This window comes from Eucalyptus grandis, chromosome 1 (genome assembly GCF_016545825.1).
Source record: "Eucalyptus grandis isolate ANBG69807.140 chromosome 1, ASM1654582v1, whole genome shotgun sequence".
Lineage (NCBI taxonomy): Eukaryota > Viridiplantae > Streptophyta > Magnoliopsida > Myrtales > Myrtaceae > Eucalyptus > Eucalyptus grandis.
The window spans coordinates 15,490,793-15,562,881 of NC_052612.1; the positions used below are offsets into that span (position 1 = coordinate 15,490,793).

A 72,089-nucleotide genomic window follows, 5' to 3' on the forward strand; every position below is an offset into this window, starting at 1 on the left:
ATATCTTTCTGCTCGCAATTAAGTAGCTATTATTACCGTGGAGAATTTGTAATCTGATGCCTTTGCACTCTTCTTGTTCATAGTGCTGCAGAACCTGTTCGAAAGAGGGTAACTGCGATCATCGAAATGTATTTGAGATGCAAGAGAAAGAACTTTTGGTGAGTGCCTCTCTATATGATGCAGAAAATCTTTAGGAAAGAAAAGCTCGCAGACTTCTTTTGCCGATTTTTGCAAAATGAATTGGAAAGATTTTGTTTGATAAAAAGATTTTAGTAAGGATGGTTGGGACTATAATAGATATTTTCAATTTTCATTTAAACTTGCTTGCAGGATAGACTAATAAAGCAAGGTCTTTAAGTTAACGTGATTTCATGTTCCCGTCAACAATTGTAAAGGACGAGAAAGTCTAATATTTGCATCTTGCAGCCATCTTAAAACTTTGTTGGTGAAGACAAAAAGGGCGTTTGAAGATCTGCAGTTCCAGTTTCAGAGAGATCTAAAACAGCTAGGTAGGAAAAGTAGACTAAAAAGGAGTAGTCTAATTAGTTCTTTTTTTTTTTTTTTTTTTCTGAGCACAGGCGAGGCTTAGGACATGGAGCTGCATGTTCCTTGTCCTTTTGCATTGAATGTCAACCATTTTAGATGAGTGTCGTCTATATACTTTATTTATTACAGCTCCTCCGCTGAATGTTATTATCTCAGATTGAGGCCATTGTCATTAATATGCTCCCTAAGATTTGGCAATAAATCTCAAATTTCAACTTGAAGAATGAATCTATGGGATCTTGTTACGATCTTTTTTTTGCTTTTGCATTTTATTAAGGAGAATAAAAGCTAGATGTGACATACTTCCTGAGCATTAATATGTGTTTTTGCTTTTCCAGTGGATCAGGCAATCAAGTCCAGGAGATGTCTACTGCTGCCCTTGGATATCATAAAGTGGTGAAGGAAAATCGAAACCTTTACAACATGGTTCAGGATTTAAAAGGTCAGCTTTTTTTTTTTCAAGGAGAGTTATTTGTTTATGAATTGGATCGCATAACTCAATTTTTTGAGCAGTATGCATTTATCCGCAGAAGTATATGCGTGTCCATGGGTCAGTTGCTTTTAAGTAAAGGAGCTTTTGTTGTTTTATTTCCAATGTTACGAGTTTAATTTGACAAAAATCTTTACAGGAAATATACGAGTATACTGCAGAATTAGACACATTTTTAATGCGGAAGCCAAAAATGTGGTAGATTTTATTGGAGAAGATGGTTCACTTGTGATTGTTGACCCTTCAAAACCCCATAGAGATGGAAGGAAAGTGTTTCAGTTTAATCGGGTTTTCAGTCCACTTTCTACTCAAGGTATTGTTACACTTCATCTTACTGTCTAAGGGTATATTGTTGGCCAAGTGATTGTCCTGCAAGTTGATGTTCAGCTCCTAAATAACAATGTAAATTGTTTTTTTCGCCATGCGGCCCTCTTTGCAGATGATGTGTACATGGATACTCAACCTTTGATTAGATCAGTTATGGATGGTTACAATGTCTGCATCTTTGCTTATGGTCAAACTGGATCGGGTAAAACACATACAATGGTAAGAACTTAAGTGTAGCTTTAGTAGATCCAACCTTTGTGCCAGATCACCTCCTAGGCTCCTAGATAATTTGTGTAAAATAAAAAAGTGTGCATTTTCCTTGCTGTTAGATGGATGTACTGTTAATTTCGTATATCTACCTGCAAAGGATGAACATAATTCAATCTAAGCAGATGCTTAAGATTGCTTACGTTGATTTGAGGAATAACTACTTATTGCCTTTTGGAATTGCAGAGTGGTCCATCAGGCGAACTGACAAAGGACATGGGGATTAATTACTTGGCTCTCAACAATCTCTTCGAGTTGTCTAACAGAAAGAAGGACATTATAACTTATGATATTCATGTTCAGATGGTTGAAATATATAATGAGCAAGTGTGTGATCTCCTTGCTGAGGATTCAGCATCCTCAAGATATCCTTTGAAATGGATTATTCTGTCTAATATAGATACATTTGATGTCAAATAAGTAGATAAAAAGACTGAAGAAAGCTTAAGTTTCTGAAATGTAAATTTGGGTTCCTTGACTATGCACAAATTAAAGATTCGAAGCTGTACCAGTGACGGTGGCTTGAGCCTTCCAGATGCTACCATGCATTCTGTCAAGTCCACAGCTGATGTGGTCAACCTAATGAAATTTGGTGATGTGAATCGTGTCGTCAGTTCTACAGCACTGAACAATAGAAGTAGCCGGTCTCACAGGTCAGTTTTGGACAGGCAGAGTTTCCTACCCATTCTTTTTGGTATAAATTTTGATGTAGTTTCCAATAGATAGATTATTCAAGAGAGTGATACTGATGTCCATGGGATGCATCCTTGCAGTGTGCTGACAGTACATGTTCAAGGGAAAGATGCATCTGGATCCATCCTCCGCAGTTGCCTGCATTTGGTTGATCTTGCAGGAAGTGAACGGGTAGATAAATCTGAAGTCACAGGAGAGAGACTGAAGGAGGCACAGTACATTAACCGGTCTTTGTCTTGTCTGGGAGATGTTATCACAGCTTTGGCCCAGAAAAACTCCCATGTACCTTACTGCAATAGCAAACTTACGCTTCTGCTGCAAGATTCCCTAGGTACCTATTTCGAAGTTTCGAACTTTGTCAGGTGTCATTGAAGCTTCATTTTAGGATAAAATTACTAATTCCCAGAGTGAGCATTTCATAGAATTGAGATACTCTGATTATGATCCTTGGGTAATGGTGACATTGCTTTTATGCATTTTATTTCAGGAGGAAATGCGAAGACATTGATGCTGGCTCATGTAAACCCTGAGAGAGATTCATTTGGGGAATCAATGAGTACCTTGAAGTTTGCCCGGAGAGTTTTAACGGTTGAACTTGGTGCTGCACGCATGAACAAAGAGACCAGTGAGGTCACGCAACTCAGAGCAGGTAAATGTACTTGGGTAATCTCTATGCTTCAGATGCCTTTCTGACAATAATCAACATTACAATTCTAGGGGGCTGGATCTGTCGATTTGGCAAAAATGAGATCCAGATTGTTATGCAAGGAGAGCGCACTCTTTGTACTGATCCTCGAACGCCCAACTTGCTTGTTCAAAGCATGAATGGCAAGGAATCTCACATAAGGAAATCGCTGCGCACCATAGAGAGGAAGCTCATCAATGGATCTGAAAGGAGGTCAATGAAATATTTAACTATCTAGTCTTAACACTGAATTGGACAAATTTAGTATGGTATGAAATACACAAATGCAACCGAAAAATTCCAAAATGATGGGTAATATGAGAATTTGCTCACATCATTATCTTGCCATTAAGACTTGGTTTCTATGCAACTGCAGGAACCAAAGAAATGTGACAGAAGCTCGTTCACTTGTCAGAGGCTCTACTACTTGCATTAAAAATGGAGTATTGGCAATTGCAGCCAACACACGGACACAAAATAGAGTATTGGCAATTGCAGCCAACACACGGACACTTAGGAGACAATCACTAACAGGTGCTGGTTCAGACCAGTCTCGCCGGTCTTCTCTGGGTGGCAAGTCCACTAATTCCAGTAAGCAGAATCAGCATAATTAAATTTAATTCACAGTATATATTTCATCTCATTATGTCCATCATCTGATTATTTGTTTTTGTTTCTTCAATAAGATGTAAAAGACACAAGGAATGCCAAGACGCCTCCTCCAGTCCACCCATCATCTACGATAGCAAAGCGTTGGCTGTAGCTATAGATGGCGAAATTTAGTGTTCAATGACCAGCGAAGTGATGCTTTGACTCGAAGCTGACTGAAGTTTTGACATGATAGATGAGACACTGAGAATTGACGAGGGAAAGACTGAAGAGTTAGCCGACAAACGCAATAGCAATTTTTTGGTTTAACACACTGCTTATGTACATATTGACACAAGTTCTTCAAATAATGCCCGAAATTTCTATGGCAATGTTTTCAAACTGCTCTTGCCCATTGTTCTCTGAATCTCTGACTTAAGTCATCAAAGCTATCGGCATCTTTTAACAGAAATGGAGGAAATGACAGGTGCCTCTGCTAATAAACCGGCTGCTCTTCTATTGTATAGCTAGCTAAAAATCAAAGATTATAGCACGACATTCATATAACGTGACGCCAATGTGGTACTATAGAATCAAGTGTTCTTGTTTTTAGTATAGTTGATTATAATAGCTTCACAGGCCCTGAAACCGAGATCCCTCAGTTTATCCAGCGATACCTTGCGTGATATGGATCATACATAGTTTACTTATTCAGTTATAAACCTCAATGTAACTGAGGGCTAGTCATTTAAAAAACACACACACAACTATAGCAACAACTTCCATGTTTCATTTTCCGAAACAGGATCCCATGCCCATCTTTGAAGTTCAGCTTAATTTAGTTGAAGATGCAAACAAGCAGATGGCCATTGCCTTAGATTTACCCAAAAGTGCTACTGTCAGGAAAACAGACGTGAAGGTTAAGAGGAGCATCATTAACAAGTCATCCAGTTCACCAAATTGTTAAAAATGCCTTCTTTACAAGTTTATGATGAACCTGAAAAACTGATTCACAGATGAGTGTACTTTATTCAAGTTTCAACCATTCAGTCAATGGAAAGAAATATCGACAATTATTTAAGGAAGGTGAAGAGAAGGAAGTAGTTAGCAAAGCTTAAACAAGTCGGTTGTTTGATTGTAGCTAATTTGCCCGTTTATTTTCTTGAAGGAATAGTCATAGGCTTGAAGCAGCCGCTTGTGGAATCTCCTCATGTCCAAGCTCACATTCTGTCTGTCGAGATAGATCTCCTTAGTGTATTGCCATCCTTCCTAGTCAGACCCTTTGGATTCGTAAGGACTGGATCATCTTTATCGTATTCATTATACGGTGAGCTCTCTCTAGGCGAAATCTTGTAGCCAATATACTTGAGACCAAGCTCTCTAGCAGGTTTACCAAAGCATGTCTCAGCTGGTGAATCCGTCCCTAAAGGAATGACTTGGATGAGCACAGAACCAGGTTTCAGGAAAAGGAAGTGGGTCAAAGCAGCCCCATGTACACCAACGATAACCTCGCTCTTATTAAGCAAGCAATATGATGCAAGCCTAGGGGAGGCTTTCTCAAACAGTAGGATCGGGAGAGTGACTTGCACACGGAAACAGGACAAACAGGAATTTCAGCACTGCACGAGCTCAGGAGAATGGTCGTATCTTTCTCGATACAAATCGGATTGACCTGATTCCAAAGCCAAATGAACAAAGACTTCTGGATCTACAATTTCTCTGTTTTGGGTTTTCTGAAATAATCACTGTAGGATAGTCGAAATTGGGTTGGAAGTAACGAACAGAACAGGAAAAGACAGAGACTCCGTTGGTTGCTCTTCTAGGCCTCCAACGAAGTTGAGGGGCACCGATTCTTCTAGATCGATGACTGCAACTCTTCAAGGATGCAGATTTCAAAGCTCCGACTCTTCAGGACGGAGTGAAAACGCTTCTAGGTTTTCAAGGTATGAACTCTACAAGGTTCATGATACTTGCTTCAAGCAAAGTTTTTTCATTTATCAAAAGTCGTCAAAAGTTGTCTTTTTTTCTACAAGAGATTGGATGGCTTATATCATCAAGAAACTAAAAACAGAGCGTTGAAACTAGGAGAAATAAAGACAAAGCGTTGAAACTAGGAGAAATAAAAACGGAGCATTGAAAATAGGAGAAATAGTAAAGAGCATGGAAACTATAAACTAGTAAAAGCGTTATGCGAGCTTCCAAGGTGTTTTATGTCGATATAGCTTCTCGGTTTCGTCGAGCTTGAATGCGGCCCGACCTTCTTGGTCGGGAAAGCTGGTCTTCAATGCGGGCTGCATCATCCTCCCCATCTTTAAAAGAATTCGTCCGACCGCACATCCCGAAATTCCGCCCCGTTTCGATAAAGTGAAATGGGCATTTCGTCAACGTGTTTACGGTCATTTTCTCGGCGATCACTCACGAGTTAACTAACCTATTGAGTGAAGCCGTTAAGGGATGTATCTGCGGTAAAATCCCTAAAGCTACTCAATTTGTTGGATTGGACTAAAATCACGTCGACGATTTTTAACTATGAAATCAACTCGATTTGGGGAATCGAATTTTAAGCGCGTCATAATTCCTTTTTAGGACCTTGTCTCATTGTTCGTCAATTTATTGACAGTCAAATTTCAATAAAGAAATTATCGGAGGAAGAATTGAAGATCAAAAGAAAATAGAAAGGGAAAGAGAAAAGATAAATAGGAATAATGTTATTATTTAAATTCTTTTCTCTCTCTCCCTTTTTTCTTCTTTTCTTTCTCTCTCTCTCTCTCCTTCCCTCTTTTCCCTCGTGCGATTTCCCCTCCCCCACCGAACACCCCTTGGCCAATTTCAATTTGGCTTCTTCCTCTCCCTTTGACCATTCAACCCTATCTCTTCTCTCTCTTCTCTCCCACTTTTTCCCCCCACGTGACCGAGCCCTTCTTCTTCTCCTTTCCTCTTCGTGCAACCAACGAACAAAAGCAGGAGCTGAAGTGAAGACAGCAACTCGCCGAAGCAGCTCGCCGTTGCTGCCGCACGCCACCGGGCCGCCGTCCGCACGACCCGCGCAACGCCGCGCGTTCCGCCGGCCGTCCTTCGCGCCCAAGCGTGCTCCCCCGCACGGTTCAGCCTCTGCTCGACCTTCGTTCCACCCCGTCCGGCCACCTCCGGCCACCGATTGAAGCCGCCGGACCTCCACCGACCCTCCCCGGAGCACCACCCGCTCTCCCGAACCCTTCTCCGCCCCTAACCATCTCTGTTTTCCCCTGTTTCGCAGCCAACCAACAACCCACGAAATGGGTTTCCAGCACCTTTGAGCTCGCTTTTGGGCCGTTTCCAGGCCCCGAACCCGAGGCCCGCTTTGGAGTTTGTTGTTCCTCGCGTCGCCCTCGTCGGATTGATCCGATTTGCGCGCGATTTGGTGAGTAATCTCACTAATCCTGGATTAGATGGCTAATTATGCTTTAAGGTTAGTTTAGTTTTAATTAATTATGTTTAGGTTGTTAGAGTAGAATAAATTAGCAATTATTAGTCAATTGTGATGTGATTTAGATAAATTGATTGTGCAATTAACAAGTAGACGTGGTCTACTATTTATTGGAAGCATCTTGGGAATTTTCCGACCCCTAATTGGGCTTCAATTTGGCAATTCGGGCCTAAGTGAGATTTTTGGGCATTTAAATATTAATTTTCGGAATTAAATTAAATAATTATTTATTTTCCGAAAATTCAAGGGAGATGGTTCGGAACCGGAATATTATGCGGATGACTGTGGTGAAGTCTGTTTATTTAATCGGGCTTTAATTTGAGCTAAATGGGATTTTTAATATTAATTATTTAATATTCGAAATTAATTAATTATTTATTTATTTTCCGAAAATTCAACTGAGATGGCCTGGAACCGGAAAATTATGCTGATGACCGTGGTGAAGTCCGTTGGTTTAATTGAGTTTTAGTTTGTGCTAAATTGAATTTTTAATATTTATAAATTAATTTTCAGAAATTAATTAATAATTAATTATTTTTCGGAAATTAAGATTGAGATGGCCGACGACCGAAATCTCGTGCTGATTGTCGTGGCACAGTCTGTTTATTTATTTGAGCTTTGAATTGTGCCAAATTGAATTGAATGTGGAATCTAGGATATATTCCTAAATGGTTGTGGTTAATTATTTCATTGAGAAATTGTCCCGGGCTATTGAGCTAGACGTTATCCCTATGTGGGATACCCCCTGGACAACGGGAAGCCGGTCGCAGTTGATTCTGGACCCTATGCTCCTTCGGGAATGCCGTCGACGTAGTGACGAAGCCGTGCTCAAGGGGGAGACGATGCTCCTTCGGGAATGCCGTCGACGTAGTGACGGCCGTGCTCAAGGGGGAGACGATGCTCCTTCGGGAATGCCGTCGACGTAATGACGAAGCCGCGCTCCATGGGGGAGGCGTGCACAGGCAATGCCGAAGATCGCCGAACGAGAGTAGGCCGTGCTATATGCCGAGATCAAATCTAAGAATGCATGATTAATTGAGTGTGAGAATCGGGAGTATACTATATCAGCCTACGGGCGATATATCAGTTTAGAGTGAGCAGTCTTGGACTATGGTCGGACTTATAAATAGTATTGAATGTGTCGACCAAGCATGGGTCGTGGCGACATGTAATCGACTAGGTCGATTGATCATTACTTTGATATGAGGTTATGAATTGATTGATTGAATGGAAATGACCATGGGTGGTCTCGTTGTCATGTAATCGACTAGGTTGATTTGATCGATGCTTCGATCGGTGATGTGATTGCTTGGGTGCCTATTATGAATTGTACTGACTTGCAGGTGGGATCTGAGGCCAAGGTAAGTCCCCTCACCTATGCGTGTTTAGGCAGCCTATAGTATAATTGTTTATTAATCGGGCTTAGTGGGGTAGAACTCGCTGAGACGTAGTCTCATCCCAGTTTGGGGAAAAACATTTCAGGACCCCGTTGAGGAGCTGAGGAGAAATCCGAGAAGGAGAACTCGGAGGTGAAACCTGAGTAGAAGGATTTTGGAAGAAGAAGATAATCCCGAGAGGGCCTTGAGTATGGCTGGATGGGCCGAGAGTCTATCTTCTTTTGAGAATTCATTTGATGTGAATAGTTATGAAGTGATTTGTGTTTTGTATAAAAGTTTGGTTATAAATTTCAATATGAAAAATATGGCCTGCTTTTCTATCCCATCGTTTTATTATCTAGGGATTTTAAGCTGCCGCATGTGCTTAATAAATGAAAGGGTCGGCGATACATTGTCACAGGATATCGCATTATAAAATCGACCAAGAGTGAAGGATGTGCACGTGCCCGAGGATCGGGGCGTGACACGAATTCTCGCCATCATCATCAAAAGAATCTCCCACATAAGGTGTTAAATGTCGAACGTTGAAGACGTTGTGAGTCTTCATATGAGAAGGAAGATTTAATCGATACGCATTAGGATTAATGCGCTCAAGAACTTCGAGAGGTCCAAGCTTTCGATCACTAAGCTTGTTATAAGTTCCAACAGGATGCCGTTCCGGTGGTAGATAAGCCCAAACAAAGTCTCCAAGTTCAAAGATAACTTCACGCCGCTGCTTGTTGATGTCCGTTTTATAGGATTCAATTTTGCTCTCTAGTCTTTGGCGCACATCTTCATGAATTGTCTTCATTTGAGAAACAATATCATCGACTTTGCTGCTGGACTTCTCAGCAAAAGGAATTGGTGCAAGATCAAGAGTAGTGTTTGGTTGTCGACCATATATGATCATAAATGGACTATATCCAGTGCTACGGTTCTCAGCACAATTATATGCAAATTCTCCAAGCGATAACCGTGTCTCCCAAGAACGGGGATTATTATCAATCAAAGTCCTTAATAGATTTCCCAATGTTAGATTGACGACCTCAGTTTGTCCATCCGTTTGGGGATGAAACACAGTACTATATTGCAATTTAGTACCGACATTCTTCCACAGTTGTCGCCAAAAATGACTAAGAAATTTTGTATCTCGATCTAAAGTAATGGTCTTCGGAATGCCATGCAACTTATAGACTTCTTTGAAAAATAAGTCAGCAATACGCCAAGCATCCATAGTTTTTCGACATGGAATAAAATGTGCCATTTTGGAAAATCGATCGACAACAACAAAGATCGAATCCATACCTCTGTTTGTGCGTGGTAATCCAAGGACAAAGTCCATAGAGATATCCTCCCATGGGGCATGTGGAATCGGCAAAGGCAAATAAAGGCCAGCATTAGTAGCTTGTCCCTTTCCAATTTGGCAACGTCGACACCTCATCACATGTCGATGTACATCACGTTTCAAATGAGGCCAAAAGTATTTGGCTGAGACAGGTTGTACAGTTTTGTCGCGCCCAAAATGTCCTTCATGGTGAACTTCATCGATCACCCGCTGCCGAAGAGAACAGTCCGGCACACATAAACGGTTTCCTTTGAAAAGAAAACCATCACATACAGTAAAATCAGCAAGCTTCTTTTCATGTGCATCGGGAATGATCTTGGAAAAGTAGGGGTCTTCTTGATATAACTCCTTAAAGGAATCAAATCCAAGAACAGTAGAATGCATTGTAGAGAGCAAACTCTTCTTTCGACTAAGGGCATCGGCAACTGATTACGAGCTCCAGCCTTATGCTTAATAGTGAAAGCAAACTCTTGGATGTATTCAGCCCATTTTGCACGCCTTTGGAGTTAAGTTTTTGCTGTCCGGAAATATACTTGAGCTTCATGATCGGTATATAAAATAAACTCTCAATGAATAAGATATGGCCGCCAATACTCAAGTGTGCGAAATAATGCGTAGAATTCCAGATCATAGGTGTTGTAACGAAGTTTGGCACCATTCAATTTTTCACTAAAGAAGGCGATGGGTCGACCTCCTTGACTTAGAACTCCTCCTATGCCAGTACACTGATGCATCACAATGCACTTCAAAACAAGATCAAAATTAGGCAATGCAAGTACCGGGGCTATGCTCAATTTTTCTTTGAGCTGTTCAAAACTTTTCTGAGCTGCATTCGTCCATTCGAAAACTCCCTTCTTCATGCAAGAAGTGAGTGGGGCCGCAATGGTGCTAAAATGCGCAATAAATCGTCGATAGAACGAAGCGAGGCCATGAAAACTTCGCACTTCATGCACATTTGTTGGAGTTGGCCATTCTCGAATCACCTTGATCTTAGAATCATCCACCGAAATGCCATTCTTCAAATATGAAACCCCAAGAAAAGGATTTGTGGTACCATAAAATAGCACTTGTCGAGAGCCGCATACAATTGTTCTGCCTCAAAGACACATAATATTTCTTGAAGATGCTGCAAGTGTTCATCAGTAGACTTGCTAAAAATCAAGATATCATCGAAATAAACCACAACAAAATTTCCTAGAAAAGGCTTCAACACCTGAGTCATAAACCTCATGAATGTCGATGCTGCATTCGACAATCCGAATGTCATGACTAGGCACTCATATAGCCCATCTTTTGTTTTGAATGTTGTCTTCCATTCATCTCCAGGTTTGATTCTAATTTGATGATATCCACTCTTCAAATCCAGCTCTGAGAAAATAAATGCACCAGTAAGTTGATCTAAGAGATCATCAAGGTGAGGAATAGGAAATCGATACTTGATGGTGATCTTGTTGATTGCTCTATTGTCGACACACATCCTCCAAGTACCATTTTTCTTAGGCACTAAAAGAGCTGGAATAGCACACGGATTGAGGCTCTCCCTTATAAAACCCTTATTCAATAGCTCCATAACTTGTCGATGCAATTCCTCATGTTCAATCGGACTCATCCGGTAATGAGCGAGATTCGGCAAAGAGGCTCCGGGCAACAAGTCAATTTGATGCTGAATATCTCTCATAGGAGGGAGACCATTGGGTAAGTCCATCGGGAAGACATCCTTGAATTCTTCCAAAAGAGGTTGAACTCGATGAGGTACAACGAGGCAACTTCATTCTTCCCACCTGTTTTATTGAGCAAAATATACAAGATACGAACTCCTTTCAAAGCATCCTTCATATCCTTCATTGTAAGCAACGTAGGGAGAAGGAATTCTCAACTACAGGAGTTTTCAAGGTTCCCTACTAGGTGTCAACGTAATTTTCTTGCCTCCAAATTCAAAAGAATATGTATTTCGATAACCGTCATGTGTAGTCCTCTATCGAATTGCCATGGTCGACCAAGAATAATGTGACTAGCATCCATCGGCAGAACATCACACCATATCTTGTCATTATAAATAGAGCCAATGGACAAATTAACAAGGCATCGTTTCGAAACAATTACCTCGGTGCCTTTCTTCAACCATGACATTTTATAAGGCGTAGGGTGTGTTTTTAATTCCAACTTCAGCTTGTTTGCCGCTACTTCGGAAATTATATTCTCACAACAACCAGAGTCAATAATTAATTGACATATCTTTCCCATGATTGTGCAAGCAGAATGGAAAATATTGGTACGCGGCCACCTATCTCCAGTGTCATCTCGAGGAGTAAGAAAGATTTTCCTCACCATAAGAAGTTCGCCAGTGTCAGCATGCACTATTTGTTCATCATCCGCAGCTTCTTCATCATTATTCAACTCCTCTTCAAGTGGATCCTCAGTGTTCTCATCAGAATTATTATCCACCAAGAAGGCTTTACCGGCTGGTCGATTCTTATTGATTCGACAATTGCTAGCACGATGACCCAACTCCCCACAAGAATAGCAATGTATTTCAGATGTAGCAGGTTGCTTCAAAATATGGGGCTGAGTAGAAGACTTACTAGCAGATTGCGTTGTAGCCTCAGCAACTTTAGCAGTGCTAGTGGTGCTCTTAGTGGCTCGACTCGCCATGGTAGTTGATTGCTGTCTCCGAGAACGAGAGCGCTCCATTTTGAGTGCTCGTTGGTGTGCATCTCCTAAGTCCCAAATGTCGAGGACTTCCAAGGCATCTTGAATGTAAAATTGAAGACCGTTCAAGTATTTGTTCACAAGCACCTCCTCCGGATCTTGGATATTGTTACGAATCACCAACTCATTGAATTCATTGGTGTATTGGTCCACCGTTCGCGTACCTTGTTTTAGATTTTGGTACCGTTGGTAGAGCTCTCTCTTATATCCTTTGGGAGAAAATATTTTTGAATCTTGCCCTCCATCTTTCTCCACGAAGTGATCGGGTGCTTTGCCAACGGCTTGGTGAGTTTGTTTTTCACGTCTCCACCAAGCAATCGCCTTGCCTCGGAATCGCATAGCAATGATCCCAACGCGACAATTCTCCGGAACATTTCGATGCTCAAACACCTCATTCACAAGTGTTAGCCAATCAACAATTTCATCGGAGACTCATTACCTATAAATTCTGGACATCTCTCTTGACTTCCTTTTCCCAATCGCTCACGAATATGTTGTAAACGATGTCGAACATGCCTCCGACTCGTGAATAGATTGAACACTCTCCGAAGAGGAAGAGTCACCATGGGAATCTTCAGTCCTGGAATGGGGTGGAGAATTATTTGCTTCAGCCCTTAAACGCTGAACTTCTTGCGTCAATTCATCAATTTGTTGTTGCATATTCTCGAGAGTGTGTGCAATTCATTGAGGGGAACGGTTCTGCCGCCATGACGCCTAGCTTGTCTTGGAGGCATTGTCCTCTCCTCCAAAGCTCTGATACCAAATGATGCAAGCCTAGGGGAGGCTTTCTCAAACAGTGAGGATCGGGAGAGTGACTTGCACACGGAAACAGGACAAACAGGAATTTCAGCACTGCGCGAGCTCAGGAGAATGGTCGTATCTTTCTCGATACAAATCGGATTGACCTGATTCCAAAGCCAAATGAACAAAGACTTCTGGATATACAATTTCTCTGTTTTGGTTTTTCTGAAATAATCACTGTAGGATAGTCGAAATTGGGTTGGAAGTAACGAACAGAACAGGAAAAGACAGAGACTCCGTTGGTTGCTCTTCTAGGCCTCCAACGAAGTTGAGGGGCACCGATTCTTCTAGATCGATGACTGCAACTCTTCAAGGATGCAGATTTCGAAAGCTCCGACTCTTCAAGGACGGAGTGAAAACGCTTCTAGGTTTTCAAGGTATGAACTCTACAAGGTTCATGATACTTGCTTCAAGCAAAGTTTTTTTTCATTTATCAAAAGTCGTCAAAAGTTGTCTTTTTTTCTACAAGAGATTGGATGGCTTATATCATCAAGAAACTAAAAACAGAGCGTTGAAACTAGGAGAAATAAAGACAAAGCGTTGAAACTAGGAGAAATAAAAACGAAGCATTGAAAATAGGAGAAATAGTAAAGAGCATGGAAACTATAAACTAGTAAAAGCGTTATGCGAGCTTCCAAGGTGTTTTATGTCGATATAGCTTCTCGGTTTTGTCGAGCTTGAATGCGGCCCGACCTTCTTGGTCGAGAAAGCTGGTCTTCAATGCGGGCTGCATCACAATACATCTTCGCCAGTTCAGTCGTTCGCTTAGGCCGCGAAACTTCTACTCAACCCCATATCCTCTGCCATTTTAACCAAGCAGTCTTCGTTAACTAACGCCCGGACCCACCTTCGCGATAATATTACTAGCTTCGGTTTCTTCACCTGGTGTTTCTGGTCGTCTTTATTAATTTTCATCGATCGCCCCAAAGTTGGCACTGAAGCCGATTGATTCAGTTTCAGCTATACCCCTTGCTCCTTGTCTCCCTTGCTCCTTGTCTGGTATTGAACCTTTTATCCGCGGCCGGTAAGCACGGTCAAGGAAGTGTCTGAAATCGAGGATGCTCTTATTCCCTTCATCGGTGAAGGATCCACGATAAGGTCATCATGGATTTTCAGACCAACAATGGCCTCCGGGAAGCGATGGGTTCTTTTATCTCCAGCAAAGTCGATGAGCGGATAGTTCGAGAGGCAAGAAAGGATGTTCTCATACTTCATAATCCACCAATTGTACAAACTTCATCATTATAAGAATTCATGTGGGATCGGCTGTCCCCATTAGATAGTAAGAATGCGAATAGGAATCCTTCCTCCTTTCAAACTCTTCTTTTCATCATTCATCGGGATGGACGAGACGATTTTGTAGGTATGTTTCGTCCGAGAGGAATCCCGAGATAAGATCATTCTGCCGCAGTGAAACCATCCTTCTCACCATGATTCACCGAAACTGTTCATACGGTAAAAGAACAAAAGGAAAACACAAGGGAAAATGTTTACACATCAAATAGCAATTGAAGGAAATACGCACCCAAGGGAAGTAAAACCAATAAAGATGAATAGAGATGCATTTTTTTACTTGTGCATATTTCGAATCAAGAAAAATAAAAGAAGCACATCCAAGTATAGAAAACAAAAAATTGGAGAAAAATCTCTTTTGGACTGTTTTTAAGAATAGACAATATTTCAACGAGTCTAAAAGTTCGAAGAATACTACCTCTTAGAGCTGCTCGTTTACTAGAGAAGACACTATTTGCATCCCCAGAGCATTCTCCACCATGTCCAAAGAAATTCATTAGGGACCCACCATAGCTTAAAAGTGCAATCAAAATCTTTGAAAGATATGCAAGCTTTGGTTTATTACTACATCAATGAGGACCAAGGTCTAATCGGTTCTTCCAAAAGGTAAAATTTGATGGCAGAAAAAGCTCCAAACAAAAAGCAATGGGATTTAGTAATTCACAAGAAAAACATGTCCCATGTTCAAATTAAACTGCTGAAAGAACAAGAAAGCCACTAACTTTTCAGTCTGTTTATGTAAGGATCTTTTAACCAGCGAACTCCAAAGGAAAATCTTAAGACAATGATCAACAAATCAATAGTATAGCCAGGCAACAAACCCGCAGATAACACTGTGATCACAGCACTAGGCGTCAGAGGTACCATAAGAACCTCAAGAGAATTAATTAAAACAATGATAGCCTGCTGGCAAAATATGTTGGTTGTACCTTGTTTGTACTATTTTGAGTGTGTTAGGAAATAGTAATAAGGGTAAAATAGTCATAAGAGGGTTACTAGGGTTACTCATATATATATATATATATATATATATTCTTGTAATCCTTTTTGATTAAGTTAATACAATACGTAGAATACTCTCTCCTTCAACATGGTATCGGAGCGAGTTAAAACTTCAAGAGAGTGATCCCACCATCACCACAGCCCGCGGCGGAGGCCATCGCTAGATCTAGACCCTCCGCCGCCGCCGCCACAGCGTGCTTCTCTTCTAGACAGCGGAGGAGAAAGAACGCCTACATTGTCGTTTGGTCATCATACCTAGATCCAGATCTGTCTACTGGTTTTCTAAGATCTGGACAAAACTTTGCGTCAATCGCCGAAGCCCATCCAGCAAAATCGGTTTGTGTTCAGTCTTCTTTCTTGATGACGAGATTGAAAATCGATTGCGCGATTTGGTCTTTGTTTGTCTTGCGATCTAGATTTTGTGCTTTTCATATATCCTGAGGATTTCGGAAGCATTCGGTTCTGCAAGGATTTCGTTCGGTTCTGCAGGGTTTCACCCGAAAAAAAAAAAAAAAAAAAAAAAAAAAAAAAAAAACGACCCGAACTGAGGGCATCAGAAGCTGTTTTCCGGTATACTTATATGGATTCTCATTGAAGTATATTGCTTGAAGTGCTGGTTGGTATGATTTAATGGCATCCTAGTGCAGTATATTGACTCGGTGGTGAATCGATTGAACCCTTATTTATGTTTGTTGTCCGTGGTGATTGCACAAGCGGGTGCGGTGCTTGATTATTGTGTCATTCTTATTGGGTTCGGTTGATTCTTGTGTTCAACCTGTCGGCTAATTGCATTATTGGAGTTCGGTAGAGTTAATGCGATGGCTTCTACATCATCTATTGGTTTGACGCATTTCCAATTGACATCTGTCAAGTTGGATGGCACTAACTATCCATCATGGTCTAAAGCTGTACAAGTTTATCTTACTGCAACTCAACAGCATGATTATCTTACATCCACACTTCCTCGGATAAAGTAAAGTAGATGATTGGATTCTTTGGAGATGCAATGATCCGTACATTGTTATGGAATAGTATGGATCCGAAGATTAGCCCTTACTTCATTCAATGTAATTCTGCTAATGAAGTTTGGGATAAATGTGCTCTACTTTATTCTGGCCAAAATAATATGACACGAGTGTGTGACACGTGGGAGGCCTTGTTTGATCTTCGGCGTGGAGATCGGTCTCTATCCCGAATATTATGCTCATTTCACTACACTTTGCGGACAGTTAGATAATTATCTTCCAGCTTCCAATGATCCAAATGTATTAGTCAAACGTCGGGGAGGATCTTCGCGTGATACTATTTCTTAAAGCACTAGGGCCTGAATATTCCTCCCTTCGCAGATTACGTGCGAAAGCTCCCTTCCTACGGTTGATGAGGTTTTCTCCCGAGCCTTACGCTCGACACCTCTGCGACAAGATCTCCACTACAACTTTAGAGACAAGTGCCATGATTTCTCATGGCTCTAGTGGACGTGGAGCTCGTGGTTGTGGTTATCGGGGTCATGGACGTGGGCTTATTCAAGGTGGAAGTCGTGGTGGTCGTGATAGAATTCTTGGTAGCCGTGGCACTCGATATTGTAACCATTGTCAGAGGTCTGGACACACTGAAGCTTACTGCTACACGCTTCATCCAGAGCTTCGACCCACAGTTGCTGCATTTGTTGAAGTTGAAGATTCCTCACCAGTTCAATCCGATCCTACTAATGTGCAGGATACAAAGATTGATTACATTGACACGTGCAGAATATGAGGCTTGGATTCGCTCCAAACAGGTGACAGGAACTTCAGCTCCCACTGCCACTCTAGTACATAACTCAAAAGGTAGTTCATCCTGTTTACTTTCTACAGTGTCAAACTCTTGGGTTATAGATTATGGAGCTACTCACCATATAGCTGGTAACTCTAAATTGTTGTCTTCGTTAAATTCCACACCTCTTGGGGTGTCCAACTCTTACCTTAGGCGATGGTTCAATTTCCCAAGTTAATGTTACTGGAGATGCCCATTTGAGTTCCTCCCTTTCTTTATCATCTGTCCTTCATCTCAAATCTCCATATAATTTGATTTCTGTTAGTTCATTAACTAAAGAGCTAAATTGTTCTGTAACCTTTTTTGCTTCTCATTGTGTTTTTCAGGATCTGAGGACTGGACAGATGATTGGTGGGGGACATGAATCAAATGGCCTATACTATCTAGACAAGAAGGTGATAGCTGCTGTAGCGGCTACGAAGCACACATCCACCGATGTCTATCGGATGCATTGTCGTGCTGGTCATCCCCCGCCAAACATTCTTCGACGATTGTTTCTAGAGTAGAGTACGCAGAGTACTTTTGAGTGTGAAGCTTGTCGGTTTGGAAAACACCATAGAGTCTCTTTTCCTTCTCGCTTTCGAGTCGTGTGTCTAGTCCCTTTGAGTTAGTTCATTCGGATATATGGGGTCCATGTCGTGTTTCGATACATCGGTTTCCGGTACTTTGTTACATTTGTGGATGATTTTCCCGAATGACTTGGTTGTTCCTAATAAAATATCGTACTGAGATTTTTCATTGCTTTCGTCAATTCTATTTTGAAGTGCTGAATCAATATAATACTTATGTGAAAAATCTCCGATCCGATAATGCCAAAGAGTATCTTGCCATTGCCTCTGGTTTTCAACCTTTTCTTGATTCCCATGGCATTATTCATCAAACTTCTTGTTCATATACACCACAACAAAATGGTGTAGCTGAACGTAAAAATCGTCATCTTCTTGACGTTGCTCGTTGCCTTATGTTTCACATGCATCTTCCGAAAACATTTTGGGGCCATGCTGTTCTTACAGCCTGTTTCTTAATTAATCGACTTCCAAGTTCTGTTCTTCGGGGAGACACCTTTCTCTATTTTACATCCAAATCGTCCTCCCTTTGCATTACCTCTACGTGTCTTTGGCTGTGTGTTTGTTTCGTCCATTCTCGACTCCCGAGTCTTGATAAGTTGGCTCCTCGTGCTGATAAATGTATCTTTGTTGGGTACTCTCGAACTCAGAAGGGCTATAAATGTTACAATCCTATTAGTCGTCGAGTGTTTGTATCAGCAGATGTGACATTTTTTTAGGACCAGTCATACTATAGTACTCAAACAGTCTCTACTGTGTCTCCTGACACTGACAAGTGTGTCTTACCAATTCCTCCACCAATCTCACCTCCTCCAGTATCATCAACAGGATTTCAGTTTGCTAATCAAACTTACCATAGACGAGGAACAACTCCCTACGAGGTTCGGCCATCACTTGATTCATCTGATCCCTCATCAATTGCTGTGCCATCCCCTGATCCTGATCAACCCATTGTTACTCGAAAAGGTACACGATCTTGTGTTGGGCGTCCTGTGGATCGTTATACACTTTATTCCGGTCTGTCTGATTGTCTTCATACTCGTCATCCTATTAGCAACTTTCTATCTTATGATCGTTTATCTCCTACCTTCTCTACTTTTGTCTCGTCCTTGTCCTCTATTTACGTGCTAGCAATGTTCTGAAGCTCTTGCTCATCTTGGTTGGAGACAAGCCATGGAGGATGAAATGAAAGCACTCATTGAGAATCGCACTTGGAAGCTTACTACCCTTCCTGTGGGAAAGCAACCTCTTGGTTGTCGTTGGGTTTTCACGATTAAGGTCCACCCTGATGGCACTATAGATCGATTGAAGGCACGGTTAGTCGCTAAAGGATATACTCAAACATATGGTGTTGATTATGATGACACTTTTTCTCCCGTAGCCAAAATTCCATCTGTTCGTGTCTTTATTTCTCTAGCAGCACATTTTGGATGGCTTCTTCATCAATTAGACATCAAAAATGCATTCCTACATGGTGATTTGACTGAAGAGGTGTATATGGAGCAACCACCTGGATTTGTTGCTCAGGGGGAGAATCTGGTATGTCATTTACATAAGGCATTGTATAGACTCAAGCAATCTCCTCGTGCTTGGTTTGGTAAGTTTAGTGATGCTGTTATCAAGTTTGGATTAAAGCGTTGTCAAGTAGACCATTCGGTCTTGATTCTGTCTCCTCGGCTGGTTTGTATTCTTCTAGTGGTATATGTGGATGATATTATTATTACGGCGGTGATTCGAGATGGTATTCAACGACTCAAGCTATTTCTGCATACACAGTTTAGTACTAAGGATATGGGACGTTTGCGGTATTTCCTAGGTATTGAGGTTGCCTACTCGCATACAGGTATAAATTTAACTTAGAGAAAATATGTTCTTGACATTCTTGATGAGGTTGGACTTGTTGGGGCAAAACCGGTTGATACTCCTATGGAACCCAATGTGAAACTTGATGCAGAAGATGGAGAATTATTACATGACCCATTGAAATATCGGAGAGTAGTTGGTAAGTTGAATTATCTTACTGTCACGAGACCTGATATATCTTTTGCCGTTAGTGTTGTAAGCCAATTCTTGGGTTCTCCTCGAACTACTCACTGGGATGCTGTGCTTCGAATTATTAAATACTTGAAAGGAGCACTAGGTAAAGGACTAATTTTCAAGAATTGTGGCCACCTGAATACCACAGGTTTTTCTGATGTGGATTGGGCTGGATGCTCTACTAGTAGAAGATCTACATCGGGTTATTGTGTATTTCTTGGAGGTAATTTAGTTGCCTGGAAGAGTAAGAAACAACATGTGGTTTCTCGATCAAGTGCAGAAGCGGAATATAGAGCAATGGCACATGTGACTAGTGAATTGCTCTAGTTGAGGATGTTATTGTCAGAAATTGGGATATCAACATCAGAACCTTCGATATTATATTGTGACAATCAATCAGCTATTCATATTGCAAACAATCCCGTCTTCCATGAGCGAACCAAGCACATTGAGGTTGATTGTCACTTTATACGAGAAAAAGTTCAGAAAGGAGAGATCACTCTTCAACATACAAGAACGGAGGATCAGCTTGCAGATATTTTTACCAAGTCTTTACGAGGAAATAGAGTGAATTTTTTACGTAACAAGTTGGGATTGTTTGATATTTACATCCCAACTTGAGGGGGAGTGTTAGGAAATAGTAATAAGGGTAAAATAGTCATAAGAGGGTTACTAGGGTTACTCATATATATATTCTTGTAATCCTTTTTTGATTAAGTTAATACAATACGTAGAATACTCTCTCCTTCAACAGAGTGCATCAACGGTCCTAATATCTGAAAGCTCCGTTTCCTTTTCAACCTTGATCATCGACGGTCAAATATGAATTGTATGAGGAGGGAGCTACAGATTAAAATTCGGCCAAAACAATTAGAATGGAAGATATAAATGAACCGATAGAAAAAATGAAATATATCGCAATATGGAGAATTATTGCAGCTGAAAAACTAATAACTAGACTCACACTTAATAATACAATGTAGATTTTCCTAAGCAACCAAAACACTCTAACAACATCAATGATCTAACCAATTTTCTGCATATAAAATGATTGGCTTGACAAACCACATTCCTTTTATGCTTCCTCTTGTGAGCATGATGGATAGGAGAAATTCCCCACCAGAACACATGAGACTTCTATTGCACTCTCATCCTGATACATTATCACTAAAGGCAGCAGAAATGAAGTTGGAGAGAATTTCTTTCATGTCAACCACCAAACTGACTTTCATTTGGGCTCGTGAAACCAGTCGGAGTATAATTAAATAGCATGAAGACCTAGTAAATCCTACACAAACATATTACTCTTATTTTGCTTATTAAATTGGAGGACCAACTAACAAATGTATAAAATCATAAACAAAGAATAAAAAGATCAATTTCACTTCCAGCAATTTATACCACATTGTCTTTTTATTAAACAACACTTTGTAAGAGAAAATTCTAGTCTTTAAAATATTTAATAAATTGAAAGCAGAAGAGTATAACACTACAAAATCTTTACTAGCTTATTAAGGAGAAGAGTTCCCTTGACGGCTCTACCAACATTGAATAGACGGCACTGGATTAGCAAAGGCTGCAAGAGAAGTGTAAAGAGCAAAAAGTTCAACACGTATTGTGCGACAATCAAGCACCAGCACAAAAAAGAAAATCCCATCAACTACCAGTTCACAGACGCCCTCCCTAGATATCTGCTCATCGTTGCCGCAGCCAGCAAATCTCTAGGATAAAAAAAATAACTGACCAAATCAGAGGCAAATAGCATCTAGAACAGCTATAAATACAAACTTTTAGGAAATTAACTTAAAACTATAGAAATGAGAGACAGGACAAAAATGTATTCAATCATATGCCTTCTCAACAAGTTTTCCATAAATAATGCACAATAGAAGGGAGAAGAAAGCAACAAATTCTTGTGGGCCTCATGGCACTGAATATATCTCAAAGAACTCCCCAGAAGGGGAGACAGCTTAGTTTAATTCTATTATTCTACTTGGGACTATTTGGAACGTCTCCATTTAAATGAGGGGAAAGAAAGGCCTAAAGCAAGATATTGTACTTTCAGAACATTTGTCACTAACAATATCAACAAAGGCATGAAACACAAAGGTGACTATTCAAGGCTTATGAAAAGATATCCTCACTATTACATGTAAGAAGGAAATTGATCACTAGTAATATCGACTAACAATGCTTTGCTGCAGTAAAAACTCACCAAACTGTGATCTGCAACACCTAAGCTACAAATTCACATTGTGTACGGCTTAGATCTGCATTTCGTTCAAACTTATTTATGGGATTGCATCCCATAACCAAAATACTACTAGTACTAGACGGTCCAGTAATTCATCGTACAGCATCATCCTATTGCCAAATATAGTATTGCCATTACAGTGTCATCATGACTATACTATCTAAAGACATAATGCACAATTAACTATAAATGATATCATTATTGTGACATCCTGATTTTCTAATTCTTGTTTCAATTAAATAAGTCGGGCATTTCATCTTCGCGTCTATAGCTCTCTTCTCGAGTTGGCCACTCACAAGATAACTAGTCTATCAGGTGAAGCCGTTAAGGAATTTAAACGCAATAGACTTGAGGATTCGACCAGAAGCGGCCGCTCGACCGTACTAATCTGCTAGGGTCATTACGGCACACGGACCGATTAGAGACCGGAGATAGGTCGATTCAACAGAACTATGTAATTCAGTGTGAGTGATTCCACCTAATTGCACAATTATTGTTGATCGGCACTAGATCGATTTCTCTATCGTTTTGGTACCCTGTGTCCGTATTTGAAACCTCGAGATTTCTATGACAATCGAGAGTAGCCAATGTGTCGAAGATGCACTTTGTGGCTTGAAAATAATCAACCACGAGGTCAATTGCACAGAAAATTCCTAAAAGCTACCCAGTAGATTAGGACGCTAAAGTCGCGCCAGATTGAATTTAACCGTGAAATTGAACCCGATTACAAAAATTGAAAGTTCTGTCAAGTCACAATTCATTTTAGGAAGATTTTTTCTACAAACCGAGATTTTTGGCAGAAAAGCAAAGTAAGGCCGTTTTTGTTCGAGATTGTCAGAGGGCCATTTTTAATTGAATCTTTGGGATGCAAGTTGGATCATTTGATGGGGAAAAGTCATAAGAAAGTTGATGACACATGGGTTAATTTAATTGAGCTTCAATTGGATGGAATTGAGTGAGAATTGATTGAATTTGATGCACAAATGTCTAAAATTCGTATGCCATGGGGCTAGGGACATTTTGCACCTATTAACAAGCTTGTGGAGGAAGCTTGAGGAGAGAGAGTGGCTGATGGCATGTGATGTCATGGTGGGGGCAAAGCCAATGAGAAGATGGTAAGTGTTGAGCTCTAGAGAGCCCAAGGAGACCCCCACTCTTCAGGCTTCTTCTCCCTTAATCCAAGGCTTTCTCCATTGTTGTTGAAGGAGAGAAGCTCAGCAAAACCAGAGGAACCGAGCTCACCAGCCCCTCCATCGTCGCACGCCCGGAAGGCCATCGTCGGCCGTTTTCCTCCCTGTTTTCTCCTCGTTCAGTTTTACGCTCCGGTAGACCTTTCGCCAAAGATTCGAGTTAAAAAGTCGACTTCCCGGATGAATCAACGAACGCTCCACCCACGTCCGTGATGAGGACATCCAGCCCGTTCGGGAGCATCCCGCCGCTCGCCGGAACGATTCTTGGTCGTCCCAAAATCCCGAGAGAAGCTGCCGCTCGCGGACCGTGCAGTTACTGCCCTGCTCCGCCTTGTTCCTTGTTTTCTTGTTGTTTCGCCCCTTTTCGTCCCTTCCTTTGCCCATCCCAACCTCCTAAAAGATCGCCAAGACCCCCGGGTGCCGCCGGTTGCCAACCACCCGCTTGCCGGGCTCCGATCGGCCCGTTTTCGCCGTTGAAGTTGCTGGTTTCTTCTCTGCCCAGTTCAGCCCCGGATCGATCGAAACCGAAAACCGAAAGCCGTGAGGTCTTCGAGGCCCGTTTTAGGTGTCTTCCCGGCCTTGATTGGTGTCGCCACCTTGAGGTTTATTGCCCGCCTTGGCGTCGCCTTCGCCGTGGACTCGCCGGAACGTTAATCCGGTGAGTTTATCCTCTAATTCTTGCTTAGTGAGTTAATGACGCTTAAGGGGTGTTTAGATTAGTCTAATTAGGTTTAGGTGGTTAGATTATATTATTTTAATGTAAATTAGATTAGTTGTATGATTAGTTTAATGGATGTTTAATTAGGGCTAATTGTATGATTAATTTAGTGTAATCTTGTTTAAGCCTAATTGATTATTTTTAATTAATTATTTATTTCAATTTATAAATATTATTTTATTAAATTATATTATTATAATATAATATTTAATTATTTAATTTTCGGAATTAAATTTAATTACTTAATAATTTCGAAAATTATGCCGAGATGGCCGGTAGTTAGAATTTCGCGTCGCGTGATGCGGTCGGTTTGTGCTAATTGTATGCTTAAATTGAGAAATTGAGTGATTGATGATTATGGTTAATAATTCCAAAAGTGTGGAATTGAGTAAGATTGATGAAGTTGTGGTATTTAACTTGAAAAAACCCGGTGTTGGCTTTTAGCACCGTAATTGGTTTGTATGACCAGTTTGTATCGATTGATTGAATGGATATTTATGTGGGGATTCATCCCAAATCTGTTTAGTGTTGGTATTCGATTGGATTTTTAATCGTGAAAGGTTGTGATGGATCTAGAAAATCATCGAAGCTTGGTTGTGCCCTGTTGGATCGTGATATACCACCGAATTGGGAATCGGTCGTGCCCACTGGGGCCGTAAACTGCCACCTGATAGAGGTCGCGCCCGTTGGGCCGTAAATTGCCACCTCATAAAGGTCGTGCCCGTTGGGCCGTAAATTGCCACCCGATAAGGGTCGCGCCTGATAAGGCCGTAACCTGCCACCTATTAAAGGTCGCGCTCATTGGGCCGTAATTTGCCACTTAAAGATAGGTCGTGTGCTTTGGACCGTGGTTTATATCGGAGGATTGATTAAGTTCGGCTCGTTGAGCCGGGAGTGAAATTGGAATTGGAACGCTTGAGATGATTAGAGGGTGGTTTTGATGACATGTAATCAACTGAGTCGATTGATCGCTGAATCGATATGAGTAATTGAATTGTTTGGATGATGTGGTTGTCAATATTTATTGATTAAACTGACGTGCAGGAAGGAACTGAGGTGAGGTAAGTCCTCTATCCTATTTGTGTGGCTAGAGCGCCCTGAGGCGTATTTTCTTCCTAATTGAGTTTTAGAGGGTATGACTCGCTGAGACGTAGTCTCATCCCGGTTGTGGGATAATATTTCAGGTCTCTAGATGACGGTCGTGGAGGATCGGAAGTCTTGGAGTTCGGAATGTGGAGGCTGAAGAATCGGCGAACGTGTCTGACAAGTTGGTCATAGGACAGTTCCCTTTTTGTTAAGCCTGTCTATTTTGTAGACAATCCAGTGTTGTATATAAACCTATGTGTTTATAAGGAAGCTTGTTTGGTTGTGATTGATTGCCTGCTTTTCTATCCCAAGTTAAATGTTGTCAGGGGATTTGTTTCGCTTCCGCATGCATAATAAAATTGAATGGGTCGGCGACGTGTCCTGAGAAATCGCATTTGTATCGACCAGAGTAGGATGTTCGCGCGCTCGGAGGATCGGGGCGTGACAATTACATACTATCAGTTTTCCTTTTTTATTTGTCATAATTATTTTTTGGAGATCAGTTTTTCTTGCATAGCAAGAGGAAGATACCACTAAGATGGTACCCATATCCACAAGTCACAAACCTTAAAAGCAGAGGCATCAGATTACAAATTCTCCACGGTGATAATAGCTACTTAATTGCGAGCAGAAAGATATTCAGGTAACCATATGTACTAAGAACTAATTTCTAGCTTCTATAATCAAGTGATAGTTGACCAATGAAAGCATCAACTAATGTGATAACAAGAGCATATTAAGGGAATATAATATATATAAATTTCTTGCACGAATTATCTCATGCCAATGGACAACACTATATGACAAAGGCAGGAAAAAGGATATCGGTAACTGCAACTTAACTGCAGGGGAGTAAATTCACAAAGAAGACATACCTTGGATCCTCGAGTGGACAAATCCTCCAGGGGTGAGGATGTTGAAAGCAACCTGCCTCTTTCTTTTAGTAAATCTCCAAAGACTAAATCCAGCTGAAATTGGATGTTGAAACAATTCAGGTCATTTGTGATTATGATAGGAAACAAAAATCATCAGTATCAAAAAGTGAAAAACTTAACAAACTCAAAGTTTCTCATCCCTATATCAATTATATTGGGCAGTAGATTTGAGTACAAAATGTTTCCCTGATGGTTGAACATGACATTTAGTTCAGCAAAGATTTCCTGCTAATTTAATTTGTACGAAAAAAATGGAAACGCCACTCCTGTGATGTTTAGTGCACTGTATTTCTTGCATGGATGCAAAGGAAGCACTGGAAAAAAACAACATATTTACCCCTCTGGTTAGTCTTACAACTATAATTTTAATCTCATACACATCAACCAGGCACAAAAAGCGTGTGCAAAATTTCTACAGGCGATATTTGCTCTATCTATGCGATAGAAGAAAGAAATGCCTTCCCACTCAATCTATGAGCTGTGCGATTTGTACTCTTTCTACCTTCTAGTGCATTTGTGAAGAAATACTTAATAGATGTGAGGCATATAGGCAATGAGCAACCAATGCTGCTATGGAAGAAAATCAAACTTCTTACCTCGGGTGCTTGCCTTGAGGTTGCTCCTCCAAATGACGTGAGATTATTTTCATGAAGAGCTTGACTGAATCCTATGACAGAAGAAAACAGCATAGAAGAAATATCAGGAACCAGGCCTGCAATTTCGTAGTGATTTTGTCAAAGTCTAACTTCTTACCTGTGTACCATTAGCAATGGTGGCAACAAGGTTCCTGTCAACGTTTTCCTTCGCCTCAACCATATAGTCAGTGAATAACTTGACTATTGATCCTATGATACCGAATGAAGCACCGAAAGATTGTCAGTGGGGAAAAAGTGAAGGCAATTGAGGACTAAACTGATATGTAGATTCCATGTTCAACCAGCAACGTAACTAGTCAAAACTGGTACGGTCTTCCAAGGACAACAGGACATATACTTATTTTAGGCTCTGCAGTTTTGATCAAGTCATGTAAGAATACCTATTATTGTAGTTGCAGAATATCTCTAGTGAGGTGTTTCCATGCACATCAAAATCATTTATTCATCGAAAAATTAAATTTCAATTGCCCATATTCCCACTAATATTTATCTTCTTTTTGCCATAAACGAAACAACATATTATTCCATCAAAGAGAGCCTAAGCATTACAGTGCTTAACCTACATAGAAGAAATGAAGGTTGTCCTCAAAGACATGTGAAGTAAATTAACCTTCAAATCTTCCACTTTCGTGCTCCCTCGCTACTCGCGCATTCGCTGGCAATTGAACAACCCAACAAGATGCAGAAACAACCCATTCGGGATTTCGACTGCGCATTCCAAAACCAGCCCATGGGAGGGGAGGAAGAAGGAAACTCACCGGTCGAGAGAGAAACGCACGGACCCCGCCCAGGTCCACAGCGAGCGGGAATCCTTCTCCAACCCGTGCCTCTCCTTCTTCTCCGTGCCGTCCGAGATCTCCCTCGCGACCGAGCGGGCTCGCATACGCGGCGCCCGGTCGGCGGCGGGGAGCCTGGTGCCCGCTTCGGGAACGAGACCAAGGCTGCCTCCCTCCTGCCGAAGGCCGATGGCTTCGCGGCGGAGGCCGGCGGGGCGGGGAGGACGGCGGGATGCGGAGACGAAGGATGCCGAGGTAGATGAGGCTTTGGGGAGGAGCCGAGCCGGAGCCGGAGGCGGAGGCGGACACAAACCTTCGCTCGATCTCGAGGGAACAGTCGGAGGTGGAGGGTCGGGACCCAAGCTCGCGGCCGGTGAGGCTCCGGCGTGCCGGGAAGCGAGATTTTGGGGAGGAAGGCGGAGCCGGAGCGGAGGCGGACACAAACCTCGTACCCAATCTCCGTGGGAACAATCGGAGGTGGAGGGGCGGGACCCTCGCGACCGGTGAGGCTCCGACGTGCCGGGCGGATGACCAAGGGCTTTGAGGAGGCGGAGCCGCGACGGCGGCGGAAGCGAAGCGGTCTCGATCGTTACGTGTTTGTTCTCCCGAGAAGAGAGAGAAAGTGAGAGAGAGAGAAAAAAAATTGCAGAAGATTCAATTGAGGAGGAGAGATAATGGTCTTTTGGGCGGGAGCTTTGCGTGACTTGTCTTTTCTTCTGCCAGCGAGCCGAGCCGAGCCGAGCCGACCGAATCCTTTCATTTTTCAGCGGGTCCCAGATGACAGGTGTCGGTATCTGAATGGTATGTGCGCCACGTCAGCTGATGACGTGGCGCGCACGAACCACTGAATATTTTATCGTTCTCACGTCATCGCGCTATAGTATTTTATCCAAACCCCCAAAAAAAAGAAAACTTAATATTTTCTCACGTCAACGCGCTCTATCATCCCCCCTCCTTCCCTCTCTCTCTCTCTCTCTTCGCTTTCATTCACTCCCTCATCGTTACGAAGCAAGGCACGAGACTTCTCTCACCAATGGAGCGTTCCGCTTGGCCTAAGAGCCTCTCCTCCAGCCGCAAGCGGGAGATCCAGGAGCTCTGTGGCCAAAATCCCAAGAAGCTCAGAGATGCCTTCGACGCTCACTCTCAAACTGGCGATCACCCACCGCAGCCCTTGTTTGCGGGAGATCTGATCGTCAGCGTCCTCGGTTCGTTCAGCACCAACACCCAATCCCTATCGAGCGGGGCTGAGTCCTATGAGGTCTTCCAGGTCCCGAGCAACGCCTTTGTCAGTTCCGAGGTCTCCAAAGGAAGTGAGAGCGTCAAGTCTCCGGTCCAGAGGTCTCCAGTAGAGAGCGTCAAGGCCCCCGTCCAGAGGTCTCCGGTATCCATCTTGTGGGAACAGCCGCTAGTGGAGGCTGCGACGGCGATATACGAGGGCAGAGTAGACGTGGCTTTAAAGATCTTGAGGCGCTTGTCTGCCTTGCTGAACCCCATGAGTACTTCAAAGCAGAAATTGATGCGATACACGTTGTCTGCGCTTAAATCATGCGATACATGTTGTCTGCGCTTAAATCGCGCGTGAGCCCCCATCGATTACCCCCCTCCCGTGGCGGAGTTGTTCACCGAGGACCATGCGTTGTCGGTTCGGTCACTTTACGATCTGTCTCCTTGTTTTAAGCTCGGTTTCATGGCTGCCAATAACGCGATTTTGGAGGCTGCATCGGAGCAACCCTCCACTAACAAGCTCCATGTAATTGACTTCGATATTGGTTGGGAAGGACAGTACTACGATCTCCTTGACGATCTGTCCATGCGTCAGGAGGGCAATCAATTCACCCTCAAAATCACGGCGCTCGCAGACAGCTTCTACGGTGAGAAGAGGCTCAGGATGCTTGGGGACCGACTGAGTTTACACGCCGCCCAGGTGAAAGTTAGGTTAGTATTCAACATCGTGAGGCAGAAGCTGAGCGAGTTGATCCGCGACTCGCTGGGCTGCGAGCCAGACGAGGTGCTGGCGGTGAACTTGGCGTTCAAGCTGTACAGAATGCCGGAAGGGAGCGTGTCCGTGGAGAACACGCGCAACGAGCTCCTCCGGCGTGTGAAGGGGCTGGCGCCGCAGGTGGTGACGCTGGTGGAGCAGGAGATGAACGGGAACACGGCGCCATTCCCGATGCGCGTGGAGGAGGCGCTGGCGTACTACGGGGCGCTGCTCGAGTCGATCCAGTCTACAGTGCCGAGGGACAAGTTGAAGCAAGAGAGGGCGGAGAAGGGGCTGAGTCGGAAATTGGGGAACTTGATTTCCTGCGAAGGTAGGGACCGGGTTGAAAGATGCGAGGTGTTCGGGGAGTGGAGGGCCCGCATGGGGATGGCTGGGTTCGAGTTGAAGTCACTGGGTCGACTCGTGGCCAAATTTTTGGAGGCGGGGTTCGCTTTTCCCCTTCAGAAGGGATTCACGGTGAAAGAAGAGAATGGTGTGGTTTGCTTTGGCTGGCTCGGCCGAACTCTCACCGTCGCATCTGCTTGGCATTAACCAAATTGATATACTTACGTATATGTCATGTGCTATGGGTGGTTAAGGCGATGGTGATGGGGATGTGATATCTATAGTGTATTGCTTTCAAGGTGTATTTCCTGAGAAAATGGGAAAAGAAGAAGAGAATCCCATTTCCCCACCCCCACTTTTGGATTTGAGGGTGAAAAAAACATTCTGATGCGTCGCATTCATTTCCCGTTATTCGATTTGTTTCGTTCGGTGTGTATTGAATTCTTGTTCACGCTCTTTCTTCTCTGTCCATAGCTGCTTCAGGGCTCCACCTGTTACATCATTTATGGAGGTTTGGAGTAGTTTGCAGCTTATGCATCCTACTCACACTCTCTTCCAGATTCAGCTCGTTCTCCAATGCAAGTAGCTTTTCCTCTTCTGATCTCATAATGCTTTCTTCTTACTGTACTTCCTGCAACCAAATTGAAAAGTGAACTAAATGACTATTGGAAAAATATGATGTAGGTTGATTTGCAAAGACCGAGAGGAGAACCAGCAGCACTGAAGAGGGAACTTACCTTTTCTTTTGCAGCCAAGTCTGCTAAACTTGGATTTATATGTTTCTCTTTCTCATAAAACATTGATTTGGATGACATCATGTTTCTGTAGGCTTCTTCAAGATCCATGTCCTTCTACATAAGAAGTTGGTAAATTTCATTGGCCTTTTCCTCCTCCACTTTAAGGATTCTCCTATCCTCACACAGCTTCTTTTCCCTTTCCTGCAACTTTTGATCCCACTCTTTTGTAAATCTTCTCTCTGTTTATAACATGTGGCCTTGTGTGCTTCCTGCCTGCCAAAAAGGGGCATATTTGCAACATCACTTGTTAAATATTTCTTACAGCTATAGCAATGTAAACAACGTTATCCCATGCATCACGATGCATAAAGATGCACAGGTTGAAAAGAGCATACTCAGTTTTCAAAGACAAACGCTCCCTTCAAAGTATGCTTTTGCATGTCTCCATCTCTTTCATCTTCAAGTCCAATTGTGAACTTTTTCTTCTGACCTCCAAAGCTTGGCATCAACGTTGCGCAGCTTATCTTTCACCTCCAATGACCTATCCTCAATTCCAATAGTCAAAGCACTCGCTTGAGACAACTTCTTCTCAAAATCAAGCTTTATTCACTACTGGCAAAAACTACAGTACAGAAAAAAAAAGAAGAAAAAAAAGAACAAAATTGTCGCTGAGTACACCAAAGATGGACTGGCCCCTCATTAGTCAGCATCAGGAGAGGGATCCTTCTCATTATTGAAAGAAGTATCCACTGGCTATTTTCTTTTCCCTGACTTTATATTAATTAGCATGAACCGATTCCATCAAGGCCAAGAAACTAAAAGCTTCAAATTTTATGATCAAGATACACCAAAACCATTATATATTCAACATATACACCACAACCTTCTTAAATCTAAACCATCGATGATAGTTGCTACATAATGGATGTAACTACTCTAGAGGTCCATAAATGAGGGAGCTTTCCTCCACAGCACGTAATCTCAAAAGCAGCTCAGAGGTGATTGTAACCTCGAGAGTCCCTATATACATCGAAGCTGTGTTTGACCGTGAATCTCAGCCATTTGAATCACAGCATCAACAAGAGGTAGAGGAAAAGATTGAATGCAGCTTGGAGTTCCTAGCTCTCCATTGATGAACGCAACAAACACTTGCGAAATTTACTTCTTTTAGTGGGTCTTGCTTCAACCAAGATAGTCCAACATTGCAATTGCCAATGCTTCGACGAATGAAACACATTTGCAAAATGCGAAGCCAAATCCGATGAGCATACCCGCACTCGAAGAATAAGTGAGGTCTGGAGTCACTATGATCATCGCAAAACAGCAAGCCGGGAAATGAACAACCTACTCCGAAGCAATTTATCCTTCCTTCTGCTTCTAACAATGTTAGCTCTAGTCCTTATTTGACGAAAAATACCTAGAATCACAATGCTTGACCCATCACATGTTTGACTTGTCTCCAATGTTTCACGCTAGGTAGGTTGACTTTGTATTCAGCAAATAAATGAAAAAAAAATTCACCGACCTCATGTAAATATAGAGGCTAATGAATATTGTCAATTAGATTCAACTAAATCAAACATGATAGAATCGCACAATTTTTCATTTTTTATGCCGACAAGTTAAAATAATGTATTCAGAACTTTTTGAGCATCTAACTGATTCATAAGGAAAACCAAAATCATCCTAAAGCTATTGTAATTTTTCCTATTTAGTCCTAAACCTTTTTTTTTTGTCAATTTAGTTCTAGAATTTTTGCATTTGTGCTAATTTAGTTTGGCAAATAAAAAAGAAAAAAAGGAAAATTTAATAAAAAATAAAATATTGTTTAAAATTATTTACATTAGCGTCACCCGGATGGCCAACACCGACCGGCCTTCACGTTAGTGCTCATCACATAAAATTAATTAGATGAATTGAATTGACATAATTGTAAAATGTCTAGGACAGAATTGGTAAAAAAAAAAAAGTAGGACGATTTTGATAATTTTCCTCATATTTATATTGGTGTGCTAGTTCCGGCCTTGCAAACATTAATTTGAAAGAATGTGCAAGTTTAGTGATAGCTAAGTAGTCGTTGACCTGTTATGACTAAAATATCAAAATTAGAAGTTAAAAATCCAACAAGGGCTAAGTTATCTCTAGTCCTAAGCCAAAAAAAAAAAAAAAAAAAAAGTTATCTCTAGTCAAATTCCATCGTAACTCAGCTCGTGGACTTCCAGTCAACGCAAAGTAGAGAACAAGATTAGAAGAGTGTCAATGTCAATGCGCAGAAGTCCCAATTATGCAATTATCAAACCAATAATTTTTTTTTTTATTTTCCATGTATTCCCCATTAGTTTGATAACAAATTTCAACATATTATGAATATTAAAATCTCTGAATGCTAGTCACCAAAAAAAAAAAAAAAAAAAATCTCTGAATGCATCATATTAACAAGGGTTAGCATTTACTTGCATGAATCAAATTAAGATTGTAAGCCCATGCCAGGTCATCATCTCCGAAAATTACAATTACCAAAGGTATTTTTTTAGATCATATCGTATTGAAATTAGGGTTTTGTTTATATCTACTTTCATAAATGTACCAAAAAAGATCAGTATCATTTGGAAAAATAACTTAATTATTTTCAATTTCGATGTGAACTACAAAAGAATCTTTTCAAGATCGTCTAGTATGATGATTTGCAAAAAAAAAGAAAAGAAGAGAGAGTGGATATTGGCAAATTGATAGCACTCTTCCTTTGAAATTCACAATTTTTGCCGATAATAACAACTTATCCATCGCATATCATTTTTGTAACATTCTTTACGAAACATAATGTCCCTTTTTGTCTTCACAAGTAATATAGATCCCATGAGTTCTAATTGTCCACAAGAAATAGCTAGCTGCCTAAGTTAATAGTACATCCTCTTTTCTATTATTAATAAATTACATAATTAGTCGTAACTTTTATTTAACGTGGGCGTAACTTTTCTTTTGATAGCTACAAATTCTTTCGATCATATAATTTGTAATTTTCCACGAAAATTAAGAACTTACCCAAGTTGATAACAATTTTTTTGCTATATGTAGTAAAATATTCTTTACTCATCCTAACTTTAGTTAAAATAAGAAAATGGATATCGGAAGTTTAATCATTAATTTATCCCAATAATCCAAATTTACTTATGGGGAAAGTAGGGAAAATTCCCTTATTTTTTCAGAAATTAAAATAGGTAGGGAAGATGGAAAGCATCTCAGTTCAGCTCCGAGGTTGGTTCCCTTGTCAAAGCTCATTCTGCTCAGGAAGAGAGAGAAACAGAGAGAGAGAGAGAGAGGGGTGAAGGAGGAAGGAGATGGAAGTGAGAGAATCGTGCAGAGCTCAGCGTCGGTTAGGGTTCTTCTTCGTCGTCGCGGCTCTGGTTTCGATTGCCGCCGTCGACGCTTCCGTCCACGACTACTTCAACGAGGCCTTCACCTCCCGCTCCAATGCCTTCTTCTTCCACGGCAGCAGCGAGGGCCTCCGCGCTCCCGGTCTGCGATCCCGCCTTCCTCCTCCTCCACGACGTCGTCTCCCAACATCACGACCGGCCCCAAGGGAAGTCCGTCATCAGGTACGGATTCCTTCGTTTCGGTGGTTTGCTGGCGTCCCGAATGGATGCTCCGTCTTCGTTTTGGTTTCCGGAATGTCGTGCTGCAGCCGCGCGATCGTTTGAACTCACTTAGATTCTATGCGGTTTGTACGTATATCCGCGGAAGAACGCAATCGGAGTACTTTGGATGAAACGTCTGGAGTCGGCCGCGGGTTCGCTAGAGGATTTCCTACCTTTTGATTTGAGTTTTAGGGCTTAATTGGGAATTTTAGGACTCGATTGCACTTTGTAGTCGAAGTGCGGGGCTAGATTGCGTTCGTTACATAAGGTTTAGGACTTAAGGTGCGGTTTACTCGTTCTCTTTTTATCGTAGATGGGGTGCTGGAATTTCTTTGTTTTACTCTGCGTCATTGACCGAGTAGAGAGCTTCGCCGCCACCCCCTGGATTGTTGCTTGCTGTGGAAGAACTGTTTTGTAGGTCGATTGTATGTCAGGTTGTCTAAGGAAAAAAGCTTTTTCTCTATTGAAATCTGAGTAACGAGTGACTTTTAAGTGCTTTGCTGCCTCTAAATTATGTTGATGTCCTTTCTATTTGATGGTTCATGTAATGTAAGCATCATATTTGGACCTCTTGGTGTGCCTACTTCCCCCTTTTTTTTTTTTTTTTTTTTGATGTGCTAGCTACCTGCTCTATAGACACGAACGCATGTGTTTGCACAATTGCTTGAACTTTGTGCATATTGTTACTGGATTGGAGACAGACGGTATTATAGTCTCTGTTTATACATCTCTTTCCTGCAAGCCCTCATCAATCTCGGTTTGAAGGTTTTCCCTACGATTATTGATGTTGATTTGATTTCTTTATCTTGATTCCCCAAGTTAGGCCTGATGATGTCACCTTCATAAGGAGAAAGGAGTCTGCGGATGCACAAAATGGAATGCAAGAGAATAGTGGCTCGGTGGAGGCTATCATACTTGATATAAAAGATCGGAAGTGCTTATTTGAATTCTGATATGATATGTTGCACTCCACAGTTGGCTGAAGAGAAAGCCTGCAAATTAAATCAAGTTATTATTCAGAGAAACCCGGATAACCCTGAATGGCCTAGATGCATGACAACTTCCTTTGCTGGGAGAAATCAAGAAGCAAAGATGGAGAGTGTGACGGTCAAGATCGATAAGACAGGGATGTACTACTTGTATTTTATGTTTTGTGATCCACATCTCAAGGGTACCATAATTAAAGGGAAGAAAGTATGGAGAAATCCAAGTGGTTATTTGCCTGGAAAAATGGCTCCTATGATGGTAGTGTTTGGTTTAATGTCATTGGCTTACCTTGTACTTGGACTTATGTGGTTTTTGAAGTTCGTTCAACACTGGAAGGATGTCATACAGTTGCATTACCACATAACTGCAGTTATTGCTCTTGGAATGTGTGAATCGGCTCTCTGCTACTTTGAATATTCCAACTTAAACTCCACTGGAAGAAGACCGATGGTTATCACGACGTGGGCTGTCACTTTTACTGCAGTAGAGAAAACACTCTCGAGACTTATCTTATTGGTAGTGTCAATGGGTTATGGAGTGGTGAGACCTACCCTTGGGGGCATAACCTCAAGAGTGCTTCTTTTTGGTGGAGCATAACTAGTTGCATCCGAGTCGTATGAACTCGTTGAACATCTTGGAATATCAATGACTTCTCTGGAAAGACAGCATTGTTTCTGGTCTTGCCCGTTACATTGCTGGATGCTTGCTTTATATTATGGATCTTTTCATCATTATCCAAAACTCTGTAGCAGCTTCAGGTACTCGCTCTGTTTACTTGGGTAGGTAAATTACACATGACAAAATTTCCATCCAGCAAACAGGTGCATAGAACATTATAATACTATTGCAAGAAGCAACTACCAAACTAGAACAGCTCATACACTCTGGATCAAGCATGGCATCAAAACATAATATGTCCATTTTATCACGAAAAATATTTATCCTATTCCTTAAACACTCCCTCCCTCCCTCCCTCTCTCAACTATGGACACAAGGTGCTAAATTCAGTCAAATACAACAAAAGCTAACCATTCTAGTGCAACTGATATCCAAGAACCCATTCAGCTGAGGTAAACTAACTACTCCAAGCCTTAGAAAATGGTTAAAAAGGCAATAAGCCATAACCAACAATATCTATCGAATTCACCTCAGCTTTCGAGCTTGATGACCTTCTCAGCGAGCACCTGGTGGTCCTTCCTGTCCATCTCCGCTTTGACCCTCCCCTCCAAACCACCTCCAGTCCCCCCCCATTGTCCTCCAAACCACTGGCGGAGGTGGTTGCAGCGGCCCATCAAGGAAAGCCACCACCTTTTCCCTTGCCACCGCTCTTTGCGGCCATGGTCCGTTGAGTAGACGCAGAGCGGCAAATGAGGGAAACAATATATGTAGGGGCCAAATTTACTCAAAATATATAAAAGGGGTATTTTTTAATTTTTGTCTTTTCTTCTTTCTTTTTTCCCTTTACTAATATTACCGAAAAACAAGACTCCAATTTTCATCCCCATAGGTTGTTTTTTGTTATACGTAATTTATGTGAATTTCAACATGCATTTTAAGGTTGAACCTGGCAATTTTGATTCATGGATTAGTGGATTCTCCATTTTATTTTTATCTTTAAATTTTGTTTTTGATGTCTATATAACTTGCAGTGTCTACTTGTTATGATGGTCATGTTTGGAATTATCATATTCATCCAATGTTTAAATGTATGTTCATCTCTCCTCCTGTACTAGGATCACCTCACATAAGAGGAAGATCAAGGGATATTTCTGTGCATTCTCTTTGCCGGGGAACAATTCCCTGAGTATTTCATGAGCGTGCAGCATCCTGATTTTACCGGTTGTTCCTTAGAAACCTCCATCTTCAAAAGAGAACAAGCTAACCATCCCTCGTTAAAGATGTGGTCTTTCTCTCAGAAATTCACAAATTGGTCCAAACATACTAATACACAATTATGACAATTTTACTTAATGATACTAATAAGACCAGATATTCATTTTTATCTAGACCCCGCAGGATGAGGAATTTTCGCGCCACCTCTTGTTCATCTTCCTTTCTTCGTGCTCATGACCCTGAGCTCTTTTGTCCTCATCTCTCTCTCTCTCTCTCTCTCTCTCTCTCTCGACTCTCACTCCTCATCACAAAGTAAAGCACAAGACGTCTCTCACCAATGGAGCGTTTCGCTTAGCCTAAGAACCTACCCTCAAGCCGCAAGCGCGCGATCCAGGACCTCCTCCATGCCCAGAATCCCACGAAGAAGCTCGCAGATCTCTTCGACGCTCACTCTGAAACTGGCAACAACATAGGGCAGCCTCTGTTCGCAGAACATCTGGTCGTCAATGTCCTCAGGTCGTCCAGCAACACCCTATCCCTATCAAGCAGCGGCGAGTCCAACGAGGTCTTGCAGGTCCCGACCAATGCCAGTGTCAGGTCCGAGGTCTCCGAGGGAAGTGAGAGCGTCGACACCTCGCTTCCGAGGTAATTAATGGCCAAAATTCTTGATCTTTTGCTTCTGACTTTGTCTGAAAAGTAATTTATCTATTTAAGTGATGTTCCGCATAATTCAAAAATTAAGTCAACTTTCTTTTTGGGAAGAACGATTGCATATACCGTAAGCATCGCATGAAGATCTCTTAGAATTTAGGAAAAAGAGAAGACATGAAAAGATGGTTCCGTTGTTCATATGATTTCGAGACACGACTTGATAGACATTAATTGGATTATAACTAGCTTGTCTAACTTGCTAAGAATAGAAGTTAATTTTTTTTGTTATTTCATTTATCTTGTTATTTGGCAGAGAATGAAAGAGGTTTAGATGGACCTCAATTATATATATGGATCTAAGTAATTCTAACATGAAATGTAAAATTACTCATTTTTGCGCAGAAATACTTCAAATATACGGACAAGACTAGACCAGAATATGATCAACATCAAGCAGCAATGGAGGACATTTTATCAAGAAATGATTATCAACTTCGAGTTACCTGGGTACTTTAACAAATGATACATCCATTTTCATTAATTTCTCATATTTATTTTATTTGTTATCAGTTAAGATATACACATGGATCTTGATACTTCTAACATGAACTAAGAATTACTCATTTTATAGAAGGACAATATTCTGCCCTGATTGGCACCCCTACACTCTCTTGATTCCTTTGTCTTTTGAGTGTTTGTTTTGTTGGTGCCGGGCTTCCTCTCTTTGTATATTTGTTTGATAAAATCTATATTATGCTTACCTTTACCCAAAAAATATTCTGCCCTGATTGAATCAATGGGCACCAATGGAGGAAATATGGTAAGAGATTGATTCTCAACAACGAATTCTCCTCATACTTCACAATTGATATATCTTGATTCTCAATAACGAATTCTCCACATACTTCACAAATGATATATCTTTTCCTAAATCTCTCATATATATGCATTACTAAGAAAAATATTGTATAAAGTAGAGAGAAATCAATTCTTGCTTGATGTCTAAAACAATGTTTGGGATCTTTACAGTAAGTCATGGCTTCAAACTTAATAAGAAACACATCCATCTATCAACTTGGCTAATAAATCATGCATCCCAGTAGAGAAATCCTACCTACAGAGGCTTCAGAGCTTCAAAAGGAAGCTCAAAGGAGAATTCAACTTGAGGTATGAATAATTTCGTTTTGGCAATTTATTTCTTTAAAAAGGAATATTCATAAAAGTGCATTGTAGAATATGGGCACACGAAACATGGCAATCATACAGTCGGTTAAAAGTCTTATCACTGTTAATATGATGCAATCTTCGATCCAAAGTCACAACAAGATGTGTTAATTAGAGATATATCCAACGATAAGCTTTACTAAGATAGTATTTAATTAACAGAAGTACGTTCTTAATGTTTAGGAGGATTAAAAGCCTTGGAGAAAGCCAAACCATTTCATGCTAATCACTCAAATCCAAAACAAAAAACAGGTACAGAGGAAGCTGCAGGAGAGAATAGAGGCCAACGAGAAGTAACTGAAGGCAATTACAGAGGAACAACAAAAGAGAGCCTCGCTTGATGGGAGCAATCCTGCGAATCTGGAGGGCGCAAGAGCCCAAAGAGCCGACTTCAATTTGGCCATCTCCAACTCTGTCGACCTCGCGCGTGAAAGAGGAGGTGGTGGTGGAGAGAGGGACAACAGCAACATCAGCAACATGACGATGGGCAAGAAAGAAGAGATGTACGAGAGAGGAGGCCATTAAAGTCGTGGCTCACCATTCAGAAATATGAAGGTGAGGCCGCCACACTTGCAGGATCATCCTCAAATCCACCCCAACTATTCATCCTGGACTCACCAAGCCCTAGGGACGATTCCATCCCCCTAAGTTTCAACACTAGCCGCACTGCCGAACAAGGCAATTGCATCAACACCCGTCTTCTTCGACTTTCTATCAGTGAATCATGAGCAATAGTTGCCCAATGAGGATGATCTGAACCCCTGCGGCCACAGCCATGGCCATGGCGACAATAGCAACAACAACGATCAATCCACGTCAGCTGATTGCGCTGTAAAATCCGCTGAGGAGATCAGTCGTGATTAAGGGGATGTGATGTGATGTCTAGCTCTCATGGTTTTGACATGATTGTGGAGTCTGATTGTGATGATCTTTTGGAATATGAATCGCCAACCTATCATTATCTCCCCTTTTCCACGAAGAAAATGCCTTTTGAGCTAATCATATTTGTGTTGAATCATAAGCAGCGCCATTGACAAGGACAAGAAGCATGAGGCACGGCAATTTTATAAATTAGTTGGACTATACTTCCCAAAATAATAAAGCTATTCTGTCCAAAAAGAACTGATCCAACACCTACAAGAAGATGAATTACAAAATAATGATCGTAAGTAGAAAAACCATCAAATCCAAGTCCATCTTAAAAACTTTGTTCAGTATGTAATAAATCAGTAATTTCTAGAGATAGATTATGCATCCAATTCATATTCTCTCCCAGATTCAGCTTGTTCTCCAATGCAAGTAGGTTTTCCTCTTTTGATCTTATAATGCTTTCTTCTTACTGTACTTCCTGCAACCAAATTGAATAGTGAACTAAGCAACTATTGGAAAAATATGATGTAGTTTGATTGCAAAGACCGACAGGAGAACCAGCAGCACTGAACAGTGAACTTACCTTTTCCTTTGCAGCCAAGTCCGCTAAACTTTGATGTATATCTTTCTCTTTCTCATACAACATTGATTTGGAAGACATCATGTTTCTGTAAGCTTCTTCGAGATCCATCTCCTTCTGCATAAGAAGTTGGTCAATGTCATTGACCTTTCCCTCCTTCACGTTAAAGATTCTCCTATCCTCACACAGCTTTTTTTTCCCTTTCCTGCAACTTTTGATCCCACTCTTGTAATTTTTCTCTCTGTTTATAAGATGCAGCCCCGTGTGCTTCCTGCCTGCCAAAAAAGGCCAGATTTGCAACATCACTTGCTGAGTATTTCTTACAGCTATAGCAATGTAACCAACGTTATCATGCATGATGCATAAAGATGCACAGGTTGAAAAGAGCATACTCAGTTTTCAAAGAAAAATGCTCCCTTCAAAGTACACTTTCACGTGCCTCCATCTCTTGCATCTTCAAGTCCAATTGTGAACTTTTTCTGCTGACCTATGAAGTTTGGCATTAATGTCGTGCAGTGTCTCATTCACCTCCAATGACCTATCCTCCATTCCAATATTCAAAGCACTCGCTTGAGACAACTTCTTCTCAGAATCAAGCTTTATTCGGTCCTGCTCATTATGTATTTCGTGCAGAGCCTTCTCAAGCTGCATTAATGAAGTTCATCTATGTAACAAAAATATGGAAGACTTCAAATGCTAATCACATTCACTTCCAGCACTCCCATGAGAGAAGATATATTAAAAAAAATCAAGTTGAGGAATGGCTCTCGTCATATCTTCCCATTTGCAGTGCAACTCAGGCAAAGGAAGAAACAAGGATAAAGCTCAACTTTTTATACTAAAATAGGAAAATATGGCCCCACATTGCCACATATTAAACCAACGTCGACAATCTACTATTTTCCCTAGACATAAATTTGTCTAAAACATGCCTTTGCATGTCCTGCATCTCTATGTGTGTGCAGTGCAATCACATACTTCATGTTTGAGAAGGGTCAGATTGTAGGGAAAGGGAGGCTAGCAAATAAGATCGATAATGGCATAAATCCCGAGCGAGTGAAACGAGCTTACAAAAGCAATACTTATTTTCCTTTTCACGCTTCGCTTTTACAGAGGAGTTAGAAAACTTACTTTTAAGAAGATGGTGACTTGTTGCCACAAAACTGAAAATTCAATTGAATGAAAGGAGCAAGTTCTTCCCAAATTATACCATAACCCCACAAAACCAAAGCTAAAACAGCACTCTCATTAACCTTTTTGGCACAAGAATATTTTCATCAATAATTCATGAAAATATACAGACAAAGATCTTGAACTTTTTTTAAGAATCGGTAGAGCACTCTCAGATTCATCAACCACCAGATTAACACAATTAACAAGAGTGGCTAATCTAATATGATTAGCAACACGTAATTTGGCAATCGGAATCAAACTGATGCTCCAGAAAGAGTTCTCCATCGGGAGTACAGTCGTTATGCCAGATCATAGAAAAATCATCTGGCAATTGAGTTTGTTTTACCTTTAAACTATCCGATTTAGCAATCCCTAGTGCCCATGAACGAAATTTTGGCAACACAAATTTAGTAGACAGCTTGTCATTAGTTGACTGTTTTTCTAAAATATAAGATAGTTAAAATGCAATGCAAAATCTAGAGCATTCAAATTGCAAGACTATAAGCTGTTGACGCCTAAAATTTCCTTTTAATTAATTAGGTTTTACTTTATTTTTTATTATTATTTTTATCTTTTTCGGATAAAAAAATATATGAAAAAAACAGAAAAAAGAGAAAAGCCCTCGCATGGGCCCGTGAGGCCCATTTCCGCCTCGCCTGGCCTAGCCGGGTCTTCTTCTTCCTTGCACGGTTGTAGCGCACGCGCGGCGCGACGCCTGAGCGGAGGGGAGGAGTAGCGACGACGCATGTGGAGCAGGGGGCAGCTGGCATCGGATGGGACGCCGGTTCGGCCGGCAAAGGCCGTGGCGACCGACGGTCGAACTCCGTCGACCGGCCGCCCCTTGGCCTATAAATAGGCCGTCGATCCCGATAGCCAAGACACGCAGAGAGGGAGAGTCGGATCTAGGGCTTGCAAACCTCGGACAACCCACCGAGAGACTTCGGGAGGTATGAGGTCGAATGGCCAAGGATCCGAGGCTCGCGAGGAGAGGGTAGAGAGAGAGGGGGATGATTCGAAGTCGCAGGCCTCGAGCACCCCACTGAGAGACTTCAGGGGGGTTCGAGGACTCGCAACCTGTGGATCCGAGCCTCGCCGGAGGGGGTAGAGAGAGGGGGGACGATTCGAAGTTGCAGGCCTCAGGCACCCCACAGAGAGACTTCAGAGGGGTCCAAGGACTCGCAACCCGTGGATCCGAGCCTCACTGGAGGGGGAAGGAGAGAGAGAGAGTCGGATTTAGGGCTGCATCCCTGGACACCCCACTGAGAAACTTCAAGGGGTCCGAGGACTCGCAATCCGTGGATCTGAGCCTCGCCGGAGGGGGAAGTAGAGAGAGAGAGAGAAGTTGGAGGGGAAGGGATTCGCGTGGGTCTTGCCATCGTCGCCGCCCCCATCGCGCCGTTGCCACGAACAGGTATCGTGCTGTCGCCGTTGTCGTCGCCATCTCCCTCTCCATAGTCCAGTCATCGCTACCGTCGCCGCCGTCGCCGCTGCGTCTCAGTCCTCTCCCTCCTTGGCGCCGTGATTCGGAAACCCTAGGGTTCCCGATTTTCCGGGTTGCGACCTTGGGTTGTCGGGTCGGACCCGGATCGGGAGCCGAGTAGGGATTCCGCAAATTGCGAGGCGGCGGAAGGCCGGGTTGCGATTTGAGTCGAACCCGAGTAGGGTTTTCGCCGGGGAGCCGGGTTGTGGAGCCGGGTCGTCGGGCCGGGCCGGTGTCCCCGAACGCCCGGCCACGACGCCGCTTCAAATAAAAAAAAAAAAGGAAAAAAATCTGAGTCGGGCCCACAATGCGGGCCCGTCCACGTTCGGGTCACCGGCCGGGTCGGACCCAATCCGCGGATCCGACCCGGGTAGGTTTTTTAAATTTTTTATTTTAAATAAATAAATAATAAATAATTTATTTTAAAAAAATCAAAAAATGTTTTATTTTCGAAAAATATTTAAAAAACAGTAAAAAATATTTTGTTTTCCAAAAAATCAAAAAATATTTTATTTTCCAAAAAAAAAAAAAATTTATTTTCCAAAAAATATCTATTTTCCGAAAAAAATCAAAAAATAAAAATATTCCATATTTTCCAAAAAATGGCAAAAATCCAAAAAAATCCAAAAATTCATGGAAAAGCCAAAAAGACTTGTATTTTTCCAAAATACCAAAAAATTCAAAAAAATCCCTTTTATGTAAAAAAAAAAAAGAAAAAGACTCAAAAATGTTTTCCTCCCAAAAATGCATGGAAAATTCCCCAAAAATCTAAAAGCCTTAGGGTTTAAACAAGATTAGGTACCGAAGGGCATTAGTGATTAACTAGTGTAATCACGTCCCGATCCTAATTTCTTTGATTGCACAGAGTGAGTATTTCTCCCGATACTTCGCTTGGTTTCTAATCAACCCACTCCAAATCGATTAGTGGCGACTCCATTTTAAAAATTGATTTACAGATTAAAAACTCAGACTATTAAGTCGTGAATTGGTGGACTTGGGAGAGTCCGGGCATAACTAATTTTAGCCGAGCCATTAGCCTCCATAGGCGCCTGTACCCGATTGCGGGTGCCGAAAAAAAGAGAGGTCGCGACAGCTTGGCGACTCCGCTGGGGACTATTTGAGGACTTAGGCCATTAAGCTGTCGCGACCTAAATTTTTCGGGGCAATCCTAAAGTTTAGGTTAATGGATTACTAAGTCCGAAGACTTGGCACGGACCCTCCCAAGTCCTACCAATTGCGACTTGATAGAAATTAACTCATTTAAACATGCAATTATATTCAATTTGGAGCCGCCACTAACCAATTAGGGTTGGTTAGAAACCCAAGTAAAGTATGGGAGAATACTTTACTTTTTGCGAACTGCAGATTCAGTAGGTCCGGGACATGGTTACACTAGATTAGTCTAACGCCCTTTCGGTACCTTTTATTTTAATTTCAAAAAAAATATTTTGCATGCAATGTTGATTAATTTTAACTTAAGCTACTAACATGCAAATGGTAGTCATGTGGGTGCACAATCAATAAAATAACATTCAAATAAAAAATGGGAAAAATACAGTATGTCCTAAACATGATTTCTAAATGACATGACACCTAATTTTTCTTTTTTCTTTTCTTTAAAAAATGTTAATTATATGCAATCTTAATCTAAATTTAATATGCATGGATTTATTTTAATGACATGTGAGATACAATTCATATGGTATGACTTAAACTTATCACTATATGTATGTAATCTAATTTATATAATCCTAAATATGCATGTGCTACGTGATATGAGATAAATGACATGGTATTTCTACATGCATGCTCTTTTATGATTTTTTTTATGATGATTCATTTTTTAATGCATATATGCAACCTATGCTAAATAATGATGATATGAAATGAGATTAATTATGAATTAACCTATTAACTAACCAAGGAAATGATCTTTAGTTTTTTTAATGACATAATATTTTTTATTGAAAAGAAAGTAACTTAATGGTGCAATGATCATCTTTTAGCATTTTCTTTTTTATTAAACAAAAACAATTAAACTATAACTCATATAGCATGCATAACATTTTTTTGTTCCTCTTTTGTTTTACTAAAGGAAAATTATCCTAATTCTATATGAATCTTAAAAAATAAAATGCATTGCTTTAAACATGAAATGTTTATGGACCTAAATACCTAAATCCTAGATATGACATATGATGCATGATATTTGATGTGCAAATAACAATGATGCATCAAAATGTACGTCCTATTGATAATTTATCAACATGAATCAATGACATATTATCTTTATGTGAATCAATTATGCAAAGCAATTCATGAATTTGCCACGAAAAGTTGAAATAATAAAAAATTTAACCCGACGTCTCGCGGTTCAATATTTTTGATTATCATGACTTAATATGACAAATTTTCTAATCGGATAATAAATTAAAAAAAATTAAGTTAGAATAATAAAAACTACCAAATATCTGAATTAAATTTAACCTAAAAATTTACCTAGTCTAGGGCTAGACCCACTTGAGGAATGGCTCAGCAGCAATGAACAGGATGATGGTGCAGATGTGGTGTTAGAGCTTGGGCGTCAGTGCTGAACAGGGTGCTGTTGAGCACTTGGGTTGCGCAGAGGTGCGACTGGAGAGAGCTATGCGGAGGCGGGCGTCAGGCACGGCGGGCTTCGGCCACCGAGCGAGCAAGAGGCGAGGTGCTGTGGAGGCGAGCTGCTGAGATGGAGGTCCGAGCGGCGTGCAATGGGGGCGCGAGTCACCGATGTGAGGCGGTGCTGGTGAAGGCAGCACGGCGACCTGCAGAAGGGACAGAGGCGCGCGGTGATGGGCACTGCAGATCACGGCAGGTCACAAGCGTCGGTTCGGAAGGGGCAGCAGTCCAGCAAAGATACTGCTACAGGTGCGAGCAACGACGAAGGCATTGCGGGCGGTGTTGCAACAACGTTGGGCGGAGCAACGGACACGTCAGGTGCTACTCGAGGTTCGTCGGAAGGAAACGTAGCAGGGGGGGCGTCAGGCGCGGGATCGCAGCGGTGGTGCGGTGTCAGCGATGGGTACGGTCGTCGGGTGAGCAGCGAGGAGGCTCAGCAACAGGTTGCAACGGCGGCTAGGCGGACGAAGTCGCTGTGGCAGTGTGGCGAGTTGCTGGCGTCAGTGCCAGAGGCAGGCTGCTGGTGTCGCGATTTGCAGCAACGGGGAGTGTGGGGTCGTCGTGAGGGTGCTCGCGGCTGTGGATTTCCGGCGGCAAATGTTGGTGGAGTTGAGCGGCGTGCGAGCAGAGGATCTTGGACCGGCGGCGATTTGGGGGCGCAGGAGCGGCGGCAGCAGTCTTGGTAGCGCGGAGGAAATGGGCAGCAGGGATAGAAACTTACGAGGAAGATGAACAGTAGTCTTATCTTTTTGCCCTTTTTTTTTTTAACTTTCTCTCACCTGACATTCTTTCTCACCTGTCTCTCTCTCTGCCGATCCCTCAGACGTCTCCCTCTTACTTTTCTGCTTTCCCTCACGTCATCTCTCCCTGTATCTTCTCTTCTCTCCACCTTTTTCTTTTGACTTTTCTCCTTACCGAAACTCTCTTTTCTTTTGTGATTTTTTCGAAAACCAAATGGAGGAGCCCTCCTGCTCGGTTCTGAAGCCTCGCATTTTATAGCGAAAGTGCTCAAAGTTGTTGAAGATTTGCAAATATTCGCTCAACCATCCAACAGTAAAAAGGCTCCAAAATCACACAATCAAAATTTTTTAAATTTTGAAATGAAGGTATGTGTTCAACAAGAAAAACGCTTCATTATTCAATTTCTTTTGAAATCTCCCTCCACAAACCCAAAGGTTTTATTTTTAATTTCTAAAAACTAAATTTAAATTCGGTGTCAACAATATCTTATTTAAATATTTTACTGACTTGTTTTTTTTTTTATGCAGGTTAGTAGCTTAAATGTTTATTTTAATTTTGGTTAAAATAGATTGTTTTGTTATTATAAACTATTGTGCATGCTTTACTATTTTAACACTACACATAGCACACACCTGGCGGCTGGACCTGGGCCGCCATAGGATATATAGGATGGTGTTAAGAAAGATATGACCTCGAACATGAGATTGCGATGTAGAGGTTGCCTTTCTTTTCCCCAAATTTCTTAGCCGAGGTTAGGAGGGTATACTGCTGACGCGAGACTGCGACGGGCGGATCCTTTTAATTTCAACAAACCTTCTCAGTTAGAAATCGAGCTGCACATATCATGGGCATGTCTATGTGATTGCTATCAATTTTCTCGTGTGAAGTAAGTTTTTATTTCGTGTACTTTGTAATTTACTTACCTTCCTATATATATTGAGTAGTCCATGATTAGTGTAGGATTTAATATCACGGTCATCTAAATTTGGAAGTAATTGTCATAAAGTTTTTTTTAAAGTTAAAAAAAAAAATTGCAAAAAACTACTTTCAATTGATGTTTTTATTCTCAAGCATGTTACAAAATTCTTTTCCGCAAGAATTTTCATTTGCCTCAAAAAAGGGGGATAGAATCTTTTTCAAAATTTGTTGCAACTCATGCTTTCTTCGCCTTTCAAATTGAATATCTTTTTAGCTCATGTTAACATGTCACGTGCCATTTTTCAATCCATGTTTAGGAAATCCTCTACCTTTTCATGAATAAACAAAAATAGTAGGATTAAGTCGTCATCATGGACTGACTCTCTATCTACGCCTTGTCTTCACACATGCTTGTTTATTCATGGCCAGGTAATCACGGACCGTCAACGTTCATCAGTCCAGACTTGCTCAAAAGCAAGAGCAAGAATGGCTGAAGAAAATGTACCAAGTCGTATTGCGGTCGTAGAAAGCAAAATGAAACAAGTCTTCAATGTGCTTCAACAACTTTCAAAGCAGATAGACTCCATCCAGGGCAAACTCATTCCCGCCCCGGCCTCAATCAAGGTATTGTTGCCACAATCATCTACCAGGGGTGATCAAGGTGGAAATGCTGACAATAACGTGCCCGAATTGGAGGATGATCCACACCCAACCGCAATTGAGAAAGCTAAGCCAGATAGTTTGTCTAAAACTGAGCATGACAAACGTCTCGAAAAGCTTGAGGACGGATCGGAACAACCGCAAGGCCTCCAAGATCCTACTTTGACGGACCTCACCATTTATTCCAACGTCAAAATGCCGGAAAAATTCAAAATGCCTAAGTTTGAGAAGTATGATGGCACGACTTGCCCAAGGGCTCATTTGCAAATGTACTTGGTTCGAATGACCCAATACGTTAATAATGCAAAAAAAAAAAAAGTCTAGTAGGCCCAGCCCTAAGGTGGTACATCACGAAGAACATGAACCTCCTCGAAACATGGAGCGAAGTGAGTGAGGCATTCCTCAAAGAGTTGAATCCAGAACCTGTTAGACACTAAAGTTTTCTCATCCCAGAGCAATTTGCTCCCTGATCACACCGACAAAGTAAATGTGGTATTCAGTTCTGAAGACAGTCAGAGCAGAAATGTCGAAGCACATACCACTGACATTTATCAAGGGCTGGTGAAGGCCGGGTATTATTCAGGCAATGAAGTGCCACCCTTAGTAATAGAGAAAGAAGGGCCAGATGACATGACCACCATGTTTGGAGACCTTTTCATGGACACCATCAATAAAGGACCGTAAGGGGAAATGGGTGCAGGCCCGCTCAAGTAGAACCCTTTTTAATTTCCTTTCGTATTCCCCTACGTGGGAACTTGTACATCTTTCTTAAGTCTGGCTTGTTTTTATTTTCAACATCAGTTCCGCTTGAGGAACTAACTTTTGAAAATACTTTTCCAAAATGTAAATCCACCTATTAAATAAAGTTGAAAATATTTTGAGAGCATGAGGCGGTATCCCAAACCAGCCCGGTGATGCTATCCAACCATGAAAAAATTATCATCCAAGAAGAATACTGAGGGCTGGGCTTCCTCATGCTTTCTTTCCCCCAAAGATATATACTTTTGAAAACAAAAAAAATATTTCAAAATCTTTCGTCAAAACAAGATGATTAAATCATGTTTGTCTTTCTAACTCACTCACTTTGTGTCTCAGAAGATCATTCACGTCCCCTTTGACTTAGTGTGACAGGGGGCATTTGAAACAAGAGCATCAGGTGAACTCGCCAAATTCAAAGACACCCTGCCAAGAAAACATGGGCAAATAGAAAGAATCATCCCACACCAAAAAAGGGTAAGTCTTATTCTCTGAATATAATTTGGAAATGATGTCCTTTCTCTTCTATTTACAGGAAACGAAAGATAAGATGTAATAGGTACAAGCATACGGTTGAAAATCAAGCCGTCCCTAGGAGCTCTGTGCACTCCACCTCGCTCCTACCCAACTCCTTCACAAGCTAGAGCAATATCCTTTCCCCACAACATGCCTAAGCAACCAGATGTTGTGGTTTCATCAACGGGACTTCCAGCTTCGACAAGCCCAGAAGCATAAGGAAGGGATCTTTTCTCTTTCTTTGAATTGGCTACTGTCAACAGGGAAGAAATCCAGACAGTTGAAGCGGGCTCTAGCCCCTATTCAAAATGAGGACCTAGAAACCTGACTTCCTATTCAGACACATGCTCTCGCAAGAAGTAATTGCCATCAGAGAATTGGAGGTTTTGATTGTCCATCTTAGATTCCATAGAAGCTTAAAGTACACGACTTTGCTCAATGCTGCTAATGGTTATATAGTCAAATACATAAAAAATTCCACAGAAGGAAGGCGTTGAAGATAAATCAACAACCATCAATCATGCATACATGGCCATGAGTGAGGAAGGCCAATCGAAAGAAATGCCAAACTGTGCCAAGACGAAAAGGCTATCATCGACATTCAAATATCCCTAGGAGTCGGCAAATACAAACTTTAGAGAAGAGTAATTTGGTATCGTTTCCAATACTCCCCCCCCCCCCCTCTAAATTCACTTTTGACATATTCCCCTATTGATAGGAAGCATCTGGATTCAAGAGCCGAACTTGACGGTTAGGTTTGGCAAATCAATATTGGCCAAGCTAGTACCTGGAAATGACCCACATCAAATTCACTTGGCTTCGTGTAAAAGGACGTGTCATCCAAGAGCCAATTCAGAGAATAATTGACCTAACGAAGCAAGGGACATAGGACTTCGTGTCCCCATCTCACTTCGGAGTTCACCCAATCGTCTGCAAACCAGTGAAGGGTAAAGTTGTATCGCTTCCAGTTATTCGACTCTTGAAAGAGTTCATGACTAACACATTCCCTCTTGTCTGTTGCAGGATCACCTGACTATAAAAAACACAGATAACAAATCAATGAGAGACATGATAAACTCTCCCAAGCAAAATGGCGTCTCAAGTATCGCCAAAGCAAATGACAGAAAATCTTCAGGCCTCAACTCACATTTGATTTTGGCCAGACTAATTGATCTACTTGTACATATTCTCTTCTACAAGGGCAAAAGTAGAAACACTCATCGTATCGATGATCGATTCCCAACCCCACTGATCATTCATGTGTCATATTCCTAATCAATAGAGACAATCATCGACACCCCTTTGTGAATAGCCTTTTTGATATCCAAGATTTAACATATTTGGAAACACCATTCTGCTAACCCTTAAAACTGCCAACAAAGTTTTTTTTTAGCAAAAACCATTCATTTGTTTTAAGAGTACAAACTCTCTCATGTTTAAAATGTTGCATGCATTTTCCAAATGGATTTTGCATGATAATTTTGTCTATCTAAATCACTGATTCCATTGAGAATTATTAGAATAGACAGCTAAATGAAGAATACAATATTAATCGAGCATGCTAGATGAGGCGCGTCAGAATGATGAAAGGCAAGCCATATCCTACACACAATCCCCCCCCATCTATACACTTGTGAGATGAGTGCAAAAGATTTCCATGGCTGCAGAGGTAAAGAGTTCTCTCGCGAATGGTACGATAACCAAAATAGTGAGAGGCATTTCATTGCTCGCCCCTTTGAGCTCCTTACACTGGTGAAGCTTCTCTCATATCCTCATCAAGAACCACCCCCACACTGGGGCAGATTAGAGGCCAAGCAGCATCACAAGGTGAGAAGAGGGATAGAAATTTTCTTGCTCGCACTTGCATCAATCTTCAAGTGTCTTTATCGCATATGAACACTCGCATTAATTTAAGTGCCCTAGAATGACGAAGAGCAATTCTTTCTCTACGCACTTGTATTCATTGTATAACCCAATTGAATCTGTAATTTCACCCTCACGTGGAGGCAAAACAGAAGTTACTACCATTTAAGCAGCATAGCTCGGAGCGCTAGCTGAAGACGAAGACTCAAGAGTCTAACAACAGTGTCGTGATTGAACTAGCTTAGGCTAGTTCCTCTAACGACAAGAATGAAAAAACAGGAGCATAAAAAAACAGTGTACCTAGTAAAAGCAAGGTCAATGCCCATAAATGAAGAACTGGAATAAAAAATAGGGGCATAAAAAAGCAGTGTGCCTGGTAAAAGCAAGGCCAATGCCCTCCGGTAAAAAATACAGCCAAGAAAAAGTTGTTGTTGTGGTTCAATTGATAGAGCCTCCATCGGGACAAAGGTGAGAAGAAAGACCAGTGACAAATGCCAAAGCAATCACCAGCTCTCACCCTTTTACACATGAGCCAAGCCTATGTTGCGTCCCATTATAAAAGTCTCTTCAGACTATGGCACTTCAATTAACGTAGGATTTCATATGTTTAAAAGCATTGCTCGAAGAAGTACAAGCAAGATTATTCTATCTCTTTTCGCAGGATTCTTGATTGATAAACCCGGAGATGATCGTGCAACATTTCGTCCATCGGCTTCGACCTTGATGTTCCCCTTTGATGAGCCAATGACCAAGTCTTCATCACAATTTCAACAAAAACCTCTCACACTGGTAAAGTCATACCGTTTGCGAGAATACTCGGACCCCTGTTGACATGATGATAGTGAGATAGTGTGGTCCTTATAAATCCTGCATCAATGGTCAGGATAGCCTTTTCCATGAGAGTGAGCGGAAAGTCCTTTCAGACTGAAAGTCCCTCATCTAGCATGCTCAAGACATCTATATTCCGAATAAAGGTTGTCTTTCAAAATCTTCCCCAGTAGAAATCAGATAATGCAAAATTGACAAAATTATCATGCATGAATCTCATTTAAATTCATGAATATACAATCATGTGTGCATATTGTGCAAATAGCAAACATACTCTCAGAGATCAGAGATATTGCTAGGTAAGCACATCCTAATCCCCATTTGTCTTAAAGTACCTACCACCGTCCAGGTACTCTCTTCTTGACACTCGACCTATTCAAGTCGTCCCTTGAGTTTGGGTGCTTGCAACTGTCTAAGTATCCCATTGTCTTTAAGTACCCACCACTTGCCGAGTACTCCCTCTTATCGACACTCGACCTGTTCGAGTTGTCCCCAGAGTATTGATACTTGTGACTGACCAAGTATCCTTTTATCGTTGAATACCTGCTGCTGTCTAGGTATCCATATTGTCTTTGAATACCGGCCACCGTTCGGATACTCCCTTTTCCCTGACACTCGACCTGCTCGAGTTGTCCCCAGAGCATTGATACTTGTGACTGACCAAGTATCCCTTTATCGTTGAATACCTGCTGCTATCTAGGTATCCCTCTTGTCTTTAGTACCAGCCCATCATTCGGATACTCCTTTTCTTGACACTCGACTGTTCGAGTTATCCGAAAGTATTGATACTTATGACTGACCAAGTATCCCTTTATCGTTGAATACCTGCTGCTATCTAGGTATCCCTATTGCCTTTGAATACCGGCCACCGTTCGAATACTCCCTTTTCTTGACACTTGACATGTTCGAGTTGTCCTCAAAGTATTGATACTTGTGACTGACCAAGTATCTCTTGGAGTACCTACTGCTGTCTAGGTATCCCCATATCGTCAAGTACTCACCGTTGTCCAAGTATTTCCTTTTCATGACACTTAACTTGCCCGAGTTGTCCCCAAATAATAGCAGTTGTTCAAGCATTCCACTGCTTTGTGTGCCTGCGCCTACCCAAGTATGCTTTCTTACACTTGGACCAACTGAGTGGTCCTAGGTTGTATCATTAAATACTTGTGTTCATCCAAGTATTCCAGTATTTTGTACACCTGTGGCTATCCAAGTGTTCCACCCCTTATAAGTGCTTGCGGCAATCCATGTAAGCCTCATATGCGGGGCACGCCCTCGATATTCCCATTACCAGGAGGTGAGAGACCTTCACGAATATGCGGGGCACGCTCTCGATATTCCCAATTACCAAGAGATGAGAGACCTTCACGAATATCCAAGGTACGTCTTTGATATTCCCAATTACCAGGAGGTGAGAGACCTTCATGAATATCCAAGGTACGTCCTCGATATTCCCATTACCAGGAGACCTTCACGAATATCTCAGGTACGCTCTCGATATTCCCAATTACCAGGAGGTGAGAGACCTTCACGAATATCTCAAGTACGCCCTCGATATTCCCAATTACCAGAAAGTGAGAGACCTTTACGAATATCCCAGGTACGTCATCGATATTCCCCTTTACCAGAATGTGAGAGACCTTCATGAATATCCCAGGTACGTCCTTGATATTCCCCTTTACCAGGAGGTGAGAGACCTTCATGAATATGCGAGGCACGTCCTCAATATTCCCAATTACCAGGAGGTGAGAGACCTTCATGAATATCCAAGGCATGTCCTCGATATTCTAACTACCAGGAGGTGAGAGACCTTCACGAATATCCCAAGAGATGAGAGACCTTCACGAACATGGGAGGCACGCCCTCGATATTCCCCTTTACCAGGAGGTATCCTTCAAGAATTCGTGCTTGTGATCATCCAAGTGCCCCTCCAATGCCTATGATCAGCCAAATGCCCCTTTTGACGTCTGCAAAGGCCCAAATATCCTTCAGGTTAGCACTTGTGAATATCCGGGTACTCTTTGATATGCCCGTGAATGTCCGGTATCTTCGAATCGATGTCACGAAAGGTCGGCGCATCCTCCCGAGAAAGGCCGAGTTCAATTGGTGTCTTCGACGAAGTCAAACGCCCCGCAAATTGATGCCCTGAGAAAGGTTGGCGCATCCTCCCGAGAAAGGTCGGGTTCCTACCGGTGTCTTTGACAGATCGACACCCCAATAAATATGATGTCCTGAGAAAGGTCGGCGCATCTCCCGAAAGGTTGGGTACCAAGCTGGTGTCCTCGATACAAATCAGGCACCCACAAATAGATGCCCTGAGAAAGGTCGGCGCATCTCCCGTCAAGGCGACCAAAGAAAGGTTCGAGTCCTAGACAAACAACTTATTACTCTAACAGGCAACCGAAGAAAGGTTCGGGTCCTAGACAAAACAACTTATTGCTCTAATAGGGGACCGAAAAAAGGTTCGGGTCCTGGAAAAGCAATTCTCCGTCAAGGTGACCGAAGAAAGGTTCGGGTCCTAGACAAAACAACTTATTGCTCTAATAGGCGACCAAAGAAAGGTTTGAGTCCTAGACAAACCAACTTATTGCTCTAACAGCGATCGAAGAAAGGTTCGGGTCCTGGAAAAGCAATTCTTCATCAAGGCGACCGAGGAAAGGTTCGGGTCCTAGACAAACCAACTTATTGCTCTAACAGGCGACCGAAGAAAGGTTCAGGTCCTAGAAAAATCACTTATTGCTCTAATAGGTGATCGAAGAATGGTTCGGGTCTTGGAAAAGCAACCTCCTCATGTCACCAAGTAAGATGACGAATTGATACTTGCCAAAACTCGGGGTTCACATCCTATCTCACTCACTCCCAGTAAGTAACTACAGATATCTTCTTATCTGTCTTAGTATATGTAAAGTTATATTGTTTTTTTTTTTTTTCCGCATAAAATAATAAGTCCCAAATAAAATATAATATGCTACACGTGCATGGATAAAATTTAGGCATCGGTTGTCTTTGAATGCAACCTCTACGAGCTTACCTTCAAAGAGGGGCTGTTGACACCTAAAATATCCTTTTAATTAATTAGGTTTTACTTTATTATTTTTATTTGATCTTTTTCGGATAAAAATTATATGAAAAAACAAAAAAATCAGAAAAAAAGCAGAAAAGCCCTCGCATGGGCCCGTGAGGCCCATTTTCGCCTCATCCGCCCGCGGGTCTTCTTCTTCCTCGCGCGGTTGCAACACACGCGCGGGGGCGCGATGCCGGAGCAAAGGGAGGAGCAGCGATGACGCACGTGGAGCAGGGGGCAGCTGGCGTCGAATGGGACGCCGGTTTGGCCGGCAAAGGCCGTGGCGACCAACGATCGAACTCTGTCGACCGGCCGCCCCTTGGCCTATAAATAAGCCGTCGATCCAAGCTGCTAAGACACACAGAGAGAGGGAGAGTCGGATCTAGGGCTTGCAAACCTCAGACAACCCACTGAGAGACTTCAGGGGAGGTCCGAGGTCGAACGGCCAAGGATTCGAGGCTCGCCGGAGGAGAGGGTAGAGAGAGAGAGGGGGACGATTCGAAGTCGCAGGCCTCGAGCACCCCACTATGAGACTTCGGGGGGTCCGAGGACTCGCAACCCGCGATCCGAGCCTCACCGGAGAGGGTAGAGAGAGAGGGGACGATTCAAAGTCGCAGCCTCGGGCACCCCACGAGAGACTTCGGGGGTCCGAGGACTCGCAACCCGCGGATCCGAGCCTCACCGGAGGGGAAGGAGAGAGAGAGCTGGATTTAGGGCTATATCCTGGACACTCCACCGAGAGACTGGGGATCCGAGGACTGCAATCCGTGGATCCGAGCCTCGCCGAAGGGGGAAGAGAGAGAGAGAGAGAGAAGCTGGAGGGGAAGGGATTTGAGTGGGTCACGCCGTCGTCGCCACCCCCATCGCACCATTGCCACGAACAGGTATCGTGCTATCGCCGTCGTCGTCGCCATCTCCCTCTCCATAGTCCGAGTCATCGCTACCGTCGCCGCTTGCCGCCGCCGCCGCCGCCCGCCCGCCGCCGCCGTCGCCTTTGCCGCCGCCGCCGTCGCCGCTGCATCTCGGTCCTCTCCCTCCTTGGTGCCGTGATTCGGAAACCCTAGGGTTCCCGATTTTCCGTCGCGACCACAGGTTGTCGGGTCGGACCGGATCGGGAACCAGTAGGGGATTCCGCAAATTGTGGGGGCAATGGCGGAAGGCCGGGTTGCGATTCGGTCGGATCCGGGTAGGGTTTTCGCCGGAAGCCGAGTCGTGGAGCCGGTCGTCGGGCCGGGCCGAGTGTCCTCGAACGCCCGGCCACGACGCCGTTTCAAATATAAAAAAAAAAGGAAAAAAATATGAGTCGGGCCCGCAACGTGGGCCGTCCGCGGTCAGTCGCCGGCCCGAGTCGGACCCAATCCGCTGATCCGACCCGGGTAGGTTTTTTAAAATTTTTATTTTAAATAATATATTAAATGAATAATAAATAATTTATTTTAAAAAATCAAAAAATGTTTTATTTTCGAAAAATATTTTAAAAACAGTAAAAAAAAAAATTTATTTTCCAAAAAATATCTATTTTAAAAAAAAATCAAAAAATCAAAAATATTCCATATTTTCCAAAAATGGAAAAAATCCAAAAAAGCCAAAAATTCATGAAAAAGCCAAAAAAATTCAGAAAAAACCAAAAAGACTTGTATTTTTCCAAAATACCAAAAAAAAATCCAAAAAAAATCCATTTTATGTAAAGAAAATAGAAAAAGACTCAAATGTTTTTCCTCCCAAAAATGCATGGAAAATTCCCCAAAAATCTAAAAAGCCTTAGGGTTTAAACAAGATTAGGTACCGAAAGGGCATTAGTGATTAACTAGTGTAATCAAGTCTTTGATATTAATTTCTCTCGTTGCGCGAGTGAGTATTTCTCCCGATACTTCGCTTGGGTTTCTAATCAACCAATCTCAAATCGATTAGTGGTAACTCCATTTTAATTGACTTACAGGTTAAAAAATTAGACTATTAAAGTCGTGAATTGGTGGACTTGGGAGAGTCCGGGCATAACTAATTTTAGCCGAGCTATTAGCCTCCTTAGGCGCCTGTACCCGATTACGGGCGCTGAAAAAAAGAGAGGTCGCGACATCAGCAAAAAGTAGCATACCTTTGCCACGCACTACCTTTCAAAAGCCAAAGCTTTCCTCAGATTTTCCTCTTTCTTCTTAGCTTCAAACATTGCAATCGGATGTGCTGATTGTTCTCGTTGGATAAGCTGTCGCACTTCGATAATGCTTGACCTAACTCTTCAAACTTCAGTTCCACTCCTTTTGTCGAATGAAGCAGCCCCACATTATATTGATGATCAACTAGCTACCAAAAGACTTCTATTTAGGTTAACAACAATTGCTAGATCTTCGTATATAAGAATTTCAAGGAATTTAATTCCTAAATGTCAAATGCTTAACCTAATACAACACTACATATACAAATAGACATGAGATTTTGTGGCAATTGCACATCCAAAAGTTGGAAAAGTACACTTCCACTGTGAACCTCACCTAAAACAACATCATCATCCAAAATAATAGACACATTCTTCCAACTATTAATGCAAACAAAAATCATAATAAATAATCAAATGAGAAATGTCGAGTATTAAGCAACACATTGCATGTTCATCTCAAATAGATTGAGCCACGGATCGGTAGTTGCCATTTGAGCTGCATTTGAGATGCTTATCTTGCCCCCCACACTTTGACAAATTCCAAAGAACCCCATAATTCTCCTAAAATACTTTTGGGATTCCTACTAACTTGCTAATTTCTGTAAGAGGATTTGAGGGTAGTTTTCCCTAAGTAGCTTGATAAGTCTCATAATTGCTAAATTGCCAAGTCCATTTAAAAGACTAATAAACACCTCGATTGGACAAGATGCTTCTTGAATTGTAGCAAAACAAAGAGGAGATCCCGTGACATCTCACTTTTCACACTTTTTACATCATCTATTAGTGTTTGAAAGTCTCGCTGGATACAGAGGAGCATAATATCTCCCCTAGGAGGGTTTGACTGGTCGATGAATCGGAAGTTACACAAGTAAATGAGCCTGCCTATTCCAAACTACATCTCATGCTATGTTTACTTGGGTAGGTAATTACACATGACAAAATTTCCATCCTGCAAACAGGTGCGTAGAACATTATTATACAATTGCAAGAAGCAACAACCAACCTAGAACAGCTATATACACTCTAAGGAACAAGCATGGTGTCAAAACAGAGTATGCCCGATTTATCTTGAAAAATATTTATCCTATTCCTCAAACACTACTACCCTCCCTCCCTACCTCCCTTCCTCCGGAACTCAACTATGGACACAAGGTGCTGCATTTGGTCAAACACAACAAAGCTAACCATTCTAGCACAACTGATATCCAAGAACCCATTCAGCTGAGGTAAACTAATTACTCCAAGCCTTAGAAAATGGTTATAAAGTTAATCAACCATATCTATCAAATTTACCTCAATTTTCGAGCTTCCTAGCGCCCTTTCGGTCCATCTCCGCTCGACTCGCCTCTCCAAACCGCCTCTAGTGCCCCCATTGTCCTTCAACCCAACATTCCCCATTACTTTCCCATCCAGCGAGGCCACCGGCAGAGGCGGCTGCACCGGCCCATCAAGGAAAGTCGCCGCCTTTCCCCCTTGCCATCGCTCCTCACAGCCACGGTCCGTTGGAGGGACGTAGAGCTACAAATGGGGAAACAATATATCATGGACCAAATTTACTCAAAATACATGTAAAAAGGGTGTTTTAGTTTTTTTTCTTCTTCTTTCTTTTTTTTTTCCTTTTATTAATATTACCAAAAATCAAGACTCCAATAGTCATCCCCCATATGTTGTTAAATTACACATATTTTACTTTTTCCTAAGATTTGTAGATTGAAAACTTTTTATTTAGTTAAAATCACATGCATGAAACCTTTAAAAGTGTCTGATAAAAAAATCTTTAAAAGTGCAATAATTATGTATTTTTCAAATTTTAAACAACGGTATTTTCTTTTCCGAAAATTTTTGGAGGAAAACAGGAAAAAGAAAATCATATCTATACATTTATTTCTCCACTTATTCTAATATTACTTTAATAAAGAAAGAAAATAGATGTATTTCTAAATTACCCATGTATTAAATAATACATTTTAAATATATCTAAGTCTCATTTCACACAATTTCTACTGTAGTTATCTATTTTTAACCTCCGTTAACAATCACCAAACCTGTAACTATATTATAGAGAAATGACATTTAGAAAGAGACTTCGCTCTCCAATCTCTCACTTAGAGTATTAAACTAATTTTGTAAACTAATTTTTAGTATAATTGGCATTACCTATGATTCCTATGATTGCTTGGGCCGAACTGTATTAAAGAGTAACAAATGAAATTTCATGGGCAAACTTTCTCTTTGAAAGAATAAAAACGCATGATAGTGGATAATAAGTTTTTATTGATAATTGATTAAATGCACATGCTACACGAATAATCAAGAGTCATTGATGCATTATCCTGATTATCTAGGTTACAATGTCGTTTCGACTTATAGAGAAGGGGAATATATTATTTTCTTATTTTGGCAACATTCGTTTAACATACTATCAGTATATATTAGACTTAGGAGGACCTTCCAAGAGATAAGTCACCAATAGGAAAGTTAATGGGTTGCCAAGCGCAAGGACGTAATATGGAAACTTTTGGGTTTTAATTTAATCAATTTAACATGTGAATTAATTTAATTAGGAGTCAGCACTAATAAATTATTGGTAGGTTGATTAGACCCTATGTATGAACTAGAGATACAATGGGTTTGGGAAACTTAATTACATTAGATTAATCTAACTCCATTTTTGGTATAGTACCTTTATCCTGTTATTTTCAAAAATATTTTGTTGGCAATCTTGATTAATTTTAAGGCTAACCACTAGGGTGCACAATCAAGGATCTAGCACTTGATAAACCAAAGCAACAAATAAAAATTGCCAAGAACAAAGCACAACTTTACTATGATGAATTTCCTAATATACAAAAGATGTTGATTAAAAAAGAAAAAAAAAGGAAAAAAAAGAGTAGCATGCATAGCTTAAACTAAACATTAAGTTCTAAATAATCATGCAATCTCAAACTAAATATTTTTTATGTTTTTCTATATGCAATTTTAACCCAAGTTTAATATGCACGAATTATTGAATTAATGATTTGAGATGACTTGATTTTAGTTTGAGATGACTTGATTTTAATGACAAGTAAAATTAATATGAACTATTCTAAAGATGATGTGGCAAGTGGTGACAAGACATGGAATTGATGCAATGTCAACATTTTCTGGGATTTTCTTTTAAAAGTTAAAATAGGAAAGTACTTAAAATACAATATTTACCGATCTTAAATTAGAAATAATTAATGGGGTTTACTCCCAATCCACTTTCATCTCTTTTAAATTTTTTATTCTCTCGACTAAGCGAGCTGAGCGAATCATGAGTTTGAGACAGCACGATGATCAAGAGTTCTTCTTATTCTTCTTCTTCAAGATCGAATTTGACGGCGGATTCGGATATTGGTATTTGGCGTTTTCTTCTTTTTCTTTCCTTTTTTTGGATTCCAATTGGCTCTCTCTCTCGCTTATAATTTTGCATATGATTTTGTGTGTCATTCTGACTTTTTGCCAAGTGGATTTTGTGTTGTTTTTAAGTTGTTAAGTAGGAGAAAACTTGTTATTTGTCTAGATTTTGAGCCATCATGGTATGGTGATTTTCGCGTGCGAGTATAATTTTGGTTTAAGAATCATCACTAAGTGGCTGATTCATTAAAAGGGAAAGGGAAAAAAAAGGGAATGTTCTATAAGTGAAGAACTGTGAAAATAATGACGTCTGCATAATTGGTGTTGTTTGTCCACCAAGCTTGTGCTGTCTCTCCAAGGTTGCTTTCAAGTCGAATGGTGGTTTGGGCGTGCAATTCAGACTAGCAACTTCTTCTAGTAGCATCCAAAATTAGAAGTTATAATATCAAAATTAGAGTTAAAAATCCAACACGGGCTAAGCTATGTTTTCTTGTCGGACGTGGATCTCTAGTCAAAGCCCATCGTTGACTCATCTCGTGGGCTTCCATTCAACGCAAAGGTAAAAACAAGATCAGAAGAGTGTCAATGTCAATGTGCAGAAGTCCCTGTTATGCAATTATCAAACCAATAAGAAGTATGTCATATTATATGTATTCCCCATTTCAACATATTATGAGTGTTAAAATCTCTGAATGCATCATATTAACAAGGGTCAGAATTTACTTTCCTATAGCAAATTCAAATTATAAATCAACGTCACATCATCATCTCCAAAAATTATAATTATCATTAAATCATGCCAGAAAAAGATGTTTCTTAGACTCATATTGTATTAAAACATTAAAATCTATTTTCATAAACATGCTAGAAAAAACTGATATCATTTGGAGAAATAACTTTGTAACCTAACATGATTATTTTTAATCTTAGTGCAAAACTACAAATATGTTTTCGAGGTCCTACTATATGGTCACATAAGAAAAAAAGGAGAATGTTTTTGGCTAATTGACAGTAATCTTCCTTTAAAATTCATAATTTTTGTTCATAACAGCAACTTATCCGTCATGTATTATTTTGTAACCTTCTTTATAGAATATAATTTTTCTTTTGTCGTCGCAGATAATATAGATTCTATGATTTGTAATGGTCCAAAAAAACTAACAAGCTACCTAAGTTTGTAGTATGTATCTTTTTCAATTAATTAATAAATTACCTAATGGATCGTAACTTTTATTTGACATTGGCATAGTTTTCCTTAGATAGTCGTAAATTCTTTCAATCACATGGTTCGTAATTTTCCATGAAAATGAAAAATCTACCTAAGTTGATAACAAAATTTTTATGTTACTAGTAGTAAAATATTCTTCACTCATTGGGAAAGTAGGAACTCCCTTCTTTTTCAGAAATTAAAATAAGAAAAAGGATGCATCTCAGTTCCGTGGTTAGTTCACTTGTCAAGGCTCATTTTGTTCACACACACACACACATATATATATATATATAGAGAGAGAGAGAGAATCCTGCAGAGCCAAGTGCCGGTTAGGGCTTTTCTTCTTTTTCTTGGTAGCTCTAGTTTGCTTCTGCGATTCGATCGTCACCATCGATTCTTCCGTCCACGGCTACTTCAACGAAACTTTCACCTCCCGCTCCAACACCTTCTTCTTCCATGCAGGCAGTGAAGGCCTCCGTGCTCCGAGGTCTGCGATCCCACCTTCTTTTGATAGCTCCTAATGCCACGACCAGCCCCAAGGGGAAGTCCTTCATCAGGTACGGATTTTCCATTCTCTACTCTGGCTGCGATTCAGCTCCAAGAGATTTTGGTGGTCTCGTCTTGTTGCCTTGGAAGTTTGCTGGTGTCCCAATGGATGAACCGTCTTTGTTGGTTTCTGGGAAGTTATGCTGAAATGGTGAACACGTTTGATTTCTTAGGTTCTATGATTTACACACACACACACACACACACACACACACACACGAGAATGCCATCGAAGTCCTTAAAGTGAAATACTCGAAATTGCCCATGTGTCATTAAGGAATTTTTTACTTTTCAATTTAAATTTTTGGACTTAATTGTAATTTTTCAATAAAGGATTAAGAGTTAATTAGAAATTTAAGATTCGATTGCACGTTCTAAGGAAGATTTGGGACTTGATCAAATAAATTGGGAAGTCGCTTAATTATTTTGCAATTATTTCTAACAACATTAATAAAGCAAAATAACAAATGTTATGTAACGATCTCCTTAGGCTTCATAATTATAATTTTGAGTCACATACATAATGACATTTGAGAAAATTAAACCATCCGCTCCCATCGATATATGATAGTACTGATAAGACAAGATATTCATTGTTTTCTAGATCCCAGGAGACGCGGAATTTTCGCACAACCCTCCCCCCAATCTTCCTTGCCTCTTTTCCGCACGGCCCGGAGCACTTTTGTCCTCGTCAAAAAGCCTCTCTCGCTCTCTCTCTTTCGTTTTTCTCCCTCGTCGCCCAGCAAAGCCCAACACCTGTCTCATCGATGGAGCGTTTCGCTTGGCCTGAGAACCTCTCCTCAAGCCGCAAGCACGCGATCCAGGATCTCCTCCATGACCAGAATCCCACGAAGAAGCTCAGAGATCTTTTCGACGCTCACTCTCAAACTGGCAATAACACAGGGCAGCCCCTGTTCGCTGAAGATCTGTTCTTCAACGTCCTCAGGTCGTTCGGCAACTCCATATCTGAATCGATGAGCGCCGAGTCCGACGAGGTCTTGCAGCTCCCGACCAACGCCTGTGTCAGGTCCGAGATCTCGGAGGGAAGTGAAAGCATCAAGCCTCCGATCCCAAGGTACGCAAGGCCAAAATTCGCGTCTTTTTACTTTTGACTTTGTCTGAAAAGTAATTTATCTATTTAAATGAAGTTTCCCGCAATTATAATAACATATGTAAGTTTCTTTTTGGCAAGTGTATTTACATCAATGGAGCGTTTCGCTTGGCCTCAGAACCTTTCCACAAGCCGCAAGCGCATGATCGAGGAGATCCTCCGAGCCCAGAAGTCCGTAACGACGCTCCTAGATCTGTTCAGCGCTCAGTCCCAAGCTGGCAATAACATACAGCTGCCCTCGTCTGCAGAAGATCTGCTCGAAGACCTCAAGGAGTCGTTCGCCAACAGCCTATCCTTATTGGGGATGGCCGAGTCCGACGAGGTCTCGCAGGTCCCAACCAAATCCTGTGTCAGGTTCGAGGACTCTGATGAGGAGAGCACTAGTACCCCGGTCCCGAGGCAATTAAGGTCTTTATTTATTTTTTTCTATTTTTTACTTTTGACTTTGTTTCACGCAATTAAAAAAATAATTATAAAGCTTCTTTTTGGGAAGAAATCGCATGTTTGAAAATGACAGTGTGAAGATCTCCCTTCAACGTTTAATAGTTTAATAAAATCAAAATTTATCCTATTTTGTGTTTGCTATCTCCTTAAAATATAATTAAGTTGGATATAAACGGATAACCCGGATAAAATAAATTTTACACAAGCATAGGATGAAAGAGGTTTTACATGGAGCTAAATTATCTATATTCTTCTAAATAATTCTAACAAAAAAAGAAGAAGTAAAATTACTCATTTTTGCTCAGAAAGACTTTAGATAGATAGACAAGACTGGACTAGAATTTGATTTTCAAGTTCGAGTTACCTAGGTACCTCACAAATGATGCATCCATTTTCATTAATTTTTCATATATATTTTATTTGTTCTGTTTTTTGTTCAGATTTATACATAAATCTTAATAATTCTAACATGAATTGGGAATTACCCATTTTTTTCGTAGAGGGACTTGAATACATGGACAAGATTGGATGACCATGAATTTGTCTACGACGGGTACTCATGGAGGAAATATGCTCAAGAAGCGATTCTCAAGTCGGAGTTCCCAAGGTACTTCACAAATAATTTATCCATTTTCATTAGTCTCTCATATATAGGAGAAAAATAATTTATGAAGTAGAAAGAACTCTATTATTGCTTGATGTCTAAAACAAATAATATGTGGGAATCTTTACAAAAAATCATGGCTTCAAATCAATCATACATTTAATAACTTAAGCTTTTGAAATAGTTAGTAGTGGTCCACAAAAATCTCACAATAAAAAACACATCCATCTATCGACCTGGCTAAATTATTTATGCTTCTCTCATGATGAACAATTAAGGAAAATGTGTTATTGCTTGTGATTAAAGCTGTGTTTGTAGGAACTACTACGGATGCTCTCACAAATTCGACCAGGGGTGTCAAGCAACCAAGCAGGTCCAAAAGATAAAGGATGACCCACCCATCTACAGGACTATATGCCAAGGCCACCACACTTGCAAGTAGGGGTAAACATGGTATTAGGGTAGAACTTGAAACTTGGAACCTAAAAATCGGACCAGTGGGAACCTATCCAGTTTTAGATTCTAAGGTATGTACGGTAGGTTTCAAATTCTAAAAATTAGAGAACTTGGAAAACCTGTTTCGATGGATAGGTTCCAGATTCTAAATAAGTGAAACCTTGAATAAGTTTTTGTATTTTTCTTTATTAATGTCTTTGCGTGATCCTACGATATTTCATAACATCCAATGATGAGTGTGTAATCTAAAATCACTAGTTTGAGCTTCCATTTTACAACTGAGACTTTTATTCTATTAATGTTTTATAGTTTTCATCTATCTAAATATAATTTGTGGTCAATTGATTGTAGCAACAAGTAGTAATACTCCAATCATTTAATTGATAATACACATGGAACCTAGTAGACCTTAGACCAATCATGGAATCTGTGACAAGATAGATTCCAAGTTACAGGATATGTAAGGTACATTCTAAGTTCCAAAAAATGATAAACTTGTTCCAACGGGTAAGTTCCATAATCTGAATGGAACTTATACGAAAACTGGAACTGTTTACCCTATCTATGAGAACTTCATCCTCAAATCCCCCTCACTCATCCTGAACTCACCAAGCCCTATGGGCTCCTCCGTCCCCCAAAGTTTCAACACTAGCATCATTAAACAAGACGACGACAACACCAACCCTACCTTCTTCAACTTTCTATTGTGAATCATGAGCAAAAGTTGCCCAGTGGGCATGATCTGAATCCCACGGCCATGGCCATGGCCATGATGACAGTAGAAAGAACAACAATCAATCCACATCATTGGATTATTACGCTCCGCATCATCTAATTATTATGCTTCTGTTGAGGAGATCTAAACTGTGTCCTCAGATCAAGGGGATGTGATGCTTAGGGTCTCATAGCTTTGATATGGTTGTGGGGTCTGAGTTTCATGATCTGTTAGATTATGAATTTCTATGTTGAATTTGGTGGAGGTTTCTTGATTAATATGGGAGGTGTTTTGGTAGAATGAATTTCCTTGAAACTACTAATCCTTTGCCGTGGTTTATTTAGGAGCAAAAGGAGCCATATAATTGCTAGTGTAATGAAAATGATTCCTATTCTTGTGAGCCAGCCTTCTTTTGTCGAAAAATATTTTGTAATTACGGGCTTTTTTTTTATATCCTGTAAAGATTCTCTCAATTTTTTTTTTTTGAGGTCCTACATTCCTACTCTACACTCACTCATAGACTTGTGCCCTGCCTCTTGCAGGGCTTCATTCGAAAACTTACGAAAGAAGGTGGGGATTTGAACCCCTCACCTCCTAATTTGAGGGACATCACTTGAAAAGAAGGTGCAATCATAATTGCAATCAACTCAGATTTACATGGTAAACATCACTAATTATCTGCAAATGAAAATTTATTCCGTAGTAAATTGACTTTATATTGATCAACACGAACTGATTACATCAAGGACCAAGAAGCAAAAAGTTCATATTCTATGATCAAAATATACTAGAATGTTACATATCCAACAAATGCACACCCTCTTAAAATCTAAATCATCAACAATTGCTGCTGCATAATGGACAACATTGATCTAGAGGTTCATAAGTGACTTCTCCATAGCACGTAATTTCAAATGCAACTCAAAGGTGATTCTCCTTGATGGTCCCAACATCCTTTGAAGCGGTTATTGACTGTGAATCTCGCAGTTTGAATCACAGCATCAACGAGAGGCAGAGACTGAAAGCAGCTTGAGTTCTGGCCTCCACTGATTAATGCGACGCCTCCAAAGTAGCTTCAAGAAAAACCAACGAAAATCCCTTCTCTTAGGGTCTGCTTCAACCAAGATAGTTCGACATATCAATTACCAATGCTTCAATGAATGAATTTCATTTGCAAAATGCGTAACCAAATCCAATGAGAACAACCGCACTTTAAAATAGGTGAGATTTGGATTCACTATGATCATCACAAAACTGCAAGCCAGAAATGAACAACCTCCTACAAAGCAATTTATCGTTCTTTCTGCTTCTAAGATTCCAGCTCCAGTCCATTTAATTTGGCGAAAAATACCTGGAATCACAATGCTTGACCGATCAGGTTTTGGTGGGTCGACTCACCTGAAGAATGCACATGGTTGGATTTGCACTGTAGAAAGAAAGGTCAGAAATCACAATGCTTGCCCTGTCTCCAATGTCTCACGCTAGCTAGGTTGATTTTGCAGTAAAAAATTAATGCGAATGTTCTCACCGAACTCAGTGCAAACATAGATGCTAAAATCAAATGTTGCTGCTTCAGATTTGACTAAACCGAACATGATAGAATCATACAACTAATTCCTATTATAGTGCTAATTCCAACCTCACAAATGTTAAATTGAAGGAATGTGCAAGTTTAGCGATACCTAAGTAGTTGGTGACAAGAGTGTCCATATCGATGTACCAAAATCCCAATTATGCGATTATCGAATTAATAATAGGATTTCACATTCTAGTAAATCCCCCATTAGTTGAGTGACAAATTTCCGCATATTATAGGTGAAAATCGCTGAATGCATCATATTAACTGGGCTTAAAATATACTCTCACGTGTCAACTTCAGATCGTAAACCCATGTCAAGTTCATGTTCATCATCGTAAGACATTACGTTTTTCTATATTAAAAGTCAGCTGAACAATGATGTGTTTTTTTAAATTCATATTTTTTCTTATCGAAATTAGGCTTTGTCAAAAGATCTACTTTCATAAATGCGGAATCAGAGATATCATTTGAAGGATACTTCTGCACAGTAGGGTAAGAGAAAAAAGGGTAACGACTCCTCCTAATTGATGGTGGCCTAGGCTTTCCATGAACTTTGTGATTTTTAAATTAATATCAATTAACCTATCACATATCATTTTGTAACTTTTATTTATCAGAACGTAATTTTCTTTTTGTCATCGTAAGTTCTATAGATCCGATAATTCGTAATAGTCCACAAAAAAAAATAATAATAAGAAAGTCATCTAATGAAGTTAACAATATTTTTCTTTTCCTATTACCAGTAAATTATCTAAACAATGGTAAATTTCATTTGACACCCATAGTTGATCTCATTAATAGTAAATTTAGCTGTAAAATATTCTTCTACAACTTTCTTTAGAAGGAGTAATTTACCACGAAAATTCGTAATCTGCCTCAATTAATAACCATTTTTTTAGGGAAAAAATTATCAAAAACCCCAAACTATGCCCATCACGACATATCTATCATAAATTTTTCTATAACATAAAAAATTCCAAACTTATACATGTGTGTTACATTTACCCTCTATCAAGGTTTTGTCAATGAGAATCGTTAAAAATTTGCCTACATGTACGTCGAAAAGCAAACAACATTGACATGGCGTCCACATGGCTAAGTGAAACAAAAGTAACATTGTTTTGACTTCATCGATGGACCATTGATAAAAGGTAAATGTGTCACATAAATATAAGTTTGGAATTTTATATCACAAGAAACAAATAAGATAAATGTGTCATTGTGGGCATAACTTGAGATTATTAATGTCACAAAAAAAAATTCAAAGTAAATATGTTACTGTAAGTATAGTTCATTATTTTTAGTGGCTTTTTTCCTAATTGTTATCCAAAATCCAACATAGAATGTAGGCCGGCTACATAAAGGCACTTATTGGAAAAGTAGAAATTCCTATTTTTTAGAAATTAAAATAGAAAATGGAAGCATCTCGCCGTTTCGGTTAGTTCACCTGCAAAGTTCTTTTTGCTCAAAAATAGAGAGAGGGAGAAGGAAATGGAAGTGAGAGAATCATGTAGAGCTAAGCGTCAGTTAGGGCTCTTCTTCTTTGTAGCTTTGGTTTGTTTGTGCAATCCGATCATCACAATAGATGCTTCCATCCACGACTCTACTTCAACGAAGCCTTCACCTCATGCTCAATTGCCTTCTTCTTCCATGGCGCGGGAAGACCTCCACACTCCCAGCCTACAATCCCACCTTCTTCAACAGCTCATAATATTATGATGAGCTCAAGGGGAAGTCTTTCATCAAGCATTGCTGGGAGTGACTTGTTGGAGGTAATAGGTTTGAGAGAGAAAAGATAGTTGCTTGAAGTATTACACCAAAAGACGTCAAGTTTGGAACGCTCATCAGCCATGTTACTGTCTCCGCGTAGGAAACCCTAGAGTTTTTATATGCACGTTATTGGGCTTCGGCCCATATGGACCCAAATAACCATGTTTTTACCTATTGGGCTTGTATGTGAACATATTATTTTTGGACTATATTAATAATATATCCAACAATCTCCTCCTATGTTCACCATACAGCACAATCCAACAAGGTAGTTAGTGTAATGTTCATATAAACATGAATCATCCACATTCAGTCCAAGACAATCAACTCGGATCGGTCAAAGAGTATTCCAGCATGAAAGTATTAAACTAAATCATCATGTGCAAACTAAATAAGTGAATCATTCTTATCATGAATCTGTTCTAAGATTAAAAATCCAAATCCCAAAATAAATCTCGATTCGGTTCACAACCAATATATGCATATTAATCAAGTATAAGTAGGCCAGTCAAAATAGTCTAAGGCCTTACAAATATAAGAAACAAGCATAATAATGTCCACAAAATAGAAATAGCAAAATACAAGTCTCAAGTAAATGGACTTTATCAAAATAGGCAATAGCAGGTAAATTGTCAAGTCCCCACACACTCTAAGTGATATATATTCATTCATCAAAGTAGGTCATCTGGTCAGATCCCACTCATTAAGCTCTCCTCCATCTCTGCCATCCCCCCGTAGAATGTCAAATATGTATTTCATATTATCATGAATTCAATCAATTGAATAAAAACTTAGCACCATTCCATCAAGCGGAGAAGAACATATATTGATGTCATAAAGCATCATAATATCATGTCATAAGCATCAAGCCAGTTTCATAAATTATGAACAAGACCTAAACAATGTGATTTACAAAGAGCCATCAACTTAATAGGCTTCTTATGTAAACAATTGTTTCTATGTTTCAATTTGGAATGTCACAATTACTGATTCATTAAAGTCAAATAATCTAGCATCAAGTTTGGAATGAGACCATTTAACCAAAAGGATAGTCCAATCTAGTTGAATTGTATCATCAAGTTTGAATGACACAATTTTCCCAGATAGAACATTTGAATTAGGTTAAAGTCATCTTCATCAAATTTGGAATGAGACAACTCACCATCTTCAAATTAGTCAGCAACTATGAACATCGATGAAACATATAAACTGTGCTTATCATTGTAACCAATAAAGAAAGCTTTGATAATTCAAAACACACAATTAGAAGGTAAGTAAATGGTAGTTAAGACTTGCCTATATAGTCTTTAACCCCAGTTCCCCACTGTTTTGAATAATCGATCTTTATGCATACCTTTAGTGAGAGTATCGGCTATGTTATCCTTCGATCTCACATCGATCAAGGTGATAACCCCTTGTTCTCTCAGATAATTCAACAACGCATGTCTCGCTCCTCACATGTCTTCTCTTTGAATTAAAGAGAGAATTCTTGACAACTTGGACAGCTGCTCGATTATCACAGAATAGGCTTAAAGAATGAATCTTTAGCCGAGTCAAAGGAATATCCATAATCAGATTCTTTATCCACTCTGCCTCTTCACCGGCTGAGGCTAAAGCAAAAAGTTCCGATTCCATAGACGACAATGCAATACAAGTCTGTCGTTTGATTTCAAGTAATAGCAGCTCCACCCAAAGTAAATACATACCCACTAATAGACTTACTATTTCCAATATCTGAGCACCATGAGGCATCAGAATATCCATCAACAATTGGAGGATAACCAGAATAATAAAGAGCATAATCTTTAGTACCTTTAAGGTATCTCATTAACCTATTGAGGGCATCCCAATGCTCTTTACTAGGATTACTAGTAAAACGACTCAGCATGCCAACTGTAAAGGCTATATCAGGTCTAGTGCAACTCATAGCATACATGAGACTACCAATCGGTTGCCGAGTACTTTAACTCGATCCACGCTGGTCCCTTCATTAGGACTCGCCTCTATTATTATAATCACATGGTATCTCACTCGATTTACACTTATCGTATCCCCAAGTAGAAAGTAGCTGCTCAATATAATGAGTCTGGCTAAGGGAGATGACTTGCCGTTCAAAGCTTACTTTCATGCCAAGAATGATATTAGCAATACCAAGATCTTTCATGTCAAATTCTTTAGCTAAAGTAGCTTTCACGTCACTCACTACGAATGATTGGAACCAAGAATTAACATGTCATCAACATACAAGCAAATGATGACTATCTTATTTGACATAGAATGATGGTAAAGGCATTTATCCGAATAACTAGACTCGAAGCCATAACTCTTTACCACTTCATCAAATTTAAGATGCCACATCTTAGGTGCTTGTTTAAGACCATATAAGGATTTATTTAATTTACAAACTTTGTCCTCAAGACCTTTCATAACATATCCTTCCGGTTGTTCCATGTAAACTTCCTCATTTAAATCCCCATTTAAGAAAGCTATTTTTACATCCATTTGATGCACTACAAAGTGTTCAATAGATGCCAAAGCAAGAAGAATTCTTATAGTTGATAGATGACACATAGGTGAATAGACATCAAATAGTCTATTCCACTCGTTGTTTATAGCATTTAGCTACTAAACGTGCTTTGTATCTGGCTATTGATCCATCACTATTCAGTTTCTTCTTCAACACCCATTTACAGCCTATAGCTTTAGCCCATTTTGGCAAATTTACTAGCTGCCAAGTGTGATTCTGCAGCAGAGAGCTCATTTCATCATCTATGGCTTCGCCTACAGTAGAGATTCCCTAGATCTCATTGCTTCCCCGATAGGAGAATGGATCATCCTCAAGATGGTAACAACAAAGTCCTCACCAAAACTTTTGGGAATTCTCTCTTGTAGATACTCTTCTTGGAATTGGTTCAATAGCCAACTGTGTGGAATTAGTGTCAGAAGGGCCTATTTCAGATTCTACAAGAGATTCTGAAATCATATATGTAGATCCAGAAACAT

The 72,089-nt window shown here is 40.7% G+C and overlaps 4 protein-coding genes, 1 long non-coding RNA gene and 2 pseudogenes across 6 annotated transcripts in view; 5 read left to right on the forward strand and 2 right to left on the reverse strand.

The window, feature by feature from the left end:
* Positions 1-371: 371 nt before the first annotated feature.
* On the forward strand, positions 372-2,972 carry LOC120286177 (kinesin-like protein KIN-14L; the record flags this gene model as incomplete). Its single annotated transcript, XM_039317104.1, is given in 10 exon segments — positions 372-379; positions 427-509; positions 893-988; positions 1,176-1,349; positions 1,476-1,582; positions 1,817-1,995; positions 2,119-2,283; positions 2,404-2,654; positions 2,811-2,964; positions 2,966-2,972. Coding segments are annotated over 10 exon segments (1,224 nt in total), but the record flags the coding sequence as incomplete, so codon positions are not given.
* On the forward strand, positions 2,972-4,003 carry LOC120286113 (kinesin-like protein KIN-14A). The gene is made up of 3 exons (XM_039315236.1): positions 2,972-3,221; positions 3,385-3,599; positions 3,695-4,003. The coding sequence occupies exons 1-3, from the start codon at positions 2,977-2,979 to the stop codon at positions 3,769-3,771; spliced, it is 537 nt and encodes a 178-aa protein (XP_039171170.1). The 5' UTR covers positions 2,972-2,976; the 3' UTR covers positions 3,772-4,003.
* A 553-nt stretch (positions 4,004-4,556) lies between these two features.
* LOC120295709 lies at positions 4,557-14,694 on the reverse strand (annotated as a pseudogene).
* Positions 14,695-26,784: 12,090 nt separating this feature from the next.
* LOC120294752 lies at positions 26,785-27,685 on the reverse strand. The gene is made up of 3 exons (XR_005552050.1): positions 27,601-27,685; positions 26,940-27,031; positions 26,785-26,853 (listed from the first exon to the last, which is right to left on the reverse strand). It is a non-coding gene; the product is annotated as an uncharacterized LOC120294752 (long non-coding RNA).
* A 908-nt stretch (positions 27,686-28,593) lies between these two features.
* Positions 28,594-30,148, forward strand: LOC120295712 (annotated as a pseudogene).
* A 5,034-nt stretch (positions 30,149-35,182) lies between these two features.
* LOC120294751 (transmembrane protein 87B-like) lies at positions 35,183-36,040 on the forward strand. Its single transcript, XM_039315231.1, has one exon. It carries the CDS (start codon positions 35,268-35,270, stop codon positions 35,895-35,897), a length of 630 nt encoding a protein of 209 aa, XP_039171165.1. The 5' UTR covers positions 35,183-35,267; the 3' UTR covers positions 35,898-36,040.
* Positions 36,041-63,143: 27,103 nt separating this feature from the next.
* LOC104432588 (probable WRKY transcription factor 62) overlaps positions 63,144-72,089 on the forward strand; it is a 42,985-nt gene continuing 34,039 nt past the window's right edge. For both annotated transcript variants that reach the window (XM_018871761.2, XM_018871767.2), the window contains exons 1-2: positions 63,144-63,482; positions 63,600-63,926. In XM_018871761.2, the coding sequence (XP_018727306.2) occupies positions 63,175-63,482; positions 63,600-63,926 (635 nt within the window). In that variant the 5' untranslated portion in view covers positions 63,144-63,174. The remainder of the gene's footprint in view (positions 63,483-63,599; positions 63,927-72,089) is intronic.

Coding starts and splice junctions, on each gene's coding strand:
- LOC120286113 (XM_039315236.1), top strand. CDS start 2,977: ATGTACTTGGGTAATCTCTATGCTTCAGATGCCTTTCTGACAATAATC. Junction 3,222..3,384: donor ATCAATGGATCTGAAAGGAG/GTCAATGAAATA, acceptor ATGCAACTGCAG/GAACCAAAGAAATGTGACAG. Junction 3,600..3,694: donor TGGCAAGTCCACTAATTCCA/GTAAGCAGAATC, acceptor TTCTTCAATAAG/ATGTAAAAGACACAAGGAAT.
- LOC120294751 (XM_039315231.1), top strand. CDS start 35,268: ATGATATGTTGCACTCCACAGTTGGCTGAAGAGAAAGCCTGCAAATTA.